This window comes from Syzygium oleosum, unplaced genomic scaffold (genome assembly GCF_021117445.2).
Source record: "Syzygium oleosum isolate NSW1041296 unplaced genomic scaffold, Sole_v2.1 Sole_v2.12, whole genome shotgun sequence".
Classification (NCBI taxonomy): Eukaryota; Viridiplantae; Streptophyta; class Magnoliopsida; order Myrtales; family Myrtaceae; genus Syzygium; species Syzygium oleosum.
In genome coordinates, this window is record NW_026607496.1 from 3,768,246 (window position 1) to 3,839,582 (window position 71,337).

Below are 71,337 nucleotides of genomic sequence, written 5' to 3' on the forward strand. Positions count from 1 at the left end.
AAAAAAAAATCAGTGAACGACATGCTTGTAACATTAGGATAAGCAATCTGGCCAGTTCAACTCAGGAATCGAACCGAACTGACTTTACCTAATCGGTTCTAAACCGGTTCACACAAGGACTAGGAAGGTTCCTAACTAAGAATTGAGGGTAACTAGCCTTGACCGGTTCGGTTGAACTCAGAAAACCTAGGAAAGCCATCAATACTTTAACTACAATGCCACCAATTATGCATAATTGCATATGGTTTGTTTTCCCGAGGCTCCGGTTTTTTTTTGTAAAAAATAAATAATTTTAAAAACGATTGCTTATATCGCTTAAAATAATTAATTAATAAAAAATACTTTCATTATCGACAATAGTTTATATCTAAATATTTCTGTGAGCGAGAAAAATATTTTTCGGTCATTCATTTTTATAAGCGATACAAACAATCGTTTTTTGAAAAATATTTTTCAAATCATTCATTTTCCGTAAAATAAACAGAGCCTATATTAATAGTTATAATAGTTATAGTTATACTCGATTCCCAAGCAACCGGGGAACCAGTCGGCTTCGGTTCCAGGGCAGTTCCTTAGGGAACCAGAAACTGACTTTAACAAGATAGGTTCCAATTATTTGTTTGAAACCTATTCATCTTGAAACTAATGACTCTTGCGTAACGTGCATACGTATGTTTTAATTTATATATGCGCAAAATACAAGACAACGTATGGATTTTCACTTAATCTTTTTTGCGATAAGTAACTTTGTTGCTCAACGCCATAGAGACGCGAGAGAGCAGCACGCACTACAAGCCCCCAAAACTAAAGCAACCATCCAGGCCCATCTCAATGAGCCAAAAGAAAGTCAACAAAACCACAGTACTACCGTTCCTAGTCTCACATAACAGCTTCTTGGCATCAGATAACATCAGCTTCCTGTCATGAATCAATCGAGTCATCTTTACTCCGAAATCAAGCTCTATATAGTCTTCACAACATGCTGGGGTCGAGGAAGGAACCATTCCTAGGTTTCCTCACACGAAGTAGATTGTACCCTTGAAAGACGAAAGCTTTATCAGAGTTCTAGGCAAAGACTTCCCCTTTGAGTTCTGCATAATCCGGGCGAGCTCAACATCCCGACCACCGGTAGATCGAGAATAACCACGAGTACGGCAGCAAGGATTGCCATACAGAGTTAGAGAAGTGGCGATCGACGAACAAAGGCTGCCTGTAGTCGGGTGCAACTGAGTTTCCATCAACGGAACACCTTTTCATGAGCCTAATCAACATACACCAGTTCTTGAGCCTCTCCAATGTTTGCAATCTACTTAAAACAGCAAAGCCATGTAATGACTCCACACCAGTCTATGCCACTCAGACTCTCTGCCCTTTAGCTCCAACGAAACCCCTTCCTCCTGAAGAACAGCCTGTGAAGATCAACTCCAGCAGGAACACCAGAACAAGGCTTGAGGGTTCCACATCCAGTCACTATCACACGTGACAGCTGCGACTCTAAAAGAGTGAATTTGGAGCTGGGTCATAGACAAATTGACTTTTGAGCGCACAGCCATAGACAATTCGGACAACATAATTAGTTCATAAGATATTTTTTCACTTGTTAGGCCACCACATTGAATACGAATCATATAGTCCTACGATTTCATTGACCGGTAAGCTAATGAAAAAAATTGCAAACCGTCGTTCCAGGATTTGCAGTCGGATACATTTCCATTATGTTACCTAGCCAAACCCAGGCCGACCTAGAAGATAGCGTAAGGCCCGATGTTGCATTGTTTGCCACCTTTTGTCATAATGTTACCTAGTCCACGCCTAGCAAGTGTAATGTTAGGACTTGGAGTTCAAATAATTTCCATGTGAAGTACCCATCTATAGTCTGGCTCTCTTTTACCATCTCGAATTTACACCACGACCTACCAAGCAACATATAGATTAGACATCATAACGAAGGTTTGAAATTATACGAAGATTGCATCGATTCTAATCAGCTCTATTATACGTGCATGATATTATGTGATTCGTAGATTTATTTAGTTTGTCTAAGGCCTGAAGAAATTAATTTAGTTGACTGCCCCCATCTAATTCAATGTGCGAAATCCTATGCTTCATTTCAAATCTAGTGAGTCTAACTCACTGTTGACCACGCTTACTGGATAGTATTTTTGGGTCATATTTTCCCTTGTCCCTAGTTGAAGAAAACTTCCTCTAACTAATCTTTTGATGTATGAATTACAACCATGGAAGTGACCTGCATTAAATTTTAGTTAATTTATCGGATGAGTGCACTACAAATCTTAAAACTTATCAATAAAAGTGCAATCAAGACATGATCTTTTTACTGCTTTCTTTCTCATATGTGGCGTCCTACATGGCATTACAGTTAAATTAAAGCACTGAACCATGTCCTTTTAGTGCAAATCCTATTTTTTACACCAAATCTTAATTAAATTAGGTTAAGAAAACTTTAAATGTTTTCCGGTGATGGGGTGAAGGCCCTGCCTCTCCCACTTGCAAACTTTTTTCTATTTCTATTTTTTTAGTTTTTTTTATTAAAAAAAAACTTTCGGACTTTTATTAACCTAATTTAGACAAGATTTGGTGTAAAAAAATTAGGATTTAGACTGAAATGATGTCGTTTTAATGCTTTAGTTAACTCTAGCACCACGTAGAGGATTGAAAAAAAAAAAAAAAGACTACGTCAACATTTCCTCCAACCATGTTTCGAAAGAGTTAATAAAGGGAGTTGATTGCACAAATTTTACCGGTTTTAGGATTTGATTGTACCTCTTAGAATTTTTCGAATTCAACTGCACTTTTCCGACAAGTTTCGGAACTCGCAATGCACTTATCTCTCAATTTTACCCATAGGCGACGTCTTTCGAACTCGTGATTTATCCACTAATTAGAGGCATGCGTTCGGATAAAAATAGCACGGCCCTAGATTTTTCTCGGCCAACCGGGAGCAACTTCATCACTTCCCCTCCGAAGAAAGAAGCACATCTTCGGAAACCGGGGTCGGGGTCGATGGGATCACGAAGGAAAAGAGGGGGCAAAAGGCAGGGGCGGGGGCTGATCTAATCGAAGCAGCCGTCGAGTGCGGCTGTTCTCGCGGCGGCATGGTCGGATGTGTAAACTGCGCATCATTCTCTCGCGATTGCCGGGACGGGTGGGGTTCAGCCTCAACTTTCCACGATGGAACTGCCAGTAATTGCATGCACGAGTCAAGGTCGGGGATCCAAGAGAATTGTCCCTCGGCAATAAGTAATTTACATACTCCAGTAACAATAATAAATATATTATAATAGAGATTATAATACAATTATCAAGAAGTCTATCTAATGCGTAGATAGCAATGCGAGGAAGGTTGCTTGCATTCAAGATCTAAACTACTTAGTTAGGGTTTTCTTCTTCTTTTATTTTTTCTTTTTGAGTTAACATTATACTTTCATTGGATCCACAGTTGAGAAAGTTCAGATTCTACGGCATCTTACAGATTTAAATATAGTGCCTCGATCGTAATTTAATTAGTAATCGCCAATGCGATCTCGAGAGTTTTAGGTATGATGGTAATAAGATTTCGAAACAGGAATCATCTCGCTTGATTGAATCGAAGAGGTGCGCTAGAGCGCATTAAATTGACCTAGACGATGTATTTCACCAACATGCCAGAAGGATTGTGCATATATTTATAAACAATCATCTGTAATTTCTTCATGAATTTATATATATAAAAACATATATATAAACTAGATTGCACCTTTGTTACAGATTTTAAGTTTTCTTATTATACTTTTTGGGTATCCGATAGTTCAATTTGGTGCTGAAAATTAATGTTCAAAACGCAATGAGAATAAGGCTGCGCATGACAACGATTATGTGCCCGGGAACAAATTCTGCTCAGAAATGATTCTTTTTTATTCTGTGCCCGGAATTGATTCTGAGCATTTTAAGGCGTTTGTTAACGGCCCAAAATTCCATCCCTGGAATAGAAAAAGAACATAAATGTGTTTGGTAACGCTACAAAATTTCTTTTTATTAATAACATTTTTAAATATTTTAATATTTCTTTTTTTTTCTTTTCTTTTTTTCTTTTCCTCCTTCTTGGTCATGGCCTGCTCGCCGGCCATGACCGGTAAAATATTTTTTTTATTAATAATATTTTTATTAAAAATATACATTTTTATTTTTTTGGGCCATGACCTGGTCGCCAGCCATGGCCGGTAAAATATTTTTTTATTAATAATATTTTTTATTAAAAATATATATTTTTATTTTTTTTGGCCATGGCCTAGTCGCCGGCCATGGCTGGTAAAATATTTTTTTTATTAAAATATTTTTATTAAAAATATATTTTTTTCTTTTTTTTTGCCATGGCCTGATCGCCGACCATGGCCTGTAAAATATTTTTTTATTAATAATATTTTTATTTAAAATATGCATTTTTAATTTTTTTTTGCCATGGCCTGGTCGTTGGCCATGGCCAGTAAAATATTTTTTTATTAATAATATTTTTTATTAAAATATTTTTATTAAAAATATATATTTTTTCTTTTTTTGCCATCGCCTGTCACCGGCCATGGCAGGTAAAATATTTTTTTTATTAATAATATTTTTATCAAAAATATATTTTTTTCTTTTTTTTTTGCCATGGCCTGGTCGCCGGCCATGACCGGTAAAATATTTTTTATTTTAATAATATTTTTTATTAAAATATTTTATTCTTGTCAGATCCGGCGAGGGCGGTTCTCGGGCCGGACATTAGAAACTACATTAAAAACCAAGAAAAGGAAGAAGAAAAAAAAATTGATTCTCAAAATTGTTCCCAGAATCAAGAAGCTACTTTTTTTTTATTCTTGAAAATTGATTCTGGGAACAATTTTTGACAAAATTGTGCCAAGAATCAAAAAATTAAACAAACACATTTCTGTTCTCAAACTGATTCTGGGAACAAAAGAACAGAATCAAACACTGTTTGGCAAGTTGTCATGCGCAGCCTAAGTTTGTTTTATAACCCTAATTAGTATCGACTCAAAAGAATCGTTTTAGTCTAAATTTTGCTTATTTAGATCAATGGCGAATGGTTAGTAACGCTAAGCGGAAACCGATAGTAATAAGACTCTCTCCAATTATAGTATTTGGAAGAAATTAATCATCGTCATCGACCAATTTTCATTTAATAGCAAACCATTTTTTTTATTTCAATTCTCCGCATTTAAGATTATCAACATATAAACTTCATTACCTAAACTTTCAGCGCTAATTTTTTTTTAATTTTTTTTAAAGAGGCCAGTAACCTTTACCTTTCAATTTTAAGCGCATTAAATATTTCTTCGATTGTAAAAATTTTTAAAATTTTTTAATTCAACTAATCGAACTTTTCAAGCATGCCTTAAAACTAAATATAAATAAATTCCATAGGAGCATATAAGAGTCTCCCTAAAGAGGTAAGTTTTTAATGGCGAAGAGATAAGTCGGATCAGAAATTGGCTTAGCGATCGTATTTCGTAATATTTATTCATTATCTACAGTAAAGAATTTTATTATATCATCAATCGAATTTGAATCTTGATATACTTTAAAAGTGGATTAGATGATTTCTTTCCCCAAAAAAAAGAGAGAGATGAATTAGACGAAATCCATACTCATACTTGTGTGCAAGAAAAAATAATTATATTTATCTCGATTCTAACCCTAATTAAACTTTTCAATATGTCATGATGAAAAAACAAAATATAAAATATTACCAAGTGAGACCGCGGTTACTTTTAAGTCATGATTTCGCAAAATAAAATAAAATCAAAGATGAGTCGAGGCTATCAGTGTAATTTCATAATCAGTCGAAGCACGTGAATAATCAATTGAGTTTCGGTATCATTCTCGTAAAATCGAGAATGAGATTTTTGATATGTACATATGAGACAATGAATTAGTAACATCATATGATCTTTAAAAAGAAAATTCCATTTATTTTGAATTTTCATTTTTAGTGTGAAATGTATATAGAATCCTAATCAAATAACTCTCATCCTCACAATTTAAACGAAAAAAAATAGGGATAAATATATTTGAAGTCCTAAAATTTATCATGAAAATATAATTGAGTCATAAAACTTTCAAAAAGTGCAATCAAGTTTTTAAACTTTCAACGCAATTTCATAATCAATTAGATAACCCGAATAAACAACTGAATTTCGGTATTATTTATTCTCGTAAAATTGAGAGAGATGTAGGCCAAATTCCCTAAAAAACCCCAAACTTTAGCTTTTGTCCCAATTATATCCCAAACTTTTTTTTGTCTCATAAAAAACCCCAAACTTGTACTTTTGTCCCAAATCTACCCAGTTAACTTTTTAATAATATTTTTTATTTTTTCGAATTTTCTTTTCTTTTCTTTTCTTTTTCCTTTCCTTTTCTTTTTTTTTTTGTTTCACCTTCAACCTCTGGCCGCCGAGGTTGGCCCCGCCGGCCGCTGGCGAGGCCGACCTAGCCAATAGCCGGCGGGGCCGAGCCTCGCCAGCCACGGCGAGGACAGTCTGGCGAGGGCTCGGCCCCGTCGGCAACTGGCGAGGTCGGCCTCGCCCAACAACGGCGAGGCCGAGCCTCGCCAGCGGCCGGCGGGGCCGACCTCGCCGGCCCCCGCCTCTGGCCGGTCGCCGGACCGGCGACCGGCCAGAGGTTGAAGGTGAAACAAAAAAAAAAGAAAAGGAAAGGAAAAAGAAAAGAAAAGAAAAAATAAAAAAAATCGAAAAAATAAAAAATATTATTAAAAAATTGGACGAAAAGTTAACGGGGTAGATTTGGGATAAAAGTAAAAGTTTGGGATTTTTTATGAGATAAAAAAAAAGTTTGGGATATAATTGGAACAAAGGCTAAAGTTTGGGTTTTTTTTAGGGAATTGGGCGGAGAGATGTAGGATAGATTCACTCTGATCTGACAACATCTGATTCGAACTTTCTGCGTCGTACTTTGGATGGATTGTCTGATCATGGGGGATGGATGACGATGGACGATGACACCGGCCCCCGGTTGCTCCCCAGACATGATCAGGACCGCAGATTCCCATCCGCAATTCTTGCTTGCCCAAAGAAGGGTTATAGAATGCAACGGAAGAGAAGGAGAATCGCTTTTTTTAAGAAATTGCCCCCAAATAGAAAAAAGTGAGTGGACCCCATTTTTAATAATGGAGAAAAAAAAACAACAATAACCCATTATTAAAAAATAGAAATAATAATAATAATTATTATTATTATTATTAAAAAGGAGAAAATTCGTTGGCGGAGAGACAAATAGCATTAAAAATGAGGTGCGTTCGTTTGGCCGACGTAAACGGTCCTTCTCCTCATGTGTTTTTTCGGTTGGCCGTTTCCTTTTCCTTTTCCTTTTCCTTTTGGGCCCGATGCAATAAATCCGCCCCACAACGGAATCATCGGCTTTTCCTCGAGTCCCATGTCCGAGTCGCTTTGCCGTTCATAGCGTCCAATCCGCGCCTAAGTAGCGCTGGTTGAGTCCACGAATCTCATGAGCCGGACCACCCGGGCGTCGGGGGCACGACAGATTGGCCGCACGCCTATGTTATCGTATTTATTTTTTTCATACAACACGCGGGCACAATTGTATTATGACTTCGGTGCAAGGAAATTTGTGTACGATGAATTTAAGTTAAAGAAATTGAAATCCCCTTTTCAAAAAAAAGAAAAAAGAAGACAATTTCGAATCATTGCCTGGTATAGGGATCGTCAATCTTAGGCTCGCTTGTTTTAGATAAAGTGCCTACTAAGATTACGCTCGAGCATTCGACAAACCAGGTTCAGACTCTAGCGTATATAAGTTCCGGAGGCTCCCGGCGGGGTGTCATGTGATTCAGATCCATCGTAGATCTATCGAACTGAACCGGCAAGCCCCTGAACACTTGTCTTGGAAACTTTTTTGTTTTCAGTTGGCAATGTTAACGTGAAGCCACCGAACGGATCATGTTTTCAACTTTGAATTTTTAAGAGAATTTTTTTAAGTACATTATCGATATGGATACGCATTCATCTTGATAAAGATAATGGCACAAATGATCTATGAATTTTTATTCAGCATGTAATATGATCCCCGAACTTTCAATTTGTTCAATATGATCCTCGAACTGTAGCCCAATGCGCAATGTCGTCCTTGAACTTTTAATTTGTTTGACGTGATCCCTGAAATTTTGGTACATACTCAAACTAGTCTCAAAACTATATGAAAATGTTTAATATTGTCCCCGAACTTAAATTAATAGAAATATAACATTGATTATCCTCGTACAGTCTAGAGATTAGTTTGAATATTTACCAAACGTTCGTGGACCACATCAAATAAATTAAAAATTTAGAGATGATATCACACACTAGGGGTGAGCATGGTCCGGGTTGGGCCGGTCCACCCCCTAACCCTAGGACCAACCCGCACAGTGTTGGTCCTCAATTTTTGGGACCGAGGACCGACCCTATTGAGCCTAGGACCGAGGACCGAACCGACCCAATGGGTTCGGTCCGGTCCGGGTCAACCCGGACCAACCGATAATTTTTTATTTCATTTTTTGTACGAGTGTTTAACCCGAGACCAACCGACCCAATGGGTTCGGACCGGACCGAGCAGTGAGTGGTCATTGAGGAAAACTCCTATTGATTTTGAAGTTGACAAAACCTTCCATGTTATTGTAAATCGATACTTATTCGAATTAATTTATTCCGAGTACGTATATTCTGGAAGCTCAGAAGGAAGTTTTTCAGACTTTACAAGCTGGTAAATACATTATTGAAGACCCACATAATCTAAGTTATGTCTGAAATTATTCAGACGCTGAAATTATTCAGACGCAGACGGAGAAATTTTCAGAAGCAGATGCAGAAGCTGAAATTTTTCAGAAGCAGACACAGAAATTCTTCAGATGCAGAACTCAGAACGAAAAACTAAAAAATATTATATTATATATATTATATCGGTCCGGTCCGGGTGGGTGGGTGGGCGGTTCCACACCCGGAACCGGGAACCGGACCGGTACCCACCGGTTCCAAAAAATTGGAACCGGGAACCGGACCGAAACCCTTAGAACCCACCGGTCCTGGTCCGGTTCCGGGCGGTCCTGGGCGGGTTGGGCGGGTATCGGGTTTTTTGCACACCCCTATCACACACTATGTTAAAGTTTATGTACCACATTGTGTCGAATCAAAGTTCAAGGATCAGGACCGCAGATTCCATCTGCAATTCTTGCTTGCTCAAAGAAGGGAATGAAATGGAACGGAACGGAAGAGAAGGAGGATCGCTTTTTTTAGAAATTGCCCCCAAATAGAAAAAAGCGAGTGGACCCCATTTTTAATAATGGAGAAAAACAACAATAACCCATTATTAAAAAATGGAAATAATAATAATAATGGAGAAAATTCGTTTGCGCATGGGACGGTTGGCGGAGAGACAAATAGCATTAAAAATGAGGTGCGCTCGTTTAGCCGACGTAAACGGTCCTACTCCTCATGTGTTTTTTCGGTTGGCCTTCCCCTTTTCCCTTTGGCCCGATGCAATAAGTCCGTGTCGCTTTGCCGTTCAAAACGTCCGATCCGCGCCTAAATAGCGCTGGCCGAGTCTAGGAATCTCATGAGCCGGGCCACCCGGGCGTCGGGGCACGACAGATGCACCGCGTGCCTGTATTATCGTATGTTTTTTTTCATACGACACATAATTGTATCGTGACTTCGGTGCAAGGAAATTTGTATTGCGATGGATTTAAGTTAAAGAAACTGAAATCCCCTTTTCAAAAAGAAAAAAAAAACAACTTTCGAATCATTACCTAGTACAGGGATGGTTACTCTTACGCTCACTTGTTTTAGATAAAGTGCCTACTAAGATGACGCTCGAGCGTTCGACGAACCGGGTTCGGACTCTAGCTCATATAAGTTCCTGCGGCTCCCAGCAGGGTGTCGTGTGATTCAGATCCATTGCAGATCTATCGAACTAAATCAGCAAAGCTCCTGAACACTCGTCCTGGAAACTTTTTTGTTTTCGGCCGGCGATATTAACGTGAAGTCATCGAACGGATCGTGTTTCAACTTTTGAATTTTCAAGGGAATTTTTTATTAAGTACATTATCGATATGGGTACGCATTCATCTTGATAAAAGATAATGGCGCAAATTATTCATGAATATTTATCCAACGTGCAATATAATCCCCGAACTTTGAATTTATTCAATTTGATCTCCGAATTCTAGCCCATTGTGCAATGTCGTCCTTGAACTGTTAATTTGTTTGATATAGTCTCTGAACTTTTGGTACATGCTCAAACTAGTCCTAAGACTATGTGAAAATGTTTAATGTTATCCCCAAACTTAAATTAACGAAAGGATAACACTGGTTATCTTCATACAATCTACGGACTAGTTCGAACATTTACCAAACGTTAAGGAATCATATCAAACAAATTAAAAGTTTAAAGACGACATCACACACCAATCTAAAGTTCATGTACCACGTCGTGTCGGGTCAAAGTTCAAGGACCGGTGGCGTCGTTTTCCCTGCCTTGGATGATGCGAAACAGTTTATCAGACGGCGTAAATTTCCCAAAAAGATCCAAAAAAAAAAAACCATTATTAGCTCGCGCGAAATTACTTATTAGAACGACGCGCTTTGACATCATGTGGGTCGCTCGAGATTCTCTCTCTCCCTCTCCCTCTCTCTCCATCACCCTCCACTTGATTCGTCCCCACTCGGTTTTATCCCCCGCGTGGCGACCTGCTAGCCCCGGTCGTCCGGTCACCCCGCCGCGTCATCCTCTCTCTTCATCACCCCTCCGCGGCCGCAACGACCACTCTCTCTCTCCTCCCAAAAACTCTCTCTCCCTCTCTTTCTCTCTCTCTCTACAGGCGAGCGCGGCTCTTCAGCCTCCGCCGCCGGCAATGTCGCCGGCGCCGCCGTGAAAGCTCTCTCTCTCTCTTCCGGAAAAAAAAAGGAAGGAAGGAGGACAAGAAAACCAATGTCTTCCCGATTTGCCCCTCCCTCCCCACCTCCTCCGCCCTCCCCCGTCCGCCGCCTCCCCCTCGTCGGCGCCAACCACACCTCCGCCCGCTTCTGCTCCCGCTAACCTGCCCCCACCACCACCACCTCTCCCTCTCCGCCTCTGTGAATCTCGCTCGATTTTTTCTTGCTTTCTTTTTTTCCTTCATTCCTCTTTCCTCCCTCTTTGTACATTAACACGCACACACCCGCATACCAATACGTAGATACGTACGTGCCGTGCCGTACCCGCGGATGGAGCCGCTCGCCGGCAAGCCCAACTCCGTCAGGAACGTCCTCGTGCGGGCCCTCGTCCTCGGCGTCCTCCTCCTCCTCGTCCGCTTCGCCTACGTCGTCACCACCGCCGGCGAGTCCTGCAGGCTCGGCGACTTCTGCTTCCTCTCCCCGCCGGAGAATCTCAACCTCGTCGTCTCCGGCGCCGCCGCCGCCGCCGCCTCCGCGGCCAACGCCGTCCGGTCCACCGTCGCGAGCCCCCCGCGCCGCGGCGGCGGGGAGGATCACTGGGTCGAGGCCGTCCGGTTCCACGGCTCCGTGTTCCGGGATCTGGCGTCGGAGGGGTTCCTGTCGCGGGGCGCCAGGGCCCTGTGCTTCGAGTCGGGGAGCGGGCAGGACGTGCTCGCTCTGAAGGAGATGGGCGTGGCGGGCGCGGTCGGGGTCTCGAAGAAGGCCTCGCGGCCTCTGGTGATCTCGGGCCGGCCGCATCGCCTGCCGTTCGGCGACGAGACCTTCGATTTCGTGTTCTCCGGCGGGGGGCGCTTCGACAAGGTGCCGAGGCCGCTGGACGCCGCCGCCGAGATCTCCCGGACGCTGAAGCCCGAAGGGTTTGCGGTTTTCCATGTGAGGGCTAACGATACATACAGTTTCGATTCGTTCATTGATTTGTTCAATTGTTGCCGGCTAGTGAGATCGCGCGATTTGGCCGGTTTCAATGCTTCATTGCCTAAGATACGTGAGATTGTTCTGAAGAAAGTTAGTGATTTTAGCATTCTTATCCACTCGGTGAAGAATTCCGGTGGTGATTCGGTGAATAAGTGCTCGGTCTCGTTGAGTAAGCGGAAATTGGTCCAGGACGCCGAGCCATTGATTGTAGAGGAGCCATTGAAACCATGGATTACACTGAAAAGGAATATAAAGAACATAAAGTATCTGCCGTCGATGGTCGATATCAGTTTCAAGAATAGGTATGTTTATGTAGATGTCGGAGCTCGGAGTTACGGCTCTAGTATAGTTAGTTGGTTTAGAAAACAGTACCCGAAACAGAACAAGACCTTCGAAGTGTATGCTATCGAGGCGGATGAGCATTTTTATGAAGAATACAAGTTGAAGAAGCATGTCACTTTGCTGCCATATGCTGCGTGGGTGAAGAACGAGACTCTGTCCTTTGAAATAAACCGAGACCCGGGTCAGAAATCGGAGGACAAAGGTAGAGGGATGGGCAGGATTCAGCCGGTGCAGTCCTCGAGCGATGGGGAGGTGGCTACAATTCAGGGATTCGATTTTGCGGAATGGCTGAAAAACACAGTTACGGAGAAGGATTTCGTGGTGATGAAGATGGATGTGGAGGGGACCGAGTTCGATTTGATTCCGAGGCTGTTTGAGACTGGGGCTATCTGTTTGATCGATGAACTGTTTCTCGAGTGCCATTACAACAGATGGCAGAGATGTTGTCCCGGCGAGAGAAGCTCCAAGTACGGGAAAACATATGGGCAATGCTTGGACCTTTTCACATCCCTGAGACAGAGTGGAGTTCTTGTACATCAATGGTGGTAGTAACTCTTGGAAACAAGCAACATTATTGCCAATGCTGACCACATATGTTTTCTTTTGATGCTGTGATTCTCCTCTTACAGTGGCATTTATTGTACTGCTTCAGTTTAGGCTTTTGTCCTGGATTACTCATTGTATGAAGTGCTGTAGTGAAATAGCTCGAATGAAATCCAACGAATGCATGGTTTCTCTTGCAGTCGAATCGAATGTGTGCTCGTTCTTTTCATTTTGCAGCTTCTCTTTCCGCTTATGAACTGGTTAGGCATGAGGCTTCCGTGGCTTTAGCTGTTGCTACCTTGCCATTACAGTTTGCTTCTATAGATCATGTTGGTCCGTTGCCCACTTACTGCCATTCACACTTACTGCCATTCACTTTATGTCCTTTTCGCGATTTGAGGACCACAAGTGGGAGTGGTAGTAGTGCTCATTCTTTTCGATAAAACAATGTGAGATGTCCACCTTCCCCTTTCCCTCAACCTTGAGTTTGCCCATTAGCTTATTAAGTTTGCTGCTAATTGCAAGTAGCCGTTGAGGACCAAATTTCCTCTCTCTCTCTCTCTCTCTCTCTCTCTCTCTCTAAGCTTGAGGTTTTTAGGTTTGGTCGAATTTGGAGGACTTGAAGGGCATTAAGGGCTCTAGGCCAACTGGATAATACACAAGAGGAAGCTGGGCATTCGAAAAAGTATGGTTGTGCTGTTTTGTCAAAATGGAGGGCGCGAGAAATTATCGTGTGAATGTCGCACATATGCTAAATTTAATCTGTACCATCGAAGATGGCGAGTTTCACGCGGGTCTCACCAAATCCGATGGTCCGAATTCAATTCATTATATGTACTAGGTGCATGGAATGCTTGCTCGGAAAGCACGGACTCCAGGAAGGTCGAGTGCATATGCTACTGCTTTTGACTTGTTGCCTGAGAGCAAGGGCATGACTGGTGTGTCCTGCTGTCTGGAATGTCTTTTGTGTGTCCCCCTCCTTTCCATTGATTGCGATGCGATGCATTGTTTCGGTTGGCCTGCAGTTTCTTTGGCGTTGTTCTTTTTGAGGGCCCATTTTGCGGACTCTTACCATGGGTTCAATCTTTCTCATATGGATTTTGTTCAAAAAGTGCCTCGAGAAGCAACCAAATAAAGCGATATCGCAATCTTTAATGAATCGACTGTTTTAGTAATATGCATAGTCAATACTTAAAAACCGAATTTATCCTCGTTAGGCATGTTTAATATGTATCCTGAGACCGTTGTGAACAAGACATTTTTCGCTTTTCATGTACTTGCGAGTCGGATCGATCAAAGTGGCGGGCATCTTCAGGGCAACGATGAACCGTCTGATTTGGTTAGTTTCTCAAATTTTCCTGGATGAATTCTATGTGATGCATCCGTTATGAGAACTATACTCTGTTCACAACATCAGGAACAATTTTTAATTGGGTCTTTCGTGAACGGTTGGGTTAAAGCTGGGACATGTTTCTTTTGGTGCGCTCCTGGCAACGAACATCACCAAGGAGGCTCTGGAGTGAGTTTGCCCACCAGAATTCAGGATGCATTCCGCGAGTAAGCTTTCCCCGTTCAGCCACGAAGGATCTCCGATCACACGGGCCTCGACGGCCTGACTTTCCCTGTGGACAGGTTCGGACGATGATTTCAGACCCTTGAGGTCGACCCAAACCGAGCAACATTGAGTACTATTCGAGGTATAGCCGGGCTTGCGCAAGAGGTAACCCTTTCTAGGACCTGCCCAAACCTAGTAGATCCAACTGGGCTCTCCGAGCCGGACCCTGATTTTAGGAGGATTTAGGGATTTGTTCTTTGCCAATCATGAGTGAGTTTGCGCGACGATTTTCACTCTCCATAGCGGATAGGCAACGGCTCAGCCCGTTGCTTTGGTGGGCGCACCCCACTGAACGTGTTTTGCCTCGAAGCAACTAAGTCAATTATCGGTAGTTGGGAAGATCACGAAGCTAAAGTCCCGATATGTGACGTGGTTAGATTGGTAGAACATGTTTTGAATCTTGGGGGGAAGTTCAGCCTTGATTAGCAAACCAACGGGCAAGCTCCGAGCGATTGACTCAATCAACTTCCTTTTTGTCTCGTTAAGGTTGTACGATCTTAAAATGGATCTGGAAGATATCGGTATGGTAGAACAACAAAGGTTAGGTGAATATAATCACGAAATTAAGTCGATCTTAACGATAATGGTAAAGTGCAGAAGAATGCCAAAGGCTTGGTGATAATGATGACCTTTGAACTCACAATTGACTTAGCCAATGATTGAATTAGGCAGAGTCGACTTGACTTAGTACATTATAGATTGCGTGACGAAACAATGAATCATGTTTAATTTGTCTCGAGTCTTCAGGGAATTCATGCTCGTAAGCTCCCCCAAAAGACTTATAATCCCCTTGATTAAGCTTAATTGCTATAAATTAATCAAGGTCAATTACCCAACCCACATGCCTGTTCCTAATTCTCATTTTCCAATCCCTGCTTAACCACCTGTTGGGTGTTGTTTTGACAATCATTGGAGTTGCTTAGCCTACTTGGATAAAACATCTTAACATTTTACTGGAAAATCATACTTACATGCGATTCAAAATTTAAGGTCTAAAATCTCGATTTTTCGAATAATACATCGTCCCCATTGCATTTCTGGCGTTATAAACGGAAATAATCCATCTTGAAAATGAGACAAAGTAACATTTCTCAGCTCAGAACATGTCGATTAAGTCACGCGATATCTCTAAATTGAGACTAGAAAACGGATAAATGCGTACGATTCCTTATTCCGTCGATTCTTTAGTATCCCATACGTTATTCTCGCAAAATTCAGTAAATCTACAAAGAAGGAATTAGAATCTCGCTCGAAGCAACCAAAGTGGCAAGAGTAGCTTGAGGAATTAAAAGAAAAAAATATTTGATAGATTTTGCTTAACCAATGGCAAACAAGAGCAATCTAAATGTCCCAATTAAAAAAATTCATTGCACATGCCCCGTTGACCAATTGATAAGGATATGCAAAACTTAAATGCATGCCGTTTGATTAATATCACGTAAAAAATTCATTTTCTTAGGGATTATTTTGCTAGTAAGATAGAGTGCAATATACGCACGAATATTAATCGTAATTAGTTCTAAATAATTACCGTCTATGCCGATGTTTGGCAACATGATTTAGTTACCATTAGTACTACAAATAAGAAGGGCGCATGCTCAATAAATCGAATTTTGTGAATCTTCATGTAATGTCGTATTTCGCACACTTTCGTACGGAAAGAAACAACGATAAGCCTAAGTCGAGATTATAGTATATATTACAACAAGTATAGCACGTTTAATAATAGAGAAAAAAAATTAGTGAATTCTTTTCTAGAAGCTTTAGAATTAGTAAGCCTCCTAAATAGGAATTCGAGATTTAGACCCAAAAAAATAAAAATAGGAATTCAAGATACGAAGAGATCTGATGTTTAAAAACTGACCCCAATCGATAGGGATTGGGTTTGGTTCCAAACGAGGAATGACTCCTCTAAGTAAGCTAATTTTTTATGTTCTTTTTTTTTTCTTTTCCTAAAAGATTTCGATAAGGTGAGTTGTCATATTTAATTTTATTTTCACCAAAATTGGAAAAAAGAAAGAAGGAAAAAAATGGAGAGAAAGATTCAAATAAAAATAAGGGTCAATACCACCAAAAACTTCAATTAACAAATTTACCTTAAACTTATTTTTTTCACCAAAAACTCAAATCGGTATACTTGTGACAAATTTACCCTTCGTAAAATTGAATTAATATCACGAAAAATTACTAATTGATAAACCTGTGACTAACGGAGGAGGTAAAGCCCTAAATCGATGCACCCGTCAACTGTTATATGTCATTCAATTCAGCAATTTGATAGTAATATTTAACGGAAATTAACAGAGGGTAAATTTATCGCATATGTGCCGGTTTGGAGATTTTTGTGGTAAAAAAATTAATTTTTGGTAAATTTATCACAAACGTTTTAATTTGAGATTTTTCGTGATATTAACCCTAAAAATAATTACCATTTTCGTCGCCCAGCAAATCTCCCACAAATTCTCCCTCAAGAGCCGTGACATTTTGAGGCTTTGACTTGAAATAAATAAATGAACAAAACATTGAAAGGGAGGAAAAAGAGGGAGATTCGCAGGACATAAAGAACGAGGAGCACGCCGCTTCTTTGTTCTTTACGATGTTGCGAACGTTGTCGTCGTTTCTTGTTTCTTGCCCCCGATTCGTGTTTTGATGTCTTGTCCCGTTCTTGTTTCTTCAGGAAAGAAACGCATGCCATCGAAAGATACACTGGCCGCCTCCGCCACCGCCACCGCCACCTCGGATTCACCTCCCTTTCCCTTAGCCTGCCCCTCCTAGGAACGAACCCGATTTCGTTTTTACCCGTCGTTTCCTCGCGCCATTTTTCCGGGTAGAACCTGCTGGGGATGAGGGTGGAGAAATTTCTGCTGGGGGGTGTTCGGTTGCTGTGAATTTTCTTCTTTTTTCCTCCTGAAAGATTTGATTTTTTCCCTTTTTCTTTTGTGTGGATTGTGGAAGATGGGAGCGTGTTGCAGCACGGACCACGACGTGGGTCGGGACTGGGTCGGGATTGTGAACATTGACGGAGATGATGAGATTGAGGGTGATGATGAAGGAGGAGGAGGAGGAGGAGGAGGAGGAGGCGTGAGAGAAGGAGATCTTGGGGCCCGGGTGAGGCTGAGGGGATCTAACGATTCTTGCTGTATGTTCAGCAAGCGAGGAAAGAAAGGGATCAATCAAGACGCCATGACCATGTGGGAGGTAAATTTTTAAGGAAATTTTTCTCGTTGGTTTCTGTTTTATCCATGTTCTCTAGAGAATTTTTCTTGGCTGGCCTCTCTGTTCGATATTGCTTTTGGGGGAATGCTCTGCTTTTTTTCTATGAGCCATACTATTTTCTGGGTTCAATTTTCTATCTCTTTTTCTGGAGCAGATGGTCGTGTTCTTGATAATTGAATATCTTGTTCTGTCACGATCGTATATGATCTTGGTGTTTTTTTCCCTTTTTTTTTTGAGGTTTTAAATTACTTGCCAGACAAGTTTCAATGTTTTTGTGCATGTAACATATGGTGGGGGAGGTGCAAATGGATTCAAAAATCAAGTCATTAGTCAAATATGATCATAATCTGCACTGGAAAGTTGCACCTTTCAGGAAAAGATGTTCAGAAATCAAACGCACGAACCCATCAATTCTGTAGATTCGTGCTACCATACGGCTTAATTGGAACCTTGGGAAACTACACTGAAGGGTTTCGTTTCATGATGATAGCTGCGGCTAACGAAAACTTGAAAAAATTTTCAGGACTTTACTGGCGAAAAAGGTGCATTCTTTTGCGGGGTGTTTGATGGCCATGGTCCCGCGGGTCATAGAGTTGCACGACACGTGCGCGACAGTTTGCCTTCCAAGCTCTCTTCAGTGATCCAATCCTTGCAGAACAAGGGCAGCCATCGCAAGGACCCTGATCTCGTAGATAAAGATGATGACGGCCAAGAAAATGGGGAGAAAGAAAGAAGCGAAGATGCAGGAGATAGTTGGGAGGATGATTTTTGTCATGACATGCTTCTCTCTTCATGGGAGGCTAGTTTCGTCAAGTCTTTCAAAGAAATCGATGACGAGCTAAGCTTTGACTCCTCCATTGACAGCTTCTGCAGCGGCTCAACTGCAGTAACCATGGTTAAGCAGGTACGAAACAGAGACGCGATAGCTACGATGAAGAATACGAAGTAGTAGAAGAGTATTGACGAGCGTAATCGTCATATCCACTAATGTGCCATTCAAAATTTTCAGGGAGATCATCTTATTATTGCCAATTTGGGAGATTCCCGAGCTGTTCTGTGCACGAGAGGCCAGAAAAATCAGCTCGTTCCCATCCAACTCACTGTCGATCTGAAACCGAATATCAAAAGTGGGTTTTATTTCTTCGTTCATTCTCAAAGCAAGTAAATATCTCATCCTAACCTTGTGCAATTTTTCTCCCATTCAACAATCTGCTTAGGTGAAGCAGAGAGGATCAAGAAATGCAAAGGCAGAGTCTTTGCGATGGATGAAGAGCCGGAGGTGTTCAGAGTATGGTTACCTGAGGAGAATTGCCCCGGTCTTGCCATGGCTCGGGCTTTCGGAGATTTCTGCTTGAAAGATTATGGCCTGATATCCACCCCCGAAGTGTCCTATAGAAAGCTTACACAAGATGATGAATTCGTGGTTCTAGCCACTGATGGGGTAAGAGTAAAGAAATTCTATCTGTAGCAGTGTACAGATTATACTGCGCAATTGCATGATCACGTAGATTTCTAGATTACTGTTCTTGCTCTGATTGCAAATTACCTGTACATAGTGTCAAGACGATGTTATTGTTTATTATCATTGATACTAGACTCTTCTTTTCTTTTCCTTTCAGTGAGACACAGACCTCACTTTTTCCTTTCTTTTTCAAGGTGTGGGATGTGTTAAGCAATGCAGAGGTCGTGAGGATTGTTGCCTCCGCAAAGAAGAGATCCGTGGCTGCTAAACTATTGGTTGCTCACGCTGTTCTGGCATGGAGGACCAAGTACCCAGGATGTAAGATCGACGACTGTGCGGTCGTGTGCTTGTTCTTCAAGAATGATCGACCTCCGTGCCAATCCATAGCCGACACTTCGGGTGGCAACCCGGTCCGGCAAGAGAATGGAGTCGGTAAAAACTCCGGGTCCAATGAAAGCGAGGCAAACCCGGACACCGTGCTTGCTGCAATTGCAGAGGAGTCCTCTGTAGTCGACGAAGTGAGCAGGGTAGATTCTCTCATCAGAGTTGCTCGTAAAAGCGGTGATTTGAGTCAGCGGAGGGCGGTTAAGGAGCCCGAACACGTTGAAGTCCATTAGGTCTTGATGTTTGTTCTCATGGAAGCTTGAGAGGGTCGTCGAGTCCATAACCGAATGACGAAATTGCTAGGTTTGTAAACACGTGCAGAAGCGAAATCGTTTCGTCATGCAGAAGATCGATGCGTTCTTCATACAACAAGAGAACTCGAGGAGGTCAGGAAAATCAGCTGCTTCAGAAATGCACTAGTTTGGAAACTTTTAGGACAATTACAACACATCACAGGATTTTTTATTTGTTCTGTGCTTCTTCCATGTTCTGGTTACGCTGTGACTCCATGTTAATGTCTGGTCTGATGCTTCTGCTACTTTTGAAGACAGGAATAGTGGCTGATAATTCATGTTTCGCGTCGCGTCTGGATCTCGTTGAACATGTCCTATTAGACAGGTTACACACGAAGACGCGTTCATCGTGTATATTAAGTATCTATAGATAATCCAAGATTGAAAGGTGTATATACCATGTGCTTTATGCCAGTGAATCTAAATAGATTTCGATGATGAACTTGTAGCAATTTCAATGTTGCCAACATCTATTTCCATCATCAATCAAGAGAAATGATGGTCCATAAACTTTTTGACATGATATCCAAATGACATTACAATCGTGGATACTTGAGGATTCGAGACATGACATTGGAGAGGAACTTTCCCAAAAGAATGAAGAATTTCTCAACCTTGTGTTCAAATTGCAATCGAATTTCCTTTGAATCTTTTTAATTGGTGCAATTTTTTAAAGAAAATTAGGGAAGTGATGGCTGTAAGGGCTTGATTATATATGACATATAAGCTCTTCTGCTTCAACTACAATAAAGGTGTATTGCAGTTTCTCCTTCCCATAATTCAAACTACTAATAATGTATTTTATTATTTAGGGATAAGTGCATCAAAAGTCCTAAAAGGTGACTATTCAATAAATCTCTTTCTTTTTTTTTTCTCCTTTTTCGAAAAAGGAATGTTTTCCCAATTTATTTTTATGTTTGTTATTTATATCATTGAATCATCTCCCTTCAAGCCGGTCGTGTTCAAGGGAGTTCCCCTTTTAAGCCGAAGTTCAAGGGAACTAAATGTGGACCTTTACTAATCCAAGGGTCATTTACACGTTTTACCCATTACATCTAATTGCCCCTTCATAAAAAGATGGGAAAAAGCCATAAAAAAAATCTCTTATTATGTTTATTGTGATGAATTTATCTTGAATTTTTTTGTGACGTTTAAAATCCCAAACTATATCAATTTCGAACACGTTTACCCTAAACTTTTTATTGCGACATCAAAACTCCAAACTTGTACACGTGTGATACATTTACCCTCCATCAAGATTCTGCTGAATGATTTTTAAGCCACCTGGGCATCATATCAATTCCGTTTGCCTTCTGTCATCTAGGTAGGCAGAATTTTAATAGAGCTCATCGACGGAACCTTGGCAGATGATAAATGTGTTATCCATGTACAAGTTTAAGATTTTTTGGTATCACAAAAAAAGTTTGAGAGCAAATGTACTACATTGTGCACAATTTAGAATTTTTGGTGATTCTTTCCCTTTTTTTTTTTTAATTTATGTAGCAAGGGCAAAATGAGGGAGATAAAAGTGAGACAACATTAGGTTGGGTATAAACATATAAATACGTATAAATAGATAGATAGATAGGGAGGAAAATAGAAGAGAGCAAGAGAGACAAGAGAGTTAATTTTGTCTAAGAAGTTTCAAGCACATTAAGGGAAAAATGTTAAGAGATCCTCCGAATCACATGTTAAATTTCATTTATCATGTTTTGGGAACATAAAGTATTTATATTTCGAAACACCCGACTCTTTCGAAATATAAAAATCTTCCAATTTTCAAGGTGGGTCGAAGAAACCACCAACGTACGTGTTGGCCATGCAACGAGCCATGTCCCTCCCTCCCTTCCTTTCTCCTTCCTTCCTTCCCCTATTTCACCGCTTTGATTGTTACTTTCATTCTCGTTGTTAGACTCGCCCTAACTTTCATCAACAGAACTGAACAGAACAGAGAGAGAGAGAGGAATGGCTCAGGCAACACTCCCAGCCGCCGTCGACCTAAAGTCCCAGAGCTTCGAGCTGTCGAGCGGCCACGCCATCCTCGCCGTCGGGCTGGGCACTTGGAGATCGGGCTCCGGCACCTCCCCCGCCGTCCGCGCCGCCATCGTCGAGGTCGTAATTTCTGCAGATCGAGCTCGACCCATCCGATTGTTTCTCTCTTTTATTCTTGCTTTCCATTTGGTTTTGGATTTAACATGTGTTTTGGCCGGGATGAGATGAGTGCAGGCCGGTTACAGGCACGTAGACACCGCCTGGCAGTACAAAGTTCAAGAAGAGGTCTCTCTCTTTTGCTCCTCTATCTTGTGCATTCTCTCATTTTTCCACATTCCAAAACTGTGGTGGATATTCAAAGATATCTTTAGAATTTGGTTAAATTTATATTCCAAGTTCCGGATTTACCATCGTAATTTCTGGGAGACTACTAATTTTAGTGCTGAACTAGACTGATGCCCCTTCGATGCATAGATTTCATATAATTTTTCAATACCGAAACTTAGGCGATTGGTTTTTTATCTTTGTATTTTTTGGAAGGATTTGCACCTAGTTAAACATTTGAATGTATTGTCGTTCAAGTGTTAAGTGTAACCAATTCATTTAAATGAAAATAATACCTTATTAATTATAGTTAACATGTGTCCCGAAACACTCTTTAACAAGACCCTTTTTTGAAATATCAGTTTTTTCCTTTTGTGTTATATGTATTGGTTTGGTAGCGGTGACCTCCTAACTTTCATTTCCCGAATATCTTCGAGTCTTCAAGAAATGATTATCTTATTATGTGATGCTTACAACTTTCATGCAACAGTCATAGTTTTATTTATAAATGAAAATTAAATTAATTAGCTATATTACAATCAATTGATACCACTTGATCATTAATGCAATGTAATAAATAAACATATAGATCTGAAAGGGTTGGGGGGCTACAAAAGCCGGTGTTGATTAATGATTTTGGTAGCTTGCATGTTGCATTGACCTCTACAGCAATGTGTGTGTGTGTGTGTGTATATAAGATGGCCAAAAAGGAAAAGATAAGGAAGGAATCGAGATCCAAAACATGGATCAGAGCTCATATATAGCAAATTGTAACATTTTATTATTTAATTACTTCGCTTAACAATTTCTTAAACATTTTTAACAAATCTTTTCTCCAATTCATAATGAACGTTCTTGATGTCAAGGGAATTAAGAATGTCTCGCTGCTTTTTATCGTAGGTTGGGCATGGGCTCCAGTGCAATGCAAGCAGGAGTTGATAGGAAGGATCTCTTCATCACATCAAAACTTTGGCAAAGAGTAAAAATGATTTTCATATCATAAACTCCTAACTTTTCTTGTTTATTAGCACTAAATGTCCTATGCTTATCTACTGCAGTTGTGTTAAATGCATTTTGATATGCAGGTGCACCGAGTTGTCGCCGGACAGAGTTCGACCCTCATTGAACAACACCCTCCAAGAATTGCAGCTCGACTACCTCGACCTTTATCTGGTTATTGTCCATCTCCAACATGCTTTCAACACTTATTTCTTTGTTAGAGATCGAATTTGACCACCGGCGGGGGCGGCCTAGTTGGCCTCACGCTTATATTTCCCATCTACAAGTCACAGGTCGAACCTCGGTCTTATCAAGCAGCCTTGTGGCTTGGTTTGGTGAATGGGTGGTGGAGGGCTCTAGTGCTTCGGCTGTGTCACGTTGACAAGCTCGCCTACTTCGGTGGTGCTGAGTAGTGAAGGCTCATCATTGTTTAAAAATGAACATTTTGTAACGAGTATGAGACTTTTATGATAATGCTGAGCAGAGTAGTTAGATGGTCGTCCCTCACCATCATTTTCAGGGAGTTGACAAAATTTAGAGCTGAAGTTAAGCATGGGCTTGCTTATTTTGTAACTGACTTGTGGTATTGCAGATCCATTGGCCATTTCGCCTCAAGGACGGATCCAGCCGGCCTCCGGAGGCCAGCGAGGTTTTAGATTTCGACATGGAAGGTGTTTGGAGGAAAATGGAAAATCTTGTCAAGGACAATCTGGTTAGGGACATTAGGAGTCTGTAATTTCACCCTCAAGAAGCTCAATAAGGGTGCGCATGGAATGCATTCCGGAATAAAAATTCTATTCCGGAATGCATTCCGGAATAGAATGGCGTTTGTTAAAAAATTTCCGGAATGCATTCCGGAGGGATTTTTGTATTCTGGAATAAAAATGCGTTTGTTAAAAATACTTGATTCAAGAATGCATTCTTGATTCCGGAATGCATTTTTTATTCTAGAATGAGCTTTTGGCAAGAAAAAGAGAAGCTACTTTTTGTAGCTTCTTGATTCCGGAATGCATTCTCCCTATTTTCTCATAAATTTTTTTTTTCAGAAAATGCATAAAAATTGAAAAATTCTAGAAAAATTCATAAAAATTTCCAGAAAATAAAAAAAAGTCAGATTTCGGGAAAATATGAAATTTGGTGAATTTTTTTTAAAAAATAAAAAAAAAATCAAAAATTTCAAAACTTCACAGAATAGCTTAAAACACATGTGGCCACCCACTTTTAGTGAAATTTAAATTTTTTGAGGTGCCCAAAAAAAATCAAAAATTTCAAAACTTCACAAAATGGCTTAAAATACCTGTGGCCACCTACTTTGAGTGAAATTTAAATTTTTTGATGTGCCCAAAAAAAAGAAAAATAATAAAAAAATAAAAATTTTCAAAACTTCACAAAATAGCTTAAAATACCTGTGGCCACACACTTTGAGTGAAATTTAAATTTTTTGAGGTGCCCAAAAAAAATCAAAAATTTCAAAACTTCACAAAATGGCTTAAAATACCTGTGGCCACCTACTTTGAGTGAAATTTAAATTTTTTGATGTGCCCAAAAAAAATAAAAATAATAAAAAAATAAAAATTTTCAAAACTTCACAAAATAGCTTAAAATACCTGTGGCCACCCACTTTGAGTGAAATTTAAATTTTTTGAGGTGCCCAAAAAAATAAAAAAAATAAAAAATTTCAAAACTTCACAGAATGACTTAAAATATCTGTAGCCACCCACTTGGAGTAAAATTTAAATTTTTTGAGGTGCCCAAAAAAATAAAAAAATAAAATAATTCAAAACTTCACAAAATGGCTTAGAATACATGTGGCCACCCATTTTGAGTGAAATTTAAATTTTTTTAGGTGCCCAAAAAAAATTTAAAAAAATAAAAAATTTCAAAACTTTACAGAATGGCTTATAATACATGTGGCCACCCACTTTGAGTAAAATTTAAATTTTTTTAGGTGCAAAAAAAATCAATAAATCAAAACAGATTTCTGTTCCAGAAATCAATTTCTAGAGCAGAATTAGTCATGTTTTACCAAACAGATTTCTCCTTCAGAAATCAATTTCTGGCAAGAATTCCAGAAATCAATTTCTGGCAAGAATTTAATTTCTGGAGCAGAATGGTTACCATTCGCACCCTAAGTTGCTGGAATTTACTGAGACAATGCCCTCTGTTTGTCAGGTAAGAAGGGATCAATTAACCACCAATTCATTAATTAACTAATCAATCAATCACTTACTTGGATTGAGTTTGAAATTTGGATTAATGTCCATTTTAACGAATTTTTTTGGTTCAGATGGAGATGCATCCGGGATGGCGAAATGATAAGATGCTGGAGTTTTGCAAGAAAAACAGCATCCATGTTACTGTATGATTTCATAAATTTTTTCTCTCTTTTGGGATTCGCAGTTGTCATCTTTTACATGGTATTAGAAACGGAGATTTTGAATTCAATTACCTCTCTTAAATAATATTTTCACGCCTTGTCTTAAACTAAAGTCCGGCCTACGAGTAATTCAATCTAGAATTTTTAGCCGCTACATCACGACAAGCTAACAGCGAAAGAGAATCATCGTAGGCATACTCTCCGTTGGGCTCATCCGAAGGAGGCCGAGATCTGATCCACGACAAGACGGTGGAGAAAATAGCGAGGAAGCTGAACAAGAGCCCCGGGCAGGTGCTGGTGAAATGGGCCCTCCAGAGGGGCACGAGCGTCATCCCGAAGTCGACACACCCCGGCCGAATCAAAGAGAACGCGCACGTCTTCGGGTGGGAAATCCCGGAGCAAGATTTCCGAACGCTCTGCAGAATCCCCGATCAGGTAATGTCAATATCTTGCGCGAGCTTAATCTTATTGTCTAACGCGACAGACCGAGTCGATCATGACCCTAAAAAGTCATCTCGGGTTCGATCTGTTCATTGTGTGAGATGGCCCCACATCAATTTGGACATCATAATTTATTAATTTGTTGCTAAGTATGTCTCTTAATTTTTCTCCAAATCTATTTTCTCAAATGACTAATTAAGAATTGATGGCTTGGCATTGTGGGGGAGTACAGAGAAGAGTGCTTGATGGAGAAGAATTGTTTGTGAACAAGGAAGCAGGGCCATTCAGAAGCGTGGCTGATCTCTGGGATCATGAGGACTGATTCATCAGAAATGTGTGATTGCTGGCTTTGTTGGTCATCCTTCTTGTGTATTTAAGTCAGTCTCAGTGATTTTTGCTTTTGTTGATTAATAAATTAGTGATAAAATTGTTACTAATATCACGAGAATTTATTCTAATTCAAGACAATAATTATTGCTCATAATTATTGACAAATTTATCCTCCGTTAGTGTCCGTTTAATTGGATTAATATTACGAAAAACAACAAATTGGTAAACTTGTGAAAAACATAGGGGTAAAACCCCAAATTGATATGCCCATCAACTATCGCGTGTTATCAAACTTAGCATTTTGATAGTAAAATTTAACGGAAACTAATGAAAGGTAAATTTGTCACAAGCGTATTAATTTGGGATTTTTGGTGATAAAAAACAGGTGTACCAATGTGGGTTTTTTGGTGGTCAAAAAAATAGTTCGGTGTAAAATTATCACAAGTGTACTAGTTTGGGGTTTTTTTTGGTAAAAAAATAGTTTGGGGTAAATTTATCACAAATATACTAATTTGAGATTTTTTGTGGTATTAATCATTTATTCAAAACCCAAAACAAATTATTCAATTTTTTTTTTATCTCGGTGCCTTGTCCAATCAAACAACGTCAAAACAACCAAGTGCGGAGCTTGCGAATCTTGATGCACAACATTCCATTTCCACCTCATGACTTGCTTAATTTGAGCTCTCGTGCGATACTTTATAAATTCAATACCATCTCCATCATTAATTATATGAATTTCGTTACAAAATTCACATAATGGATAATCACTAATTAAAATGCGTCTTAATCTACATCATCTACTATAATTGTACTAGATGTATTTTTGAGAAAATAAAGCATATACTATAAGAGCATGAACGATAACCATTTTCTATTTTCCTGTTCCCAGGAACAGATTTGGAACAGCAATTCGTTTGGCAACGTAATTTCATTTTTTTTATTTTGGGACAAAATTTTAGCTCGGAAATAGATTTGGAATAGAAATAAAAAGTAGATTTTTTTTTACTTTTCTATTTTTGGAATAAAAATAGAAAATAAAAATTCTCTTTATTGCTTGCCGCCGCCCCCCCATCATGCCGATCACCGCCTGCCGCCGCCGCCGGCCGGGCATCTGCCGCTGGCCCGCCGAGAACAGGAATTTATGAATAATCTATCGAAAGAATTTTTTATTTTATTTCAGGAGCAGTCGTTATCAAACGCTGCCTCCGATCAGAAGCTACATCGAATGTGGGGACATGCTTTAATCGCTCTACTATTCTCTCACTTTCTCTCTCCGAACAGTGAACATGCATTCCTTAAACCCGCAACAGTCTCCGCCATTAGTACCCACCTTGATTCTCCGCTAAGTCTCCGTCGCCGCCTTCCAATCCGCCGCCCGAGCCGTCCGTGCATTGACCGGCTCCGCCGCGAAGGCCAAAAGGGCCGCCCGCCCGCCCGCCGCCGCCGCCGCCGCCGCCGCCATTCCCCGCTTCCCTCTCGCCGGGTACGCCCTCTCTCTCTCAATCTCTCTCTGTGTCGTTGAACTCGATAGGCGGCGTCGACGAGTTCGTCCTGCCCTTCATTTCTGTGTTGTTTCGGTTTTCGCGTTATCGGTCTCGGTGCCGGAGTTCGTTCCGCGAGCTCTACTGCTGTAAAGTTTCGATTTTTTTGTCGCTCTGTTTTTTGGGTCGAGGAGAATTCGCTGTGCTTTGGCTCTGCGGATTGGCCGTTCTCATGTGCCGTCATCGCGTGTGCGATTTCCGTTTGATTCGAGCTCTGAATTCTTCTCGTTTGCCGCGTTTCTGCCCGACATCAATCTCTGTTCACCGTGAATTCTTGATGGAACTGACATTGGAACATCGCTAGTCTGGTTGAATTTGAATGTGTCGGGAGTGTTCATTCAGTGTATTTACGGTGTACAGTGAAATTGTGTGTGTGTGTGTGTAGGAATAGGATTGAGGGCCATCATGTGCTTGAGTGTTGTGCTCGGTGGATGTGTTTTTTGCAATCATGAAGTTGATCATTTGACAGCAGTGCTGTGGTCTGTCGTGTGTGTGAGGCTTGTGCTTTGTGCACATGGGCGGTGAACACTGAAAATCGTTGAGTTATTAGAATTGAGCTTTATTCTCTGTCTTTCTATCGTTGCCCATCGGTGGGTGCTCAAGTGCAGATATGCGCGCATGGTGTCTCACGTCGTTTTACGCATGCACCTTCATTCAGGGTGTTTCCTTTCTTCTAATGCCTTGAATGGCATCTGTAGTTTTGCAATCCTGTGGTTGTCTCTGTCTCGAGATGACCGATTAGACGTTTGCCGTCAAGCTTGGTTCCTTTGCATACAATAGAATGTGCTTCTGAATGGGTTGGCTTGGCTTATTTAGATCTTCACCTTCTACTTCATCCAATGAAGAGGGGCAATCTCAAAGTGCAAATACTGGTTTTTTTTTTTTTTGGTTACATGATATATATTCAATAGAAATTTCTAACAGGATGGGGACAGTAAAGAATAGGGACACCTACCTTGGAAACACATCTTTTTCTCCAATTATCCCAACTGGTGTTTTAGCTCACAGAAACTTGGGGAAGAATAATCTTGGTGGTGTAATCTTTGGTTGCAAGGACAACACTATGAAGGAATGCCTATCCAAACAACTATTTGGTAAGTCATTGGTGGTTCATATTTGATTTATCGGCACTGCAGTTAACTTTCAACGGTTTATTTTTATATATCATTTGGTTAAGGTAGTAGAATTGTTGAACACGTACAGCGGAGTTTATTCTTCTTCTATTTCCTTCATTCATTGTCACTGCATGCTATCTTGTTTTAATTTGCACTAGTTTTGTTTAAAGTATGAAAACTTATGAGAGTCATTATTAACAGGCTTGCCATCTTCACACATTGCTTATGTCAACCATATTGAACCTGGCTTGCCACTATTTTTATTCAACTACTCAGACAGAAAACTTCATGGAATTTTTGAGGCTGCAAGCCGTGGTCAGATGAATATCGATCCTTATTGTTGGAGCACTGATGTTTTAGAGAAGACTCCATATCCAGCACAGGTATCTCTTATCTATTTTTCCAACACGTTATGTATTGTCTCTTAGTTTTCATTACCAAATGTATGATTATGAGTTGATTGGTTGTCCAATAAGGTTCAAATTCGTATCAGGATGCAATGCCAACCGCTGCCGGAAGATCAGTTCAAGCGAATAATTGCGGACAACTACCATACATGCAACCATTTTTGGTTTGAATTGGACCATGCTCAAACAAGTAAATTGATATCCCTATTTGCATCTTTAGCGATCGCTCCATCAGTTCCCCAGTATATAGTCCAGAAGAGAACAATTTCACAACCTCTTCTCTCTGAGGAAACAAGAGGAGAATGGGAAAAAATGAAGCCTTTTACTTCAATGGAAGAAAAACTCGAGCACTCAAGTGGGAGATCTGATTCTGCAGATCCTTCACTTGCTATTGAAGTAGATGATCAGCTATTTGAAGGTTGTGCAAGTATGAAGCTAGATGGAGGAGATGAGAGGGATTCAATAATTGCGCAACTGAAAGAATTGGCTCTTAGCCGGGAATATAATGATTTACATTCGAATCATTGTTCAGAAGGTAGTTCTAGCACTGAGGGCATAAAATCCGAAGAAAACAGCTTTGTCGAGGCACCTGTGGACCTAGAAGAGAAGAAATTACAGGATTTTCATTCCTCTGTGGACCTAGAAGAGAAGAAATTACAGGATATTCATTCCTCTTCTGATTATCATCTTATCATTCCCCAGGTAGTTTGGAGTGAGGCATCTCAAGCAAAAATAATTAGTAATCTTCCTTCTGCTCATGCTCCCTGAACATTCTGTATGATCCCTCTCTTTGTGTAGTTGATTCGAGAATTGGGAGAGCTCAAGGACTTTAAGATGGAACAAACTCAAAAGATGATTGATTTGGAGCAGAAGCTGGTACTATGAAGCTTCGTTCATACTTTGGTCCTTTGTGTTTCATTTGTTAGCTCTAAGCTTAGAATCGCTTATTGATTTGTGTTTTGGGGATTCTTCTGCCATCAGGTTTGAAAGGGTTGACTATTTTATTGGATTTTAAGTATCACATATACTCTTATATGGCCCAGTGCTACAATTGTTGCACGTAAAACCTTTCGGATTTAGGCAATGTTTTTTACTGACATATTAAGTCATTGGAGACACAGAGTTAAAAGGCAAACTACAAACATTGTCAGGGTATAATTTGTTGCATCTATGCCTTTCTTTGTGCTGCTTTTAAAGGTCATACTCAAAAGGAACTTTTGTCCCTTAAAGGGAAATATGAGGAAAACCCTCTCTAATTCCTTGGGGAAGGAAAATATAGGTTACGTTGAGTTTCACATGGTTAGCTGTAAACTCTATGTTGAGTAATGACATCTCCTGCTAGGTTACCATTATGGTTATACGAGAGAGTATTCTTGTCTTGCTCTAGCTCAGGGACAGAATTAGGATTTTTTCTGCCTTTTATACTGGTGTTCCTTTTGAAGACGGCCTTGGGTGATTTTTTTTGAGGCAGTCTTAGTTTTACTGAGTCTGTTGTGCACAAAACATATGCAGTTTTCCTATGTTTTCTTTGTTGGCTCACATTGTTGTGAAGTTTCTTTTTCTTATTTCTACATGTTTTGTTGCATCATTCACTGTATTTTTGGTTCAGGTTTGGGCAGAAAACGAAATTTGTTATCTGAGAGATCACTGTAATTTGTTGGATTCTTTGTTGAAATCTTCATCGCATGATGCTGTTCCTGAGGAAATCCAATCTTCTGAGGAACTGGATCTTGATCTTAAGGATTCCATCATTATTGTTGGAGGATACGATGGTTCATCATGGTTATCTGCAGTATATTCCTATTTCCCTTCTCACAATGTAGTAAAATCTCTTGCGCCGATGAACTTTGTCCGTGCATATGCATCTGTTGCAAAGTTTAAAGAAGAGCTCTTTGTGTTTGGCGGTGGAGATGGGGAATCCTGGCATGATGCAGGTATTAGAATTGCCATCTTTCGAATCTCCATTGCCATTGTAATCCTATTATCCTAATGTGATAACTATCCTTCTGCACAGTCGAATCATACAGTTTGGCTGAAAATAAGTGGACCGTTCAACCATCATTGAATGCTAAAAAAGGAAGTTTGGCTGGAGCAGTGGTAAGGGAAAAAATCTTTGCTCTTGGAGGTGGGAATGGACACGATTGCTTTTCAGATGTTGAGATGCTTGACTTTGACATCGGCAAGTGGATCTGCGCACGGTCAATGCTACAAAAGGTATAGTACATAGCTTGCGTGTGCTTTTAAAGTTGTCTGGTGAAGCTACAAACGACTGAGTTTTGAATGTGATTAATGAGTCAAAGAGTGTTATTGGCAGAGTGCTCTCAGTGGAGTACATATTTTTCCTTGTAGTAAAAAGTTATAATGCAAAATGTCCATATGTATAGGTACTTCAAATGAGAGAGAGAGAGAGGGAGGGAGGGACCTTCATTATAGTTAGGCAAAATGTGAAGAATTGAATTGCTTATTAGTCATTGTTTTATGGTTGCTTTGTAGTTCAGACGTTCCAGTCATATGAGGATCTTGGGAAAAAGTATGTACTGTCTACATCTGCCTCTGTCATACTTGGAGTTCTAAACCTGAGTGATATTGTTGACAAGAAAAAATTGGCACTTATAAAATTCATTTGTTTTTGTTGTGTTTCCTTTAAAGTCCGCTGGTCATTTTGGGAGGGAGGGAGGGAGAGACCTTCATTATAGTTGGGCAAAATGTGAAGAATCGAATTGCTTATTAGTCGTTGTTTTATGGTTGCTTTATGGTTCAGACGCTCCAGTCATATGAGGATCTTGTGAAAAATTATGTACTCTCTACATCTGCCTCTGTCATACTTGGAGTTCTAAACCCAAGTGACACTGTTGACAACAAAGAATTGCCATTTTATAAAACTCATTTGTTTTTGTTGTGTTTCCTTTTAAGTCCTCCGGTCATTTTGCTTCGGCATTGGGGTTACATTGACTTCTTGAAGTAGCAAATGCATGCTTAGCATAGTTTCTTGATTAACATTGTTCTCTATATAATACTTTACATGGATCGTGAAGCTTTTGAATTTATTCATGTTTTTACTATGATACAAAGGAAATAAGGTGACATATATATCGAGAAAATTACCAAATCAGTTATATACCTATTGGAAGCCAATTCAGTCCTCATCCTTTCAATTTGCAAATATAGTCCTAAATCTTTTTGTGATATGTCAATATAGTCATTCAGGCCAATTTTCACTCGAAAATGTTGTGTTGGCGGTCAATCATCGCTGGCTGTCCTACATGGTACGTCTGCAAGGACTATATTTGCAAAATTGAAAGGATTATGACTGAATTGACATCCATATAATAGGTATAGGACTGATTTGGTAATTTTTCTGATATATATGTCAACTTATTTTGAGGGTTCAGTACGGTAAGGTAGTGCAGTGTTTTGATTTTTAACATTGACCCTGGTATGAGTCTGTGTAATCTAAGTAAGTTGTTTGTAACGAATTCACTGCATGTGCTTACTGATTATTTGTTTCTAGTCGTGAAGGGACAACTGGTACTTTAATAGGATTCCCATCACTAATGAAAAGGCAGGAGTTTGAACACGAATTTACCCTAACAAATCTCTTCTCCGGCCATCTTCTTGTTTCTTATAGGAAAATGAACTTCCTTTTCCTCTCTTTACTATTAAGCATTAATTAACTTCTCACATGCCCTTTTTACTTCCGTGTTTTAATTTGCTTCACTTGATAATTGCGTTTTGGGCATGCTTCTCCTTTTCTCCCAGCGATTTGCTCTTGCTGCAGTGGAGCTTAATGGGGCAATATATGCTACTGGTGGCTATGATGGCAATAATTATCTTAAGTAAGAGATGGATTGTTTGTCATCCTTTTATCTTGTGATTTGAAGTGCTCGATCGTTCTTGTGACTCTCGTCTTTTGACTGACTGTTATCCTTTTTTCTGATAAATCCGAATACATAAGTTGATTTACTTTTATGGGGGGCATTCTTGTCAACTGCTGTGCAAACTGTGAAAGTATCTGGCATGTGATTGACCCATCATATTTTCTTGCAGCTGATGGAAAATGGCAGTGTCATTCCTCATATGAACACTGAAGTGCTTTTGCAATTTTACCCTAAGAAACCTTTACTGGTGAACTGCAAGTTATTGTTTTGTCCATATCTTTTATATATCCAGAAATTCAAAAATACCCTTGTAGACCTAATACTCCTCACAATAAATGAGAATAATCTATATAGTTCTTGAATGGCATATGAAATCTTTTACATCAGAGTTAGCTACAGCAGAGAGTTGGTAATTTTTTCTCTACTGAATTATCTCAGTTCGGCTGAAAGATTTGACCCAAGAGAACATTCTTGGTCCAAAATTGGAAGCTTGACCACAAAGAGGGGCTGCCATTCACTGGTCTCACTGAATGAAAAACTGTACGTATACCTATATGTTCTTTTTGATGCCAGCTGTTCAATTTTATTTTATGATATTTGCATATAGATCCTGGAAAAGCATGTCATATTTTTCCTTGAAGTGGACATGGTACTGTTTCACATCTGTGCTTCTTGTGTATTATGTAGTTTCTCACAACCTAAGTCTAATAAAACAAATTCCTTGCAGTCTCCCTTCTGCTTCTGCATTGTTTCAACTGTAAATTAAGTAGAGCTACCTGTACTCTGCTCAACTTTGAGTGTTAGTTTTCACGAGCATTGTAAGTGTCTTATCTATACACCTTCAATAGATATGCCTTGGGTGGTTTCGATGGAAATTCAATGGTTGCGAGTGTTGAAGTGTATGATCCGCGCCTGGATTGTTGGATGGCCGGGGAACTGATGAATTGCGCTAGAGGGTATTCTGCTGCTGCCGTCCTTTGTGAGTCGATATATGTGATTGGAGGTGTAAAAGCTGATGAAGGCATCGTAGACATAGTGAGTTTTTTGCCCCCCCCCTCCATTTTGTACGTCATGATTCATGTATAATTTTCAGCCAGACATTGGATTCACTCTGAGTCCTCAAAATCTGTCAACCAAACTGCTTATCCGGATTGCTTCCGGAGCGTCGTTTAACTTAAGTCTCAACTGGTATCGTCACAGGTTGAATGTTTCAAGGAGGGCCAGAGTTGGTGCAAAACGTCTGTTAGAGGCATTGGGCAAAGGTGTTTCTTGTCTGCCATTGTCCCGTGAGAGAAGCTGCTTTTATCAGAAATGTTTCTGTATTTTTTGACAGTTGTTGCAGATATCTTTTGACGCATGAAGTTGATCGGTGTTTGAGAGAAACGTTCTGTTTATAGTTCAAAACTAGCGGGGAACAGAGAAAGTTGCATCGGAATGTACAGATGAACTCGAGCTTGCTAATATCACGAGGGGCATTCTTTTGTTTTGTTGCACTTGCACTCTTAGTTAAAAACAATGCTTATAATTCTGTCAAATTACTCTTTCGTAAATTTTGACCGCCATTGATATGAATCTCCTGTCGCGAATAATCAAGAGTTGTATATTCCAACTTCATATACTCTCTCCAAGCCTCATTGATCATGGCTCAGGTTATCCCACTGCATGTGTGGAGAATTTTAATTTCATGGAAGTAGTTTCTCATGTCATGCCCACGTTAGACTTTGCATCATGCTATCTTACATATTCTTTACATGAAATTCCTATGCACACAATTCCCATCTTAGAATAATTGGAACTTCCCATGAATATATGTTTCCATGCACATCTAGGATGTTTAGGTTTTATTATCGATTGATTTCATTTTATTGCTTGCCCCCTTATGTGTGGCCATGTAGATTTGCATGTTTAGGGATGAAAATCAGAAACCATTGCATGAAAGAGGAAAGGTACGGATAACGGTTTCTATGTAAAACTTGCGTAACTAATAAGTGTGCGTACCCACGAATTTCTAGTTCACTGAAGTAATTGTGAACTCTTTTTATCCTCTTTGGGCTCTGATCGATCTATGATTGATTAGTGAGGACTCTTATAGAAAAAAATAAAAGAAACAATAAATTTCCATAATCAATCGAGTATAATTAACGTTACGATCGATGGGGCTTGGGAGAGCCCGTTTCAAGCGCAAGCGCCTATCTCGCGAGAGGAATTTGCTCAGTAATCTGTCCAAACACCTCGGTGATTTCATTCACATTACGATCCATGTTGCAACATGGAGTATTGGAATATTTAAATATTAACACGGTTCATATGGTGGTTTAATTTTTTATAGATCCTGCAAAATCTCACCGAGTGTACGGTCCTTGAATCTCCTACCGTCTAGTCATCCTCCAATGAAAAATTGATATCAAAAGAAAATTTAAGAGAGCATTCTTTTGACCCAAAAGAGAATTCTTGCTAGCTTTCATCATTCCTTCATAATAAACATCCCATAGACGCACTTAGTAGAAAGAAATCTCAAAAACCATGATGAGCATTTGAGTAGGGGCTAAATTAGGCATACTTTAGAATTTTGCATAGAATATGACTTGGTGCTTGCGGGTCTTGCACTGCAAAACTTGGTCCAGCCCCACTCAAGTGCGTACATCTTGGTACTACGACTTTCGTTAACATGTTATCTATTGCTTTGCTTATAGCAGGGGGCAAAGCCAAACACTTCTTGATTATCATTTCCGCTGTTTACTCGTTCTATTATTGATTGACTTCATCTTATTGCTTGCACCCTTATGTGTGGCCATGTAGATTTGCATGTTTAGGGATGAAAATCAGAAACGATTGCATGAAACACCCTTATCAAAGGAGGAAAGGTACCGATAACGGGCTATATGTAAAACTTACGTAACCAAGTGTCCGTATCCACGAATTTCTAGTTCACGAAAGTAACCGTGAACTCTTTTATCTTATTTGGGCTTTAATCAACCTGTAATTGATTAGTGGCAACTCTTCAAGCAAAAATAATGTCATAATCCATCAAGTATAATTAACGTTGCGACTGATAGGGCTTGGGAGAGCCCGTGTCAAGCGCAAGCACCCACGTCGCGAGAGGAATTTGCTCGGTGATCCGTCCAAACACCTCGGGGATTTCATTGGTCGCGACATGAAATATTATAATATTTAAATATTAAATCACGCATTCATATGACGGTTTAATCTTTTAGAGCAGTTGACGTTGATCCCGCAAAGTCTCACCGTATGTACGGTCCTTAATTCTTCTACCGTCTATTCATCCACCAATGAACAATTGGTATCAACAGAAAATTTAAGAGAGCGTTCTTCTGACCCAAAAGAGATATTCACTGAATCGATGGATATTGTTGCACGTCTTACTTTTCTTGCTTGCTAATGTTCATCATTCCTTCATAATAAAATATGCCATAGACGCACTTTGTAGAAAGAAATTTCAAAACCCATGATAAGCATTTGAGTAAGTGGCCGAATTAGACATACTTTAGAATCCTGCATTTATGCAAAGGAAAATGCAACCAGATAATTATAGGAAGACCCAAGTCGTCGCATAGAATATGACTTGGTGCTCGCGGGTCTTGCACTGCAAAGCTTGGTCCAGCCCAACCAAAGTGCGTACATCTTGGTGCTACGACTTTCTTTTACTTTTGTCTATTGCTTGGCTCATAGCAGGGGGCAAAGCCAAGCACTTGCTCTGTTTCATAAGTATAGACCCAAGTCGAAGTAAGCCTCATGAAACGGATTAATTCTAAAATCCAGAGTGCCACATAATATGAGAGAAAGTCGGTAATGTCATTTATACACCCTTGAATCGTCACCAAATGAGTACTCCATTTGAGGGCTTGATTCTTGTTGTCTTGGGCTAAAGGACCACATTAACTATTCGATGTACTCGTAAGCAAGACCGGAGAACTGCCGTATTCGCGAGGACTGAAAAACGGATTTCAACCAATATGAAACACAAGAACTCATCATTCTCGACGATGTCGTCGCCTTATTAAATAAGCGAGAAAAGCCATTTCTATCTAGTCAAGACGCACGACACAAATATAGAGCACAATGGGAACAAGAGACTTGAAATACCAGACTTTTGCGCGTCTTGATTGCAAAGTTTTCTGCAGTTGTCACTAGTGGTGTCGCTAGAGAACCACCATGGGCACACATGTTGGTCAGATCAACATTCGATGACGAATCCGACGAAAGACATTTCTCTTTCTTCCGACTAGGGAAGCTTCATCACACATAGAAACTTACATTTTCTGGTGAAATCCAACTTTAAATCAGAGCCAAGTTCCTCAATTTCTTCATATCGCTCTTTTTAAGTTTAACTTTAGTTTATTTGTGAGGTTCTTGCTAATTTTATCCCTTAGTTTTCAAGTTTATGCAGTGATGTATACCCAATCCAATTTGCACATATTCTATTTCTAACCTTATCCGATATTGCTCGATGATGGTATATAATCATAAACTCTTGGATTTTCATCTTGCTAATAAATTGAAAAGTGTGATTTTGAAATCGTCTTATTGCCTCATCAATTATTTAAAGGCATACGCATATTGCCAATGTAAGCCTCGACTCCATCATTCCCCTCAATGGTGATGAAAAGCAACCGTGCAGGACCATCTTTGAATTACTCCCATCAGTCCAAGCTAAAAAATTTTAAAGAGATGATATCGACTTTGACTTTTTGGTAGACGGTCCACTTGGAGTCAAGTCATCGGGATGCTGCTGGATTTCTTTACGCTACTAGTTATGGTTACGTTTATTGTGATGGTAAATGAAATTATTAACACGTGATATACAAGGTACACCCACGATATATTTGGTTACATTCATTATTATTCCTTTCCTTGCTCTCTATAAATGCCATTTGTCTACTCTGGACAACCCACTCCAACCAATTTCTCAAAGTTCAAGCAAATGCACCCAAGCCAAAAACCTTGAAGCCTAATCGAGTGGCTTTCTTGTGCAATATAGCTTTTGTTTTCATTTTCTTCATCATTCATGGCGAGACATGATAGTGTGAAAATGCTTGTATTAGTAAGTCTGTTGTTAATTTTAGACAATGCATGTGTATGTCTGTGCAAAAACAGAAGCTCATCCTCCATTTGCTTTGAAGAAGAAAGGGATGCTCTAATCCAGTTCAGACAAAATCTCTCTGATACATCTCACCTCCTTTCCCCTTGGAACGGCGAAGATTGTTGCCGATGGACCGGAGTAAAGTGCGACCAAGTAAATGGACATGTCGTCATGCTCCAGATCACATCAGGAACTGATTTCCCAGTGATTTCTTTCACAGCTAGTGATCTGAACTCTTCTTTGCTCAACTTGAGATACTTGAGCTACCTAGAGTTGAGCGGGATCTATTTCGAAAATGCACACACATTAAAATTCATTGGATCGATGAAACAGTTGAGGTACCTTAACTTTTCCAGCTCTTTTGGTTTTTCTATTCCACGTGAATGGGGGAATCTCACCAAATTGGAAGTCCTCGATCTCCATACTTATTATAACATGGGTGTTGTTGAAGACATTCTGTGGGTTTCGCATCTTCAGGCATTAAAGTACCTTGACATGAGCGGATTGAATATTACCGGATCTAGAGACCAGATGCAGGTGATTAGCAAACTCCCATCTTTATTACATTTGAGCCTATCAAATTGCGGGATTTATGAAGTTCACCTGCCTACTTCTCTTCATCTTCAATACCTCGATCTTTCAGACAATTTTTTCAGACGTCTCATCCTGAGCACTATATTTCAAAACATGACTTCTCTCCGGCACCTTGATTTTTCAGGGACTTCTTTCAAAGGTCCCATCCCAAGCACTATATTTCAAAACATGACTTCTCTCAGGCACCTTGATCTTTCATGGAGTTCTTTTGAAGGTCCCATCCCAATCACTATATTTCAAAACGTGACTTCTCTTCGGCACCTTGATCTTTCAGGGAACTCTTTCAAAGGTCCCATCCCAAGCACTATATTTCAAAATATGATTTCTCTCAAGCACCTTGATCTTTCTTGGAATTTTTTCAACTCTTCAGTACCAAGGTGCTTTGATAACTTGAGAAGTCTTGTCGATCTCGATCTTACACACAATCTTTTGCAAAGCATTGAAGGAGGGTTGTTCTCTTTGTTAAGGAACCAACCATTCCTCCGGTCACTATTGCTGGGCCATAACGAACTTCATGAGGAGATATTTTCAGTTGAGGGAAATTCTTCGGGGCGTATCGGGAAAAACTTGGAGCGATTGGAGATATATAATAATTTTCTTGGGGGAGCTTTGCCAAATTGGCTGGGGCACTTGAAAAACCTGACAGTACTTGACCTATCACATAATCAATTAACAGGGGATATTCCAGAGGCATTAGGAAGATTGCAAGTCTTGTTGTCTTTAGATCTCAGTAACAATCTTCTAAATGGCACCATTCCGCATAGTCTCGGACAACTTCAAGATCTTCACTATTTAGATCTTTCAGCAAATTCCTTGAGAGGAACACTTTCCGAAATCCACTTCTCCAACCTCTCGAAGCTGTCGTACTTAAATATCAGCAAAAACTATTTAGCTTTCGAGGTGGATTCCAACTGGATACCGCCCTTCAATCTCTGGTACATTGGGATGACGTCCTGCGAGTTCGGAACGGAATTTCCGCGATGGATAAGAACGCAAGTCAAGGCAACAAAGATAGATCTGTCCAATGCCTCCATCACAGGAACTCTCCCAGATTGGCTAGGTCTCATGTCATTCAACTTCCTGGATCTCTCTTACAACCAAATAAATGGAACTCTGCCGAAATTTCCTACCGAATTGTATTTGCTAGATCTCTCTCACAACTTCATCTCAGGAACTATTCCGCAAGATATTGGCCTAGCGATGCCTAATTTGGAATCCCTGTATCTGAATGATAATCTCTTGAGTGGTCCAATACCGACCTCATTATGCGAGATGGAACTGGAAGTGTTGCACCTTGGAAGGAATGAATTAGTTGGCAAAATTCCTGCATGTTGGAAGGAGAATTTTATGAGTCTCCTTGATTTATCATCCAACAAATTGTCTGGAGTCATACCGAGTTCTTTGGGAAATTTGTTTGGGCTTGGGTCATTACACTTGAACAACAACAGTCTCCATGGAGAAATTCCTGTGACTATGAAAAATTGTACAAGCTTGCTTATTTTGGATCTTGGCGAGAACAAAATCTCTGGAAGTGTTCCACATTGGTTAGGACGAAGCTTTCAGTTTCTACAGATTCTTAGACTGCGAGATAACATGTTCAATGGCAGTATTCCTCCACAGCTATGCTTCCTCTCCGCGCTGCAAATATTGGACCTAGCAATGAATAATCTAACAGGAATAATTCCAAATTGTCTTGGCTATATGAACGGTATGAAACTGAACAAAAGCATAGATGATGGCAACTTAGTCTCCCCTCCTGCACCTTCCGCGCTTGTGGTCTCCCCTGCAGCTGCCGTGCTTTCGCCGATGTCTCCAACGGATTGGACTCAAGAGCATGTGAAGCAGGTCACGAAGGGAATAGACCTTGACTACACAACACTTGTTCTACAGCTTATGGTCAATTTGGATCTCTCAAGCAACAAATTGACTGGGCCAATCCCCGAAGAGCTTACCTTGCTCTCCAAATTGCGAGGCCTGAACTTATCCGGCAACTTTCTTTCTGGAGGCATCCCGTCTAGGATTGGATACATGATATCACTCGAGTCACTTGATCTTTCGAATAATCACCTTTCAGGAACAATCCCACAAAGCTTTTCTGTATTTACATCACTGAGCAAACTAAACTTGTCGCACAACAACTTCACGGGTCCAATTCCCAAAGGAAATCAAATCCAGACCCTTGTTGATCCTTCCATTTATGCCGACAATCCTCTACTTTGTGGCGATCCTCTACTAAAGAAATGCCCCGTTACAGAAGCCCCTCAAGCGCCAGAAGAAGACACCGATGAGGAAAGTAAGATTCAAAAGGTGATGTTCTGCGTTGTCATAATGCTCGGGTTTGCGACTGGATTTTGGGGAGTTATTGGAGTTTTGGTGTACAAGAAGAATTGGAGACGCGTCTACTTCGACTATGTGGATCGTAAAACAGACATGGTCTACGTGATTGTTGTAGTGAAGGCAGCCGAGTTGAGGAGGAGATTGAGAAGAGCATAACAGGCCCGTTCTCAACATCAATCAGTCAAATCCTTCATTGATCTGGAGAAGTTCTTGCTTTCTTGTTTAGGCAGAATCATCTTTGTAGTTGGCTTGTTTTTCCTTATGAGTGGTAGCCAATATTTTGTTTTCTTCAGTTTCAAGCTTGTTCGAACAAGCCGTCAATAAAACGGCATGGTAAGTGCAAATCATGTCTTTTTGTGATTTAGTGTTGCTCAGCTCTTTAGCGGTACTTCGTGTTATTGTACTCATTATATCATTTTGCTTGTCAATGATGTAAAACTCTGTTAGCAATTCCATTCCATCCTGTTTATGCTTTTGCTGATAATTGCATGTTTAGGGTACATCCCAGGTTATGTTTCCTTTCTCAATCTTGAGACATCAAAAAAAAAAAAAAACGTGCATGTCAACAGAATCACAATGAAGGACTCGTGAAAAGCGTAGAAAAGATCCTACCCAAGGAGAGTACATAGATTGAATCAGTCAGCTGATAATACAGGGGCTATTAAACCAGTGAATTACTCGACTTATTAACATTGACAGATCAGGGTCCAATCATGGGAAAATCGAAATTCGATCATTGATAGATTTTTGGAGTTGCTGGTAATTACCAATTCCGATCCATTGGTGAAAAAATATGACCCGGTAACTTGCTTGTCATGTAAGTAAGTCCCCAACATTATCATGAGTTGCTGGTTGATTTTATTTATAAGGGAAAATCAAACTCGGGAAAATTTAGGCCCGCCTCGCTCTCAGACGAAACTCAATTGAGAATTTATGGAAGTGTTAGAATTTGGTCTACATTATGGGTGCCATGTTTAAATAGTGATATAACTAGTGTATAGATTATAGTATGGAGGTTGAGATATTTTTAGTGTATCTGTTGATTAGTTTTATCCTGTCAACTCGTTATATGATATAACTTTTGACCAAAAGTAACGATTTTTCCATGATTACAGACTAAATAATCCAATTTCATTATTATACTCAAATCAATGGTTTACTTCTTTCAAACTCATGAATAACGCATTATCACTAGAGCGCGAATGATAACTATTATGTTCCAGAAATTAATTTCTAGCCCAAAATATATTTTTCTATTTCTATTCCCCGGACTAGTTTCTGAGCTAAAATACGTGTTTGATAACAAAACAAAATTTCTGCTCATGAAATGGAAATTCGTTTGATAATGACACAAAATTTCTCCCTGCTGAACAGCCGGCCCCGAGAGGCGAGCGGTGGCAGGAGGTGAGCGGCGGCGGCGGACAGCAGATGGCGATGGGAGGCGGTCGGCAGGCAGCGGCCGACTGTAGGAGGCGGTCAGTAGGCAGGCGGCAAACGGCGGTGAGAGGAGGCTAGCAAACAAGCAGCGGACAGCGGTGGGAGGCGGCCGACGGTGGACGGTGGCAGGAGGCGGCCGGCATTTGGCGGTGGATGGCGGCGAGAAGCGGGTGGCAGGCAGTGGCAGAGGATGATAGACGACGGATAGCAGCGGGAGGTGGCCGGTGACAGGAGGCAAGAGGCAGCCGGCGGACGACGGGTGGGCGGCCGACTAGTAATGAGGGCGAGCGATGAGAAGAGTTTTATTTCTCATTTTTGTTCCAGAAATAGAAAAGTCGAAAATCTTTATTTCTCATTTCTGTTACAAACCTATTTCTGAAATCAAAATTTGTTTCGGAAATAAAAAAATGAAATTGCGTTACCAAATGGATTTCTGTTCTGGGAAATAGAAAAATAGAAAAACAGAATACTTATCATGTGCGCCCTAAGAAGCCCATGTTCTAAAATTGAATAGTAGTATCTTATGGTTTTTCTTTTTTCCCTAGAGGCCAATTTGCTCTTCCTGGATAGCACCGTTCCGGACTTATGACTTGCTCTAACTTCTTACGGTTTACACTGGTTTACTTTTTTTTTTTTTTTGTCTTCCCCTCTATAGTTTCTCTTGAAAAGCCCAACTTATTTCCTTTTCATTCGATCTTAGGCATGGACAATCACACATTCTTACATAAATGGCTCGAAATCTTTCCGAAATTTCAAATACAGATAATTTTATGTTGCCAGAGAGAGCTATGCAGGCGTGCATGCTGTGTGGCAATGCAACTGTATAATGTAATTTTAGGTCACTCAAGAGTTCATATAATAAGCACCTACTACAACACTCTAGACAGGTATTGTTCATGATACAAAAACTTCGCTCAAATCAGGGGCATGGGAAATTTCTGGAGAATAATAAATCATGCGGTTTGGCTTATGCAGTGCCCTGGTTCGAAAGAACTACTAGAAAAGCGACAGACCTTCGTCTGTGTCGCCAATTCTTAAAGAACTCAAAGAGGCCCATTCGCGGATTTGGAAATATGGGTGAGGTGTATTAGATTTAGAAACAATAAAAGAGAAAAGCAAGCCAATGCATTAAATCTCGAGCCTGCAACATTTGATTAATCTGAGATATGCTCGTGATTGTGTTGAATTGGTAGGATCAGTGCATAAACATTCATTGATGAAAATGAATATTATCTTCTAATTCATGATTGAGATGCCTTTTTCTATTTTAGACATCAGTACTACCGAGTATCTGTTTTTCACGGATCATTGTTTTTTTTTGCCTTTTGAGCAGTGGGACTACAGTCTACAGATATAGCCATTCCTTTGTTGATGACTTGGCGCAACATTGGAGCACTTAAGCTCAAAGTACGGGATAAATGTACCCCTGGAACAATAATAATCTGGCAAGCGAAATTACAAATGAAGTTAAAGAAAACTTTCATTCACTACTTCACAGTAGACATGGTGAGTTTTTTTGCCCTTCCTCTGTTTTGTACGTCATGATTCATCTGTAATTTTCAGCCAGACAATCGACTCACTGTGAGTCGTCATAATCTGTCAACCAGACTGCTCATCCGTGTTGTTTCTGGAGCATCGTTCGACATACTTCTCTACTGATATCGTCACAGGTTGAATGTTACAAGGAGGGCCAGAGTTGGCGCGAAACGACTATGATAGACATTGGGCAAAGGTGTTTCTTGTCTGCCATTGTCCCGTGAGAGAAGCTTCGTTTAGCAGAAATGTTCCTTTTCTTTTGACAGGTGTTGCAGATATCTTTTGACACATGAAGTTGATCGGTATTAGAGAGAAACGTTCTGTTTATTGTTCAAAACTAGGGGCAATGGAGAAAGATGCATAGGAATGTAAAGATGAATTCGAGCTTGCTCATATCACAAAGAGGCATTCTTTTGTTTTGTTGCACCTGCACTCTTAGTTCAAAACAAGGGATAAGTGCACTGGAAGTCTTAAAACTTGACACGAAAGTGCAATTGAAACCTAAAACTTTCAAAAAGTGCAATCGAGCCCTAAAACTTATCACAAAAGTGCAATCAAGTCCTAAAACTTTCAAAATAATATAGTCAACGGAAGGACTTGATTGAACCACTTTGACAAATTTTAGGACTTGATTGTATTTTTTGAAAGTTTTAGGACTTAATTGCACTTTCGTGATAAGTTTTAGGATTTATTTGCACTTTTTGAAAGTTTTAAGACTCAAGTGCACTTTCATAACAAGTTTTAGGACCACTATTGATATGAATCTCCTTTTGTGAATAATTAAGAGTTGTATATTCCAACTTCATATACTCTCTCCAAAGCTTCATTGATCATGGCTCAGCTTATCCCACCCCATGTGTGGAGGATTCAATTCCATGCAAGTAGTTGCTCATGTCATGCCCATGTTAGACTTTGCATCATGCTATCTTACATATTCTTAACACAACATTCCTATCACTACAAAAAAATCGGGTTTTTCCGACGAAAATTTCCGACGAAAAACTTTTCGTTGGAAATTTGCAACGAAAATTCCAACGAAAAATAAATTCGTCGGAAATTTCCGACGAAATTTTCCGACGAAAAAATTTTCGTCAGAAATTTCCGACGATTTTATTTTTCAGGAACTTTTCGTTGCAAATTTCCAACGAAAATTTTTTCGTCGCAAATTTCCAACGAATTTTTGCGACGAAATTTTTTTCGTCGCAAATTTCCAACGAATTTTTTCGACGAAAAAATTTTCGTCGGAAATTTCCGACGAATTTTATTCGTGGCAAATTTGCAATACGAAATATGATGTATTTGATATCTGTCCCGACCCCTAATTTCTCTCTGTCGACTGATTCCTCTTATCCTCTCGCTGTTCTCTCTCCGTCTCTCTCTTTAATTTCTCTCGAATTACTTATCGGTGCACGCGCAAATCAATCTTGGTAAAGCTTTTTCGCCAGTAAGTGTCGTGGCTAATTTCATGAATAATTGGCGACGAAAACGGTTCGTCGCAAAATTATTCTTCGCTAGATTTGTATTTGTTGGTGTTATTAAAAAAAAAATTTTCCTTTCCTCACTGGTTTGGCCGATCGCCGGCCATGGGGCGAGGTCCGGTGGCCTGGCCATGGCCGTCGGTCAACCTCGCCGACGCACACAGGCGGGCTAGCCTCGCCGGCCAAGCTCGCCGGCCATGGCGAGCTCGGCCCCGGCCGGCGGCGAGGCGCCTCGCCGGCACCGGCGAGCTCGAGCTCGCCCGGATGTGGGCGAGATCGGGCCTCGCCGGCCATGGCGAGCTCGAGCTCGCCGGCGGCTTGGGCGCCCTCGTCGGCAGCGAGGGCCGAGCTCGCCATGGCCGGCGAGCTCGAGGTCGCCGAGATCTCGGGCGAGCTCGCCGGCGGCGAGGCGGAGCTCGCCATGGCCGGCGAGCTCCCGGCTCGCCATGGCCGGCGAGCTCCGGCTCGCCCGGACCTCGGCGAGATGCGGGCGAGCTCGAGCTCGCCGGCGGCTTGGCGGCCATCGCCGACCGGCGAGGGCCGAGCTCGCCATGGCCGGCGAGCTCCGGCTCCGCCCGCACCTCGGCGAGATCCGGGCGACCTCGAGCTCGCCGGCGGCTTTGCCGGCCTCGCCGGGCGGCGAGGGCCGAGCTCGCCATGGCCGGCGAGCTCGAGCTCGCCCGGATCCGGGCGAGCTAATGCTCGCCCGCGGCTTGGGCGGCCCTCGCCAGCACCGGCGAGGCCGAGCTCGCCATGGCCGGCGAGCTTGAGCTCGCCCGGATCCGGGCGAGTCCCGGCGAGCTCGCCGGCCATGGCGAGCTCGGCCCTCGCCGGTTCCGGCCAGGGCTAGCCTCGCCGCCGGCGAGCTTGATGTCGCCCAGAACTTGCCCAGGCGAGCTCGCCGGTCGCCGGACCGGCGACCGGCCAAGAAGAAAGGACAAAAAAAAAAGAAAAAGAAAAAAAAAGAGAAAATATAAAAGATAATTAAAAAATTAATTTTAAGTCATTTGTTTTTATTTCAGGTACGTGTCTATTTGAAGGTCTCGCAATCCAAGTGAACGTTGCAATTCTCATCAAATAGACCACTTTCTACTACAAAAGTTTCAGTCAAATACTTGGTAAGTTTTCTTGACATGGTAATTTTTTCATTTTTTTCAAGTTGAAAGTAATTATTTCGTAAAAAAGAAAATTGTAATTGTTAGAATTTTATGGTTTTAATTAACAATATTAAACAATAGATATGATATTTTTAATATTGTACGAGAATTTTTTTATTTTTATACAGACACAATGCAAAGAGACAGGGGTTGGATGTATAATAAGAACCTACCTGGACGTCAAGGATTGACCGATGAGTTTCGAATCGGGGTGGAACTATTTTTGGACTTTGCTAGTAATAAATATGAGTTCATGGATGGAAATAAGTTAAGGTGTCCATGTAGAAAGTGCAGTAATGGAAAATTTCAAGACATTGACATAGTTAGAGAACATCTTTGTAGATTTGGGTTTACTCCGAACTATTATAATTGGACTTACCACGGTGAACCATTTATATCTGATGGCGGATATCGAAGAAGCGACCAAATGTTTGTTAGGGAAGAATGTAGCTATTATGACCAATTGAATCCATATCGGGGGATGGTGTTTGATGAAGCGAGGCCATAATTTTTTCCCAGAATCGAATCATGCAAGTACTAGTTTAACTCCTCCACTTGAACAAGTAGGAACTAGTCATGCATCACAATTGGAAGAGGCAGGAGTTACAGGTTTTGATGAGAATGTGTGTGATGGAACTTTTCAATCTAATCGGTTATGGGAAGAGTTGAAAACAGCAGATGAACCTTTATGGGCGAGGTTGTGACAACCACACGAAAGTATCGTGACAGCAAGATCTGTTAAATATCAAGGCGAGCATAATGTGTACGTGGATTGCTTCAACTCTTTTGTTGAAGTAATGCGGGAAACAATGCCTCGTGATAACATCATGCCAAGTGACTTTTACGATATGAAAAAGCTAGTGGAAAATTTAGGTCTTCCAGTTGTAAGGATTGATGTATGTAGTATGGGTTGTATGTTATATTGGAGAGATGATGAAAATGCAGAATCTTGCAAATTCTGCAGCCAACCTAGGTACAAGATTAACAGCGGCAAGGTCGTAATCGAAGCGTAGACCATGTAAACAAATGTTCTACTTGCCCTTAATCCCTAGGTTGCAAAGGCTTTATGCGTCTCAAGCTCTTCTTGAACACATGACTTGGCATGCAAATCATGAAACAGAAGAGGATCTAATGTGTCATCCTTCAGATGCAGAGGCATGGAAACAATTTGATAGAACATATCCCGAGTTTGCGATAGAGCCTCGAAACATCAGGTTAGGTCTGTGTGCTGATGGTTTTGCCCCATTTGGGAAATCAGGAAAAAGTTATTCATGTTGGCCAGTTATCTTAACTCCGTACAATCTTCCACCCGGTATGTGCATGAAGACACCTTATATGTTTTTGACATTGATCGTGACTGGCCCGCAAAATCCGAAAAAGTTGATAGATGTTTATATGCAACCATTGATTGAAGAGTTACAACGGCTATGGGACGAAGGTGTCCCTACGTATGACGTTTCTACCGATCAAACATTTGTAATGAAGGCTGCTCTTCTTTGGACGATAAATGACTTTCCAGCTTATTGAATGTTATCTGGATGGAGTACAGCTGGGATCATAGGATGTCCGATATGTATGGAGATATCGAAGTCATTCAGATTAAAGCACGGTAAGAAGGCCAGCTATTTTGACTGTCATAGGCAATTTTTGCCGCTAAAGCATACATTCAGAAGGAATAAAAAAGAGTTTATCAAGAATAGGATCGAAAGAACACATTCACCATTGAGGTTGACCGGTGATCAAATTTGGGAGCGAGTGCAGGAGTTTCCAACGGTTGTTGAAAACCCTCACGGCACAACTATTGGGTACGGAAGTACACATAAATGGACTAAGCGCAGTATATTTTGGGATCTACCATATTGGAAGGCCCATCTTATTCATCATAATCTTGACGTCATGCACATAGAGAAGAACGTTTTCGATAATGTCATAAATACGTGATGGATGTCTTGGAAAAACAAAAGACAACTTGAACGCAAGAAAAGATATGAGGGATATTTGCGATCGGCCAACACTAGATGTGGATGCAAGCGACGGGGACCAAAACCAAAAGCAGTTTATACATTGGACAAGGAGCAGAGACGGGTCGTTTGTCAATGGTTGAAATCGGTGCGATTTCCTGATGGATATGCTTCGAATCTAGGGAGATGCGTTGATTTGAATGAATGCAAGTTGATAGGTCTGAAGAGTCATGATTGTCACGTATTTATGGAAAGACTAATTCCAATAGCCTTCAAGGAACTTTTACCAAACTTTGTTTGGGGCGCCATTACAGAGTTAAGTAATTTCCTGCACGATATTTGCTCAACAGCGTTGAAAGCATCACATATGGAGAAACTAGAGAGAGATATTCCAATTATTCTTTGCAACTTAGAAAGGATATTTCCTCCATCGTTCTTTGATTCAATGGAGCATCTCTTAGTTCACTTGCCTTATGAGGCCAAAGTTGCCGGTCCCGTCCAATTTCGATGGATGTATCCATTTGAGAGGTAAGTTTTTTGTTAAATAAATTTTAAAGTACTTCATTATATATTATGTTCCGATAAATTTTTTTGTATTGCAACTAGGTTCTTATATCATTTGAAGAAAAAAGTGAAGAATAAGGCATGTGTCGAAGCTTCAATTTGTAATGCATATATTGTGGAAGAAGTGACAACATTTGCATCATACTATTTTGAGCCGCACGTGCAGTGCAAGAGGCGGAGAGCAGGAAGAAATGATGAGGGCCCCATTGATCCAAATTGCAAATCATTCTCTATTTTCAATTATTTGGGTCGACCAAGCGGCGCAAGTAAGTTTCGGCACTTAACAGGTGAAGAAAAGCAGGCAGCCCATACATATATTTTACTGAACTGTCCAGAAGTTGAGCCATACTTCAAGTAAGTGTACATTTGTAAGTATATGTATTGTGTGTCAAAGATTTGCTAATATATAAATGGTATTTGTTAATAGGATTTTCCAAAATTCAATGTTTGGACTACCACCGAATGAGTTCGACCGTTTGTGCCAGGAACAATTTGCAACATGGTTCACAACATATGTAAGTTGTATGTGGAAGAAATGCAAGTTATTCGAATTTTTTATACATCATATATTAAAATATATATTATTGACATTACGTATGTGACCTTAGATTCACAGTAATCATGATCATGCGACGGAGCAAGGATTGCTATATCATCTGGCGTGGGGTCCAAAGTCCAGAGTACGAACTTGGCCAGCATATTTCATAAACGGGTACAATTTTCACACTCGAACATATGGAATGGGAAAAGCCACAATGAATAGTGGTGTGTGTGTTCAGTCATCCAATGGTGGCAGTTCGAAAGATGATTTTTATGGGTTGTTGGATGAAATCGTAGAGATAGAGTACCATGGACCATTAATTTTGCGGGTTGTGTTATTTAAGTGCATATGGTTCGACCCCGTCAAAGGAATGAATGTGCATACGAAGTTTAATTTGGTTGAAGTAAATCACAAGAAAAGATATATGAAATATGAACCATTTGTCTTAGCACAACAAGCAATTCAAGTATATTATGCATCATATCCTAGTTTGAAACGTGACAAAGCCGATTGGTGGGCTGTATGTAAAACCAAAGCACGGAAAAAAATCGAGGAACACTGGAAGGACACAGCATATCAACAAGAGAAAGTTTGTCACACGATTGAAACTGATGAATATACCATTCCAACTTTACGAGATTCATGTGGAGCGATGATCGATGTGGATCCAACTGAAATTCGCGAATCAAATTTTGAAGTTGGTATAGAACTTGATTATGAGACAGATGATGAAGATGATGCGCATGAAGTAGATGAAGACGAAGATGAAGACGAAGACGAAGCTGCAGATGAAGATGAAGATGAAGATGAAGAATATGATTTTTGATACTTTTCACTATTTATGTGCAATTATTATTATTATTGCGACATGTTTTTTTTTTCTCATAAATTTTTGTTATTGTTGTTGTCGTCGTTGTTGTTATAATTAGAATCATGACTAATTCGCCACAGAATTAAAATAGTAGGGAAAAATATTAGAATTTTGCAACGAATTAGCATTTCGTTGGAAAAATTTCCAACGAATTATCATTTCGTTGGAAAAATTTCCAACGAAATCAAAATTCGTTGGAAACATTTCCAACGAAATCAAAATTCGTTGGAAAAATTTCCAACGAATTTACATTTCGTTGGAAACATTTCCAACGAATTTGCATTCGTTGGAAACCATTTCCAACGAATTTGCATTCGTTGGAAACCATTTCCAACGAAATCCAAATTTGTTGGAAATGTTTCCAACGACATTGCATTTCGTTGGAAAAAGTTTCCAACGAAATCCAAATTCGTTGGAAAAAATTTCCAACGAAATCCAAATTCGTTGGAAATGTTTCCAACGAATTTGGATTTCGTTGGAAATTTTTTCCAACGACATAGTATTTCGTTGGAAAAATTGCCAACGACTTTGTATTTCATTGGAAAAATTTCCAACGAATTTTCATTCGTTGGAACCGTTTCCAACGAAATCGAAATTGGTTGGAATAATTTCCAACGAATTATATTTTCGTTGGAAAAGTTTCCAACGACATCCCAATTCGTTGGAAACATTTCCAACGAATTTGCATTTTGTTGGAAAGATTTCCAACCAATTTCCATTTTGTTGGAAAAATTTCCAACGAACTATAAATTCGTTGGAAATCTCAAAATAATTTTCCCGCAAAAAAATATATAAGCAAATATTTTGCCACGAATATGAAATTTGTGGGAGAAACCGTAGGAAATTTCCAACGACATCCAAAGTCGTTGGAAATTTCCCACAAAATTGAAATTCGTGGGAAATTTTCCAGCAATTTTCTCACGAATTTCAAATTTTCGGAAATTTCCCACTAACTTCAATTTCGTTGGAAATTTCGTGGGACATTTCCAACGAATTAAAAATCGTTGGAAATTTGCCTTGAATTACATCGAAATATTTTAAATCGTACGAATTTCCAACGAATTACAAATTCGTTGGAAATTTTCCACCAATTTTAGGAAATTTCCCACTAATTTGAATTTCGTGGGAAATTTTGGTGGAAATTTCAACGAAATTTTAGTTGAAATTTCCACCAAAATTTCCCACGAAATTCAAATTAGTGGGAAATTTCCTAAAATTCGTGAAAATTTCCAACGAATTGAAAAAATTCGTGGGAAATTTCCCACGAATTTCACATTCGTTGGAAATTTCCCACGAATTTGAAATTCGTTGGAAATTTTGCACTTAGTCTATTTTCGCCGACACTTCATTTTGTTGCAAGAACAATATCGCCACGAATCTCCTAAGAGCCGTCCTCGTCGCCGTCCTCCTCGCCGTCGCCGCCTTCGTCGTCCACGTCGCCGTCGACTTCGCCCAGCCCGGTAGGTAACTCTAAACTATATATTGTGTGAATAAAATGGTGACGCGGCCGTGAGGGGGTGGCGGGTGTCGCGGCGGACTTGGCCGGGGGAGGGGCTCGCGGCGGAGTTGGCTGGTGGGGGGTGGCCGCCTAGATGGCCGGAGGCCGTGGGTCGTAGCCGAGGGGGCCGGAGGGGGTTGTCGCCGGCGAGCTGGCCGTGTGGGGGGGTTGCGGGTGAGTGGCCGTGGGTGGGGGGGTCGCGGGCGAGCTGGCCGTGTGGGGGGGGGTCGCGGGCGACCGGCCGTGGGTGGAGGGGTCGCCGCGAGCCGACCGTGGTGGGGGGTTCGCCGCCCACCGGTGGCCGTGGGGAGTAGCCGGCGAGCCGACCGTGAGGGGGCTCGCCGGCCACGGCCGCGTGGGGGGTGGGTTGCCGGCCCGGTGGCCGGGGGGGGGTGGCCGACCAGCTCGCCGGAGGGGGTCGGCCGGGCCGTGCGGGGGCCGGTCGCCGGTGAGCTCGCCGGAGGGGGGGGGGTCGCCGGCCAGCTCGCCGGAGGGGGGGTCGCCGGAGGGTGGTGTCGGGCGACCTCGCCGGAGGGGGGGACTCGCGGCTATGATTTCGACACGGTTGTCGTTTTTTTTAATGATTTTTGTGTTAACATATAAAATTTGGTAAAACGATGCTTATAGAGGGAACAAATTAATGTGTTGCATTTGTGGCAAATTTACTTATTGAACGTAATTTGTGATCTTTTTTTTAGGTCTGTACTAGAACTGTGCGAAATAACATATTTGGGGCATAAATTTGCATAAATGTGGCATCAGAGTTGATACTTGTTGTAATTCGTTCTGCACATTTAATATGCTTCATTTTATTTTTCGTGGAATCTGATGTGGTCCAAATTTTAATAGGTTGTTTCAACGTGGACCAAAGATTGCTATTTATCAGAGGCGATAGTCGGTTTGTTTCATTTTGTCGAGTTTATTTATTGCTCTATTAAACAAAATGGTAAGCAAAATGGCTAATGTCATTTTCAGTCCCTAATATATGTTCATATTTTTAAATATATTTGTCTAACCTTCCTACTTGTCAGTTTAAACGTGGAGGTCTCCTGCGTGGTTCGGGTTCGCAAAGAAGATTAGCCCCTTCCGCTGGCTCGTCCTCGTCCCCGACCCTGTCCTCTTCCCCTGCCCATTTATGTAACCCTCAACCACAACATGTTCATGGACAACACGAACACATTGGCCCATCCTTCGACCCTCAACAACATATTAGGGTAGAACCTCGGGACATGCGAACTGAATTTACTTCAGTTCCATCTCCGATTCAATCTCCTTCGGTTCCACTTTCTTCTTCAGCGCAACACTCGAATGATGAAGAAGATACCCGATTCATTATATGCCCATGTGGAGATTCGTAAGTACTTCATTTTTTTACGTATATATAAATTATCGATGTAAATAAAATTGTTCGTGTTGCGAATTATCCATATGCTTCATTGTCTCATTGTCCGTATTGTTATAACATGTTTTCAGATTCACGGATTCTACGCATGTTGTGAGGGAACTGAATAAAATAGTCAATAACTGTTGGATGGGCCAGTTTATTACTTTTAGCAGCGCTCCCGCAGAACTAAAGACTTTGTGGTGGAATGAGTTTAAGGTTAGTGTTGTCTTCCTTCACAAACTAAGTTCGGTGTAGCATATTGATGGTCAATAATGAATTTTGTCACGAATTGTCCGGTACATTGTAATGGATATGTGACATGTGACCCTAGTGGATAATTTTCAGTTGTTTTTCTATTAATTGTAGCGTAAGTTCACGTGGGATGAAATGGAAGAGGATGAGGTTAAAAGAATTTTCAAGAAGAAAATCGGTGATCACATGCGATATGTGATAAATAGAGCAAAGAGAAAAAATGAAAAGCCGACCTTTTTACAACCGACAATTGGACGGAAATTACAAGAACTTGGGGCGAGAAGTATAAGCTAAGGTGTGAACAGAACAAGAAGAATCGAGCTTCTAGTTCTAGTGACGGGTCTGCGTCTGCCACATATGCTGGGGGCTCTATCAGCATCGGGGAGCATAAAAGAAGAATGGTAAGTCTGTTTATACATGTCAGTGCATTTAATGTAATGATTAGTCATTTATGTTTATATTTTGTAGGCAGATGAATTGGGGACGGAACCCACTTTTACAGCTACATTTGAACGCACATTCCAAAAAAAAGATAAGACATGGACTGGCGCTCGAGCAAAAGCTACTAAGGTATGTAAGGTTATAGTTCGGACTTATAGGAAACTAGAATGAAAATCATGAATGTTTTAATATTTATGGTAATATATATGAATTTATTTTATTTCCATCTATAATGTTAATATAGGAAAAATATGATGAACTTTTAATGAGCATTGCTGGTGGTGATGGTGGTGATGGTGGTGGTGGTGGTGGTGGTGATGGTGGTGATGGTGGTGGTGATGGTGGTGATGGTCGTGCTGTGTCTGAGCCATCGGTTGACAGTATGGCATTATGGGTGGAGGCAGCTGGTGGGATGAAAGGAGGAAAAATATTTGGGATGGGATCCTTGTCAAGGATGTACAAATCGAAGGTTGGTGCAACTTCGTCCTCCAATGCAGCTGTTTCAAGGAGGACACAACGTGAGGAGCAGATAACCCAAGAATTGAGCCAACTGAAGCAGTTGCTTGTACAGAAGGACGAAGAAACGAAGTATTTACTTGGACAGAAGGACGAACAAATAAGGGTGATGCAACAACAACTGCAAATTGTCATGCGACATCTCGACATCGATCGCAATGAGGTTCCTCCTCTTCATCATATTAATCCAATTGATGATGGGCATAATGCTGAGCCACAAAATGATGCGGCGAATGGTGATGGTGATGATGATGATGCTGATGATTTTATTGTCAGTCCTTCCTAGTTCATTCTCGAGTACCAAAACTGCCAACGTTTTTATGGTTGTCCCGCGTTCTTTCAATGTTTTGAATGTATTACCTTATGTTCATTAGTGCTTAGCTGCCTCTTCGTATTATGAGATTGAAAATTGAATATCATCATATGAGACTTTGCAACTTATGCATTGTAGAAATTACTATTGCTTTCTTACCAAAAAAAAATTAATATTGATAATAATTAGATTTAAAATCGAAATTATCGCTAAATAAAATTCGTCGCAAACTTAGCGACGAATTTTGTCACGAATAGCTTTCGTTGCAAATTACCAACGAAAATTGAATTTTTTTGATGGAAAAAAATCGAATTTCCAACGATTTTTGCATCGAATAATTAGCGTCAAATTTTGCAACGTATTTTCCCACAAATGTTGTTTTCGTTGGAAATTACCAACGAAAATTTTAACTTTTTGGATGAAAATTTCGCGGATTTTCCACGATTTTTTTGCAACGAATAAGGATGAATTTATATATTATTTTTCGTTGGAAAAAAAAAATTTATATATTATTTTTCCAACGAATTAAATTTTCATCGGAAATTACCAACGAAACTTGCAATTTTTTGTCGGAAAAAATTGCGATTTCCAACGAATTTTTTTTTCGTTGGAAATTAACAAGGAAAAATTTTTGTCGGAAAAATCCCACATTTCCAACGAATTTTTTTTTCGTCGGAAATTAACAATGAAAATTGTAATTTATTGTGGGAAATATTCGGGATTTCCAACGAATTTTATTTTTGTCGGAAATTACCAACGAAAATTCGTTTGTCGGAAAAATTCGAGATTTCCAACGAATTTTTTTTTTTCGTTGGAAATTAACACGAAAATTGTTTGTGAGAAAAATTCCCGATTTCCAACGAATTTTTTTTTCGTCGGAAATTACCAACGAAAATTATTTGTCGGAAAAGTTCGCAATTTCCAACGAATTTTTTTTTCGTTGGAAATTAAAAACGAAAATTGTAATTTCGTGTGGGAAATATTCGAAATTTCCAACGAATTTTTTTTTTGTTGGAAATTAACAACGAAAAATTTTTGTCGGAAAAATCCCACATTTCCAACGAATTTTTTTTTCGTCGGAAATTAACAACGAAAATTGTAATTTATTGTGGGAAATATTCGGGATTTCCAACGAATTTTATTTTTGTCGGAAATTACCAACGAAAATTCGTTTGTCGGAAAAATTCGAGATTTCCAACGAATTTTTTTTTTCGTTGGAAATTAACACGAAAATTGTTTGTGAGAAAAATTCCCGATTTCCAACGAATTTTTTTTTCGTCGGAAATTACCAACGAAAATTGTTTGTCGGAAAAGTTCGCAATTTCCAACGAATTTTTTTTTCGTTGGAAATTCAAAACGAAAATTGTAATTTCGTGTGGGAAATATTAGCGATTTCCAACGAATTTTATTTTTGTCGGAAATTACCAACGAAAATTCGTTTGTCGGAAAAATTCGAGATTTCCAACGAATTTTTTTTTCGTTGGAAATTAACACGAAAATTGTTTTTGAGAAAAATTCCCGATTTCCAACGAATTTTTTTTTCGTCGGAAATTACCAACGAAAATTGTTTGTCGGAAAAGTTCGCAATTTCCAACGAATTTGTTTTTCGTTGGAAATTCAAAACGAAAATTGTAATTTTGTGTGGGAAATATTCGAAATTTCCAACGAAGTTTTTTTTTCGTTGGAAATTAAAAACGAAAATTGTAATTTCTTGATCGAAATATGAGGGATTTCCAACGAATTTTTTTTCGTCGGAAATTACCAACGAAATTTTTTTGTCGGAAAAATGCGGGATTTCCAACGAATTTTTTTTTTCGTTGGAAATTATCACCGAAAATTATTTTTCGCAAAAATTCGCGATTTCCAACGAATCTTTTTTTCGTTGGAAAGTAAAAAAAAAAAATTGTTTTCCGAAAAATTCGGGATTTCCAACGAAGTTGTTTTTTGTCGGAAATTACCAACGAGAATTGTATTTTTTTGTCGGAAAAATTAGCGGATTTCCGACGATTTTTGCAACGAATATTTTGCAACGAATTTTTCCAACGATATTTAGCGACGAAATTTGCCACGAATTAATTTTCGTCGGAAATTACCAACGAAAATTGAAATTTTTTTTCGTCACTATTTTCGTTGGAAATTACCAACGAATTTTCCAACGAATTTTTCCCACGAATATTTCCAACGAATTTTTCCAACGAATTTTTTCCAACGAAAGAATTTCGTTGGAAATTACCAACGAAAATTTAAATTTTTTGTCGGAAAATTTTGCGACGACTAATTACCAACGAATTTTTTTTCGTCGCAAAATTCGTTGGAAATTCGTTTTCCAACGAATTTTGACGAATTTTTCGTTGGAAATTTCGTTGGAAAACTCTTGTTTTTTTGTAGTGTATGCACACACAATTCCCATCTTAGAAAAATTGGAACTTCCCATGAATAGATTTTTCAGTGCACGTCTAGGATATTTAGGTTGTGCTATTATTTAATTGCTGTATTCGCACGTTTATTTTCAATAGGCCGTATGTCATAAATTGGAAAATATAAAAATCAATTCTTGCATGCTAGTAATTTTAGATTGGATGTCGTCAGAAAAAATTACAAAATTATGCCTAGTGTTGCATTTAAAAAGACTTAGAGTTATGCATTATTTATTGCACAATTTTAAATATTTCCATGTTAATTGGCTCATTTCAAGAAAATACATTGTTTAGTATATTTAACATAGCATATCACATTTGCATATTCACTCTCCTTTTATGAATAGCTGACGAGGTCGCGTCTCGGGGCTTTATTATAAGATGTTGGATAATGTTGCCCGATATGGCTCGGGATCTTATCATTTCCGCTGTTTACTCGTTTTATTATCGATTGATGTCATTTTATTGCTTGCGCCCTGTAGTCATGTAGATTTGCATGTTTAGGGATGAAAATCAGAAACGATTGCATGAAACACCCTTATCAAAGGAGGAAAGGTACGGATAACGAGCTATATGTAAAACTTACGTAACCGAGTGTCCGCACCCACGAATTTCTAGTTCATGGAAGTAACTGTGAACTCTTTTATCTTATTTGGGCTTTATTCAACCTATAATTGATTAGTAACGACTCTTAAAAAAAATGAATATCATAATCAATCAAATATAATTAACATTGCGACTGATAGAGTTTGGGAGAGCCCGTATCAAGCACAAGCATCTACCTCCCAAGATGAATTTGCTCAACAATCTATCCAGACACCTCGGGGATTTCATTGGTCTCGGGAGGGTCGCGACATGGAGTATTAGAATATTTAAATATTAAATCAGGCATTCATATGACGGTTTAATTTTTTAGAGGACTTGACAGTGATCTCGCAAAATTTTACCATGTGTAAGTTCCTTAAATCTCCTACCGTCTTCAATTCAAATCAAATAAGAAAATTTAAGAAAGCGTTCTTTCCACCCATAAGGGAGCGCTCTTTTCACCCAAAAGAAATATTCATGGGAATCGATTGATATTGTACCACGTCTTATTTTTCCCTCTTGCTAACTTTCATCATTCCTTCATAATAAATATCCCATAGACGCACTTTGAAGAAAGAAATCTCAAAATCCATGATGAGCATTTGAGTAGTGGCAGAATGAGGCACACCTTAGAATTTTGCATTAATGCAAAGGAGAATGCAACCAGATGAATATAGACAGAGACCCAAGTCGTTGCATAGGATAACGACGTGGACCTCAAAGACCTTTTGACTTGGTGCTTGAGGGTCTTGCACTGCAAAACTTGGACCAACCCCACCAAAGTGCGTACATCTTGGTGCTACGATTTGGTTAAGATGTTGTCTATTGCTTGGCTTATAGCAGGGGGCAAAGCCAAGCACTTGCTCTGTTTAAAAAATATAGACCCAAGTCGAAGTATGCCTCATGAAACGGATTAATTCTAAGATCCAGAGTCCCATATAATATGAGAGAAAGTCGGTAATGTCATTTATACACCCTTAAATGATCACTATATGAGTACTCCTTTTGAAGGTTTGATTCTTGTTGTCTTGGGCTAAAGGATCACATTAACTATTCGATATGCCCGGGTGTGAGTTTCAAAGAATAAATGGAATAAGTACTCGACATTCTCGATCACATTAACAATCATAGAGAGCTGCCGAATTCACGAGGGTTGAAAATGGATTTCAGCCAATATGAACAATAAGAACTCAACACCACCGCCCGCAGCGGCTGCATTGGTTTGCGCTCTTGTCCCCCCCACGAAGGGATCGGAGTTCGAACCCCAGCGTAGTCGTTAGGGATTCTTAAGTGTGGCGCCGTGGTGGTGGGTCCTGCGCTAGCATCACCCCAGGTTTATCCCTCCGGCTGTCGGCCGTGCGGAAAGTTCCTGGATTATCAAAAAAAAAAAAAAAACAATAAGAACTCAACATTCTTGACGTCGGCTCGTCACCTGCAAGATAAGGCCAACAACTTTTGCTTTAATAAACAAGCGAGAAAAGCCATTTCTATCTGGTCAAGACCTACAACACAATAAAAGAGCACAAAAGGAACAAGAGACTTGAAGGACAAGACATTCGCGCGTCTTGACTGCAAAGTTTATGTGTCCTCTCCCACATAACAAACATTTTCTTGTGAAATCCAACTTTAAATCAGAGCCCAGTTCCTCAATTTCTTCATATCACTCTTTTTAAGTTGAACTTCAACTTATTTGTGAGGTTCTTGCTAATTTTATTCCTTAATTTTCAAGTTTACTCACCTAATAATACAGGGGTTATTAAACAAGTGAAACACTCAACTTATTAACATAGACAGATCACTGAAAATGGGAGGTAATTTTGGTATATCTGTTGGTTAGTTTTATCTTGTAAACTTGTTATATGATATAACTTTATACCAAAGTAACGACTTTTTGATGATTGCAAACTAAATGATCCATATTCGTTATAATTCTCGAACCAATGGTTATCATTATGAATGTAACGTCTTTCAAACTCATGAACAACGGCATCATCACTAAGAAGTCCATATTCAAGACGATGAATGAATAGTACCTTCTTATATATTTACCCTGATTTAATTTTTGTGTCTTTGCGCTCTATACTTTCTTTTCAAAAGCCTAAGTTAGTTCCCTTTCATTCGATCTTAGCCATGCAGAGTCGCACCTTCTCACTTAAGTGACTCGAAATCTTTCTGAAATTCAAATACAGAGACTTCTATGTTGCCGAAGTGAGCTATGCAGGTATGCTCGAAATCTTTTCAAAAATTGGCTAGAATAATTATATTGAAATTTCACGTAAAAATTTATAACTGAATTGGTAAAATTGAAAGGTTTAGAACTCAATTGGCACACATGCAATACATCTAGGATTGATTGGACAATTTCCCCGTTCGTTCATTTGAAAATTTTCATCTATTTTTGTTTGCAAATATTATTTAATTCTCCACTTTGTCGTTCATCTTGCAGGTTATGACGGTAGCTTTAGAAGTCCCACTTTGGGCATGGTCGCCCCACCCCCACCCCCCCACGACGACGTGCGGTCTCGAAAATGAGTGCATTTTGGGTGGTGGCTCTCCTCCACTCTTGGTGACTTGGGGGGTCTTGATTGTCTGGTTGACTTTGTCCAATTTCTAGAAAGGAAAAATGACACAAATAATCCTTAAATTTTGACTCAATATGCAATGTGATTTCTGAACTTTTAATTTGTTCAATTTGGTTTCTGAACTTTAACCCAATGTGCAATGTGGTTCCTAAACTTTTAATTTGTTTAATGTCGTCCCTAAACTTTTGGTACATGTTCAATTCAGTCCATGAATTATACGAAAATATTCAATATAGTCCTTCCATTAATTCAAGTTCAGGGATTACATTAAATATTTTTCATATACTTCAATAACTATATTAAACATGTACCAAAAGTCCAATGACCACATTGAACAAATTAAAAGTTCAAGGACCACATTGAATATTAGGCTGTAGTTCAGGAACTACATTGAATAAATTAAAAGTTAAAGGATTACATTACTTATTAGATCAAAGTTTAAGGACTGTCCGTGTGATTATCCTTCTAGAAATAAGAGTGTTCTTCAATCCAACACACGTTTACACGGATTCTATTCAATACTCGTTTCCCATTTGGTCAGAGCTTGTCTTGGTTTGATTCAGTGTCGTTTCCTTCACTTTTGGAAGAAAATGTCAATACACCCTTTGAAGGGGTTAATTTAAAAAAAAAGCACAAACTTTAGGTTGAGTGACAATTCTGGCCCGACTTTTTTTTGTTTCGTAAAAAAATATCAACTTTAGGTCGAGTGACAATTCTGGCCCTGACTTTTTTTGTCTCATAAAAAATCACCAACTTTCACTCTGATCTCAAATCTGGCCCCCTGTTGATTTTCTGTCTGAAGTTACCATTGTTTGAGAAAAAAAGGTTATGGTGGTGAGCTTGGTGAATCTCGTCCATGGCATCTATCGACGAACGGTGGTTTACAGTTTCATATTACGATAAAATGACGAAGTCTGGCCAGAGAGATTCAATCTGTAGATATTTTTTATTTGCCGATGAAGTGCAGGAGACGAACAGTTTCACCATTATTTTTCAAGCTGTGGCTCAGAAAATAGGACAATGAATAGTGCTTTAAATCCAGTCAACAAGCCACGTGGATTTATTACTAAAGTGGAATAGTCAAGTTAGATAATCAATGGTTTTAACTCAATAAGGGTCAGATTTGGAATTTAAGTGAAAGTTGTTACTTTTTTACGAGATAAAAAAAATTGGGGCCAAAATTATCACTAAACCTAAAGCTGTTATTTTTTTACGAGACAAAAAAAAATTTGGACCAAAATTGTCCCTCAATCTAAAATTGGTGCTGTTTTTTGGAATTGTGCCCCTTTGAAGTGGGGCTTCTTTTTGGGCACGGTAAGCCCGAGTTTATGTCTGTCTTGAGTGCACGAAACACTTTTTATATATAAAAATAGATTGTAATCATCAGGAGTTTTTTTACACCGATATTTCCCGCTGAGATCTGATAGTCAATTTTGTACTCTTTGGAATCGGTCGCCTGTATTTGTTGTGTTGGGAAGTTTGTGATTTCCATATTTCCATATTTCAATTGCACATCATGAAACTAGAGATTGCAAGCATTAACATAATAGTAATCGGGTCAATAGGATGTTGGATGAGGAAGTTATCACCTATCGAATTTTTGTCATATTTTTTTATACTCGAAAAAGGTCTCAGAGCCCAAACCATACCAAGGTTTCGGACTTGAACGAAACTTTCCATATCTCTAACTTATTGGAAAATTTTATTTTTTGAAAGTGTTAAGTCACCAAGACACCGTCCGGTTCATAGACGCAAGCCTAGGGACACAAGATGTGCCGAAATCTCGGGTCCATGATTTTGCGATTCAACCCAGCAATACTCGTCTCATTAGAAAGCTCTTATCATGAGCTTTTTAATCGAGCTCCCTCACATAAAGATCACGTGAATTACTGATTGTTCAATCTCGATTTTATTACGTAATATCCGATGTCTCATTCCATATCATACATTATGTACAACGGACTTCAATGTGCATGGTCATACACAATGGGGTCAGCCAATATGTAAGATGATTCAATATTTGTGCCTCATCGCTCATCGGATAAAATTTGATTTTTTATATTGTTTTTGAATGAATCATGGACAATGCATGATAATGCAACTTAAGGCTTAATGGAAGAGTTGAGGTACAAAAATGGCATTTTGGCTTGCTAATCTGTCCGTCACGAAAGCGAACCTCCGAATTAAGCCTATGGTCAATGCACATAGACCAGTCACCTTGCGCATAGGCATCCTAGGTATAAATGGACCTAGGTTATATAAATCGATCTATGGCGACTTGTCTTTGCTTTTCAATTTATGTATTTGATTTCGTAACCAACTCAAACCTACGGTTTGGGAAGATCCTAGGAACCGAGGCACTACTAACTAGCGACCCCGATTTGACCCTTTCAACGTTTTACACATCCGTGTAGGATTCTTTCTTTGTTTCCGTAACTCACGCGTGCACCCAAAATTATTCTTGGCTACCCTTCACATGTGTCCTCGAATTCAATTGCTATATATCTAATTCATTTTCAGTGCAATTAAATTTTGTCTTGACTAAGACCAACCTAAAGATTAGGCCGTCCTCGCTTTCCCTGATTTCCTTTGCCTACGTTTAGTGATGCCAAGTGGTTTAAAAATGCCACGGCACTGCACAAGAAAACATCACATGAGAATGTTTGGTCAAGGTACGTTTTGCCTTTCATATTGTCATATGCATCTTAGGGCAAGGTACGTTTTTGTCGGGCTGTGGCTCGTGTGAATGTTTGGCTAGATTAGATTGAGTAGTTGTCGATGCCGAGCAATTCTTGAGAAACAGTTTTCTATCAAACAAATGGACTCTTATAGTCAAAATCCATGATGAACATTTGAATGGTGGCTGAATTAGGCGTACTTAAATAACCTTGTTAGAATTTGCATTTATGTAAAGGAAAATGCAACCGGATGAATATAGACAGACCCAAGTTGTTGCATAGCATAACGACATGGACCTCGAGACTTTGATGATTTGGGGCTTGCTGGTCTTGCACTGCGAAACTTGGCCAAACGTGAAGTTTTCCACAAGAAAGCTGTTCAGTCCAGCCCCACCAAAGTGCGTGCATCTTGGTGCTACGACTTCTATTGCTTGGCTTATAGCAGGGAGCAAAGGCAAGGCACTTGCTCTTGTTTCAACTTGAAGCTTTATGATGGTGAGGCATGACTACTTGCATGTAGGGGTGATCGGTTCTAGGGTGGATAGGTTTCAGACCTAAAATCTGGAGCCTACCCTGTTATAACCGGTTCTCAGTTTTTGAAACTTGGAACCTGGAACCTACCCTATTTGTCCTGGAACCTGTATTGGCATCTACCCTATTTTTCCGGTCCGATTTCAAGGTTTACCCAAGAACCTATTTTTCTTTTGTTCCTTTTCCTAGTTTCATTTTTTCCAGTAAAATAATATGAGTAATAATGAAACAATTCAAAGTAAAAGATGAATAATAAAAATCACTATTCGCCAAAAGCAATAAAAAAAAATATAGTAATAGTATGATCTATGGTTTTTTTTGTTTAACACAAGCTAAAAACCGGTTCCAAAATTGGTCCGGGTGGATCTTCACTTGGAATCGAGAACCGGACTAGTTCCAACTGATTCCCAAAAAATGGAATCGATTCCCAGACCGGTTCAAACAAGAACCAATTCCCGAACCTATTTTTCAAGTGGTCTGGTCCGATTCCTGGGTAAACCCGATCCAGTTGCACACCCCTACTTGCATGGCTGCAGAGAGAGAGAGAGACAGGGAAAGACTCCTGGACTAGCCCTGAGGATGAGACGAGACTGTGCGACAATCGAAAGTCGTTGAGTTGACTTGGAGTTATTTGTGGACTATCAGTTTACCAAACTTTGATTGAAAGAAACGTGTAACTTCTCGTTCTGGTTTTTCAATTGAAATGCAGAGCGATGGCTACATTTTCCCTGAATTATCAGATAGGCTAGATCACAAGGCACTCGTGAAAAGTGTAGAAAACAATTCTACACAGGGGCTAATACACAACTTTACTTGGTCTCTTGCTCTTCACACTTTTCTAAATCATCATTGCTAAAACTAGTCCACATCTAATCTAATGAATAATCTATCTCCCGGTGCGAAGTACGCCTCAGGAGATTGATTACTTCTAATATCTAGTGTCCCATAAAAGATGAGTGAAAGTTGGTAATGTTATTTATACACCCTTAAATCGTCACCAAATGAGTACTCCTTTTGAAGGTTTTGATTCTTGTTGTCTAGGTGAAAGGATCACACTAACTATTCGATGTACTAGTGCACAAAACCCAAAATACAATAATAGAGAGCTGCTGTATTTGTGAGGGTTGAAAAATGGATTTCGGCCAATATGAACAACAATAACTCGATATTCTCGACGTCAACTCGTCATCAGCAAGATGAGCCAAGACCACAACACAATAATAAGTGAGAAAAGCCATTTCTATCTAGGCAAGACCACAACACAATAATAGAGCGCAATTGGAACAAGCGAGTTGAAGGACTGCAAAGTATATGTGTCGTCTCGCACGTTACTACTCATACTTTCTGATGAAATCCCCCTCTAATCAGAGCCAAGTTCCTCAATTTCTTCATATCACTCTTTTGAAGTTTAACTTCAATTCATTTGTGAGGTTTTTGCTAATTTTATTCCTTAATTTTCAAATTTACGCAGTGATGAATGAATACCCAATCCAATTTGCACATAACCTAACCTTATTCCCCAATTATTTGGGGGCATATGCATGTCGCCAAGGTAGGCCTCGACTCCATCGATCTCCTCAAATGGTGATGGAAAGCAACCGTGCAGGACCCGCTTTGAAGTTCTCCATCAGTCCAACAACAAAAATTTCAAGAGGTGATGTCGACTTTGACTTTTTGGGAGACGGTTGACTTGGAGTCAAGTCATCGGGATGTTGGTGGATAATTTCTTAACGGAGAACACTTAAAAATGCGTGAGAAGACAAAGCTCATATAATATATTAAATATACGTTCCTTGACATGCTTCAAGTCATAGAATGTGTGTTTTTCCAGTTCCTTTTCAAATACTACTAAAATTAATTATTGATGGTTACATTTATCGTCATGGTAAATGAAATTATGAACACATTACATACACGGTACACGGCGATATAAAACAACGATTGGTTTCATTCACTATCGTTCCTTCACTTGCTCTCTATAAATGCCCTATGTCTACTCTTAAGAAGCCACGCAAAACCCAATTTCTCAAAGTTTGAACAAATGCGCCCAAGCCAAAAACTTGAAGCCTAATCGAGTGACTTGAGTGCGATATAGCTTTTGTTTTCAATTTCATCATCATTCATGGCTGGACATGATACTGTGAAAGTGCTGGTACTAGTAAGTGTTCGAAACAAACGCTGAAAAACAAATACAGAATACAAGAATTTACGTGGTTCGATCACAAGGCGATCTACGTTCACGGGCGAGGCAAAACAAGATTCTACTATAATAAAAAAGAGTACAGCTTTCAGAAGTCGAAAAATGACTTAACAAAACCTCAAGGCTCACAAAACTCTCTCAAAATGAAAATCTCTCTTAATCAATGGAAAAACCTAGCCGCAGTATAAATAGGGCTCCCTAAAAAAAAATTCCTTGGGCTACACCCCCAAACCCCCCAAGACATTTGTTCACTTTCTCCAGCTTAAGCGAACCGCCACAAAGATTTGTTCGCTTGCTCCAGGTTGGGCCTATTGGCCCAACCCTTCACGTCACGAACTAAATCTCAATTTTTTCTCCACTTTTGGATCGCACAAAAAATATGTCGAGTCGGGTGATGAACCGGACCAAGTACATAAAATTCAAGACATATTTAACAGTAAGTCTGTTGTTAATTTTAGACAATGCGTGTGTATGCTTGTGCAAAAACAAAAGCTCATCCTCCATTTGCTTTGAAGAAGAAGGGAATGCTCTGCTCCAGTTCAAACAAAGTCTCTCCGACACTTTTCACCTCCTCTCCTCGTGGAATGGCGAAGATCGTTGCCGACGGACGGGAGTAAAGTGCGACCGAGCAAATGGACATGTCATCATGCTCCAAATCACAACAGGAACTGAATTCCAGTTACGACAGACTTTTTCCACAGCTAGTGAACTAAACTCTTCTTTACTCAATTTGAAATACTTGAGCTACCTAGACTTGAGTGGAATCTTTTTTGAAAATGCAAACATGCTCAAATTCATCGGCTCAATGAAGCAGTTGAGGTACCTTAACTTGTCCAACTCTTACGATTTTGCAACTATTCCTCGTGAATGGGGAAATCTCACTAAGTTGGAAGTCCTTGATCTCCATTGTTATTTTAATATGAGTATAGTTGAAGACATTCAATGGGTTTCGCGTCTTCAAGCATTGAATTACCTTGACATGAGCAGCCTGAATATTACCGGATTTAAAGAGCCCATGCAGGTGATCAGTGTACTTCCATCTTTATCACATTTGAGCCTATCAGCTTGTGGGCTTCATAAATTTCACCAGTCTTCTGGTCGCTTGGCCAATTCTACTTCTCTTCATCTTCAATACCTCGATCTTTCATGAAATTGTTTTCAAAGTCCAATCCCAAGCACTATATTTCAAAACATAACTTCTCTCCGGCACCTTGATCTTTCAAGTAACTTTTTCAAAGGTCCTATCCCGAGCTCTGTATTTCAAAACATGATTTCTCTTTGGCACCTTGATCTTTAAGAGAATCTTTTTAAAGGTCTCATTCCGAGCACTATATTTCGAAACACGATTTCTCTCCAACACCTTGATCTTTCAGGGAATCTTTTTGAAGGTCCCATCCCGAGCATTATAATTCAAAGTATGACCTCTCTCCGGCTCCTCGATCTTTCATCAAACCTTTTCATCTCTTCAATACCAAGGTGCTTGGATAACTTGAGGAGTCTTGTCGATCTCAACCTTGCAGAAAATCATTTGCAAAGCATTGAAGGAGGGCTGCTCTCTTTCTTAAGGAACAAACCATTCCTCCGGTCATTATTGTTGGGATATAACGATTTTCATGAGGAGATACTTTCAGTGGAGGGAAATTTTTCGGGGCTTATCGGGAAAAACTTGAAGCGATTGGAGATAAATAACAATTTTCTTCGGGGAGATTTGCCAGATTGTCTGATGCACTTGAAAAACCTGACAAGGCTTGACCTATCACATAATCAATTTCATGGAACCATCCCTTCATCATATGGTTGGTTATGCTTGGAAGAACTTGTTCTTTCTTATAATCAATTAACAGGGAATATTCCAGAGGCATTCAAAAGATTACAAGTCTTATCCTTGTTAGATCTCAGTAACAATCTTCTAAATGGCACCATTCCACACAGTCTCGGACAACTTCAAGATCTTTACCATTTAGATCTTTCAGTAAATTCCTTGAGTGGAATAGTTTCCGAAATCCACTTGTCCAACCTCTCGAAGCTATGGTACTTAGATATCAGCAACAATTATTTAGCTTTCGCGGTGGATTCCGACTGGGTACCACCCTTCAATCTCTTGCACATTCGGATGATGTCTTGCGAGTTCAAAACGGAATTTCGGCGATGGATAAGAACGCAAGTCAATGTAACAGAGATAGTTTTGTCCAATGCCTCCATCATAGGAGCTCTTCCAGATTGGCTAGGTGTTATGTCATTCTCCTACCTGAATCTCTCTTACAACCAAATAAATGGATCTCTACCAAAATTTCCTTTCGAATTGATTTTGTTAGATCTCTCTCGTAACTTAATCTCAGGACCTATTCCAAAATATATTGACCTAGCGATGCCTCATTTGAATTTCTTGTATCCGAATGATAATCTCTTGAGTGGTCCAAAACCGACCTCATTATGCGAGATGGAATTTCTGGAGGTGTTGCACCTTGGAAGGAATGAATTAGTTGTCAATATACCTGCTTGTTGGAAGGAGGAGCAACCTATGAGTCTCCTTGATTTATCATCCAACAAGTTGTCTAGAGTCATATCGAGTTCTTTGGGAAATCTAAACCGGCTTAAGTCAATGCACTTGAACAACAACAGTCTCCATGGAAAAATTCCTGGGACTATGAACTATTGCATAAACTTGGCGATTTTGGATCTTGGCGAGAACAAAATCTTGGGAAGTGGTCCACATTGGTTTGGACCATGCTTTCAGTTTCTACAGATTCTTAGACTACAAGAGAACATGTTCAATGGTAGTATTCCTTCACAGCTATGCTTACTCCCCGCACTGCAAATATTGGACTTGGCAGTGAATAATCTAGCGGGAATGATTCCAAACTGTCTTGGCTATATGAAAGATATGAAATTGAACAAAAGCATAGATGAAGGCAACTCACTCTCCCCTACTTATGAGCCTACACCTTTCAAGAATGGGACGCTGCCTCTTGCCATCACTCCATCAGATTGGAATCAAATGCATGTGGAACAGGTCGTGAAGTGGATAGACCTAGACTGCACAGCTCTTGATCTACAGCTTATGGTCAATTTGGATCTCTCAAGCAACAAATTGATTGGGTTGATCCCTGAAGAGCTGACCTTGCTCTCTGTCGCGACCTAAAAAAAATCGGTTTTTCGATCTTAGGCTAATGGATTACTAGATCAATTAAATTAACTAACCTAGCTCGAGTTCTCCCAAACTCTACCAAATCACAACTTAGGTCCAATTGTGAGCATGCAAATATTTTCAATGGGAGTCGCCACTAATCATTTAAGGTAGGTTGATTAGAAACCTAAATAAAATAGCGGGAGTACTATTTTATTTCAGCGAACCAGAAATTATGGATTCGGGGACTTCGTTACGCTAGATTCCCTGACGCCCTTTCGGTACCAATTTCAAGAAAAATACTCAATTTGACAATTTTGATAAATCCTGACTTAGAGTTCAAAGGTGCAGAAATTTTCTTTTTTGATTTTTTTATTTATTTAAATGAAAGCTAACCTATATGTAATGGCGTGCAAAAAATTGACATGCGATTAATGCAACCTAACATGCAAACTATATGTCATGCGACGACGTGACCTATTTCTAATGACGGGCATATTATTTTTTGTATTTTTTCTTAATGAAATTCGGAATTAAAAATGCCAATTATCTAAACATGCAATTTTAAACTAAAGAAATTAACCTATTCTAGAGTAATATTTTTGGTATTTTTTTTAATCAAAATTCGAAATTAAAATCAAGTAAAAAAATAACCGCTAAATCTTTCTAATTAAGTTTCGATCTGAAGCTTGACAGATCGATCCTAAAATTCGAAATACCCGCTATGGAAATAACTCTATCTAAAGCCCGATAGATAGATTTATTTCCACGTGTGCGGTTGCGGATTAGGAAATTTTCCTAATCGATCACATCTTGAAAAAATTTAGTTATCTTAAATATTTTGGATATATTCAAAAGATTTTTGAAAATTCTAAATTCTATCCAAATTTGATAAGATCAGATATCCAAGATTTCAAAAAAAAAGAAATAAATCCTAATTGAAATATGCTTATTACTCGAATATGCAAAATTAGATATCAATAAGCACAAATTAGACAACAAAATATTCGAATCAAATCGGGATAAGATAATTACCTGATTTGCAGATTTCTTTCCTAATTTGAATTTGCAGCAAATCGGGATTGCAGATCGGGATGGTGACCGGGGGTGCGTCGGCAGCGACTTCGGAGGATATCGGTGGTGGACGGTGACGACGACGACGCTCGCGGTGGTGCTTTCGCTCAACGACGGTCGCAGTGGTGACTCACGAGGCTTCGTGGTTGGACTTGACTGAACACGGCTAAGCTGATCGTGGTGATGCCCTTATTGCGTGGACACCCAGCTCGGTGGGGGCTGCGTTGGTATTTTCGAACACGACCAGAAGTCTCCAAGTGACTCTTTTCTTCTTTGCTGAGCGTCCTCCACGTTGGATTGCCCTCTGATTACTATTTTTTTAATTCAACTTCATTAAAGCCCTCTTGACCTTTGCTTGGAATTTTTCTTTAATCTGCAAAGGCACAAGAACAACTTTATCGCGAAGAGCACAAAGGGGTGGTCAGTGTGACGCCAGCGCAGCAACGTTGTTGATCACGGGACGGAGTAGCTGCAAATTTCTCGGTGCAGAATCAAGGGCAACTTCGTCGTCGCAATGCGTAGTTGGACGTCACGGAGCGGGGCAGCAGCATATGTGGTGCAGCGGAGGGACAACGCCAGGGGCAGCGGCTAAGCACGGGCATAGGCACAGTGGGAGGAGCGCGAACGGCGGTGGCTTCGCCGGTCTCTCTCTCTTTCTCTCACTTTTTCTCTCCCTTTTGCTCTCTCTAAAAATTCTAATTTTCAGATTATGAGAGCCCCCTTTAATTATGACACATAACGATGTATTTATAATGTAAACCTAGGTCAATTAGCCGGGCTTTCTAGTCCTAATGGGCTTAGGCTTGGGCTTAGGCTTTAATTATCATTTAATCTCAAGTGGGCTGAATTAATGTGAACTTTTATTTAATTAAGCATAATGGGCTAATTCAAGCTCAAATTAAGACAACCAAGCCCTTCTGACTTGTAATTTTCGGCCCATGCTTTCCGAGTGAGCCGAGTCTCGTTCGGTGCCCGAGCTCAATTT

At 39.9% G+C, this 71,337-nt stretch overlaps 6 protein-coding genes across 12 annotated transcripts in view; all 6 read left to right on the forward strand.

Moving 5' to 3' along the window:
* Positions 1-10,897: 10,897 nt before the first annotated feature.
* Positions 10,898-13,005, forward strand: LOC115685142 (uncharacterized). Its single transcript, XM_030610157.2, has one exon. It carries the CDS (start codon positions 11,271-11,273, stop codon positions 12,804-12,806), a length of 1,536 nt encoding a protein of 511 aa, XP_030466017.2. The 5' UTR covers positions 10,898-11,270; the 3' UTR covers positions 12,807-13,005.
* A 3,949-nt stretch (positions 13,006-16,954) lies between these two features.
* Positions 16,955-20,208, forward strand: LOC115685103 (probable protein phosphatase 2C 65). Its single transcript, XM_030610110.2, has 5 exons — positions 16,955-17,613; positions 18,155-18,535; positions 18,641-18,758; positions 18,849-19,072; positions 19,288-20,208. Exons 1-5 carry the CDS (start codon positions 17,371-17,373, stop codon positions 19,708-19,710), a joined length of 1,389 nt encoding a protein of 462 aa, XP_030465970.1. The 5' UTR covers positions 16,955-17,370; the 3' UTR covers positions 19,711-20,208.
* Positions 20,209-21,625: 1,417 nt separating this feature from the next.
* Positions 21,626-26,309, forward strand: LOC115685144 (aldose reductase). The gene is given in 11 exon segments (XM_056316777.1): positions 21,626-21,882; positions 21,997-22,047; positions 22,987-23,003; positions 23,005-23,082; positions 23,118-23,259; positions 23,678-23,809; positions 23,811-23,849; positions 25,219-25,257; positions 25,373-25,444; positions 25,655-25,897; positions 26,136-26,309. Coding segments are annotated over 11 exon segments (1,050 nt in total). The 5' UTR covers positions 21,626-21,735; the 3' UTR covers positions 26,226-26,309.
* Positions 26,310-27,476: 1,167 nt separating this feature from the next.
* Positions 27,477-34,663, forward strand: LOC115685187 (uncharacterized). 7 transcript variants are annotated; one of them, XM_056316573.1, is made up of 11 exons: positions 27,477-27,719; positions 28,702-28,871; positions 29,094-29,275; positions 29,369-30,001; positions 30,098-30,175; positions 30,909-31,233; positions 31,314-31,513; positions 33,059-33,135; positions 33,616-33,717; positions 34,026-34,212; positions 34,378-34,663. In XM_056316573.1, the coding sequence occupies exons 2-11, from the start codon at positions 28,703-28,705 to the stop codon at positions 34,465-34,467; spliced, it is 2,043 nt and encodes a 680-aa protein (XP_056172548.1). In that variant the 5' UTR covers positions 27,477-27,719; position 28,702; the 3' UTR covers positions 34,468-34,663. The 7 variants fall into 7 exon arrangements, with proteins under 7 accessions (XP_056172548.1, XP_056172551.1, XP_056172549.1 ...); XM_056316572.1 differs by lacking the exon at positions 27,477-27,719 and having other exon boundaries at positions 27,736-28,871; positions 29,369-30,011; positions 30,117-30,175; XM_030610211.2 differs by lacking the exon at positions 27,477-27,719 and having other exon boundaries at positions 27,737-28,871.
* Positions 34,664-38,131: 3,468 nt separating this feature from the next.
* LOC115685145 (receptor-like protein EIX1) lies at positions 38,132-41,403 on the forward strand. Its single transcript, XM_030610159.2, has one exon. It carries the CDS (start codon positions 38,204-38,206, stop codon positions 41,363-41,365), a length of 3,162 nt encoding a protein of 1,053 aa, XP_030466019.1. The 5' UTR covers positions 38,132-38,203; the 3' UTR covers positions 41,366-41,403.
* Positions 41,404-68,519: 27,116 nt separating this feature from the next.
* The window catches only part of LOC115685146 (receptor-like protein EIX2), a 3,714-nt gene continuing 896 nt past the window's right edge, over positions 68,520-71,337 (forward strand). The window contains exon 1 of the mRNA XM_056316794.1: positions 68,520-69,284. Within this exon, the coding sequence (XP_056172769.1) occupies positions 68,520-69,284 (765 nt within the window). The remainder of the gene's footprint in view (positions 69,285-71,337) is intronic.

Bases quoted from the DNA above. Each gene is read 5' to 3' on its own strand.
- LOC115685145 (XM_030610159.2), top strand. From the start codon at position 38,204: ATGGCGAGACATGATAGTGTGAAAATGCTTGTATTAGTAAGTCTGTTG.
- LOC115685142 (XM_030610157.2), top strand. From the start codon at position 11,271: ATGGAGCCGCTCGCCGGCAAGCCCAACTCCGTCAGGAACGTCCTCGTG.
- LOC115685187 (XM_030610211.2), top strand. From the start codon at position 28,571: ATGGGTTGGCTTGGCTTATTTAGATCTTCACCTTCTACTTCATCCAAT. The intron at 30,176-30,908 runs GTACTATGAAGC...TTTTTGGTTCAG, and splicing joins TTGATTTGGAGCAGAAGCTG to GTTTGGGCAGAAAACGAAAT. The intron at 34,213-34,377 runs GTGAGTTTTTTG...GTATCGTCACAG, and splicing joins ATGAAGGCATCGTAGACATA to GTTGAATGTTTCAAGGAGGG.
- LOC115685103 (XM_030610110.2), top strand. From the start codon at position 17,371: ATGGGAGCGTGTTGCAGCACGGACCACGACGTGGGTCGGGACTGGGTC. The intron at 17,614-18,154 runs GTAAATTTTTAA...AAAAATTTTCAG, and splicing joins ACGCCATGACCATGTGGGAG to GACTTTACTGGCGAAAAAGG. The intron at 18,536-18,640 runs GTACGAAACAGA...CAAAATTTTCAG, and splicing joins CAGTAACCATGGTTAAGCAG to GGAGATCATCTTATTATTGC.